The sequence below is a fragment of the Takifugu rubripes genome, chromosome 13, assembly GCF_901000725.2.
Source record: "Takifugu rubripes chromosome 13, fTakRub1.2, whole genome shotgun sequence".
Classification (NCBI taxonomy): domain Eukaryota; kingdom Metazoa; phylum Chordata; class Actinopteri; order Tetraodontiformes; family Tetraodontidae; genus Takifugu; species Takifugu rubripes.
In genome coordinates, this window is record NC_042297.1 from 8,355,173 (window position 1) to 8,415,540 (window position 60,368).

The following is a 60,368-nucleotide window of genomic DNA, read 5'->3' on the forward strand; positions in this document are numbered from 1 at the left end:
CAGTTGCCCGTCCGGATCAAAGATTGAGGAAGCAGAGGGCGAAACAAAGAGTGTTGCCGGTTCAAAATCCCAGGACGGGTTATGGGCCGGGGTGCCAATGAGCAAGGCGCCCGATCCCCATTGTTCCCTGGCTGCAGTTAAGTGTCTGTCTGGTATAAAATCATTTCCCGCTCATTTCCAGTGATGACTTTAGTCACACCGCTTTTTTTTTTCTTTCTTAATTCAGATACAAATTCACGGGTTGAAATGTTCTTGACCCACCAGGGTTCCACTCTCCAAGTTTCTTCAGATGGACTCCAAAAGCTCCACTTTGAACAGACCCCCTGGTAATATCTTGAATAACAGCAGAGTGGGTGTTTCTCTAATTGGCTTGCTGTTGTATAAGAAATAATTGGCTCATTTTAGGTAGCTGAGTGATGACTGTAAAATCCGCCCTTATAGAGTACCCACTCTGTTCTTTGGGGACTAATCTGGAAAGACTTCATATTTATTGTCTGTGCTTAGATAGACATGGATTTCCTTGTCTTGTGTGTCAGGGCTGTGAAAGGAAGGGATGATTAATGATGCAAGTTTCTCTTTTAAGTGCCATTATGGGGCGTCATTCAGCACTGCTATAACCCCCGAGCACTGCAAATCTTTATTCGGTCCTGATGGCCTCCGCGAAGAAGAGAAAATTCAATCACTTTTTCTCAGAAGAAAAGGAGACAAGAGGGGGGAAAACATGGCTGTGATTGAGAGAGTTTCAAAGCAGTAATGAATGTGGAAACACAAAGCCTTCAGAGGCTTTATCAAGTCTCATTGAATGTGTATATTGAGGATGTGCACCCCCCCAAAAAGTGTCTGTTTTCAATTAATAATTCTAAATGATTGGAGGCAGTGTGTGCTTTGTAGGGTTTGGTTTTGTGCTACGATCTTACACAAAATGATTTCTGTCAAACAAAATACTAAAAAATACAAGAGAAGAACCTATAAAGAACTCACATAATCTTTAAATTACTTACAAGGTTTTATAAATATATTTGAAAAGCACTTTTGTAATTAATCATAGTTTATATTTATGCTAGTGTTATATTGCTGGTTATATGTTATTTGTACGTGCAAATTTAATGGTTAAATATGTTTAAATACAAGATGTGCAAGAAGTGGATCATAGTCACCACCAAACACGCAGAAAAGGTTCTATCAGAGCCTTAACATGTTCCATCAGAGCCTGAAGATGGTCCATCAGAACCTGCACAGGTTCCATCAGAACCTGCACAGGTCCTCCTAGAGCCTGAACAGGTCCTCTTAGAACCTGAACAGGTCCTCTTAGAACCTGAACAGGTCCTATCAGAGCCTGAACAGGTCCTCTTAGAGCCTGAACAGGTCCTCTTAGAGCCTGAACAGGTCCTTTTAGAGCCCGAACAGGTCCTTTTAGAGCCTGAACAGGTTCCACCAGAACCTGCACAGGTCCTATCAGAGCCTGAACAGGTCCTCTTAGAACCTGAACAGGTCCTATCAGAGCCTGAACAGGTCCTTTTAGAGCCTGAACAGGTCCTTTTAGAGCCTGAACAGGTTCCATCAGAACCTGAACAGGGTCCATCAGAACCTGAACAGGTCCTTTTAGAGCCCGAACAGGTCCTTTTAGAGCCTGAACAGGTTCCATCAGAACCTGAACAGGGTCCATCAGAACCTGAACAGGTCCTGAACAGACAGATGATGTAAAGCAGGATGCTGATCATATGACCGATTGCTTCCGTGCTCTAATGTAATGCCAGGCCTGCTGTGTCCTCAAGCTTTTTCAGGAGAGCATCAAATCTACTCCAAAAGTCTTAACAAACACGGTCCGTGTTGCCAGGCAACAGACATCCACTCTGTCTAAGCATACGTCAACCTGCTGTTGTAAATGGAGGGACTGGTTTGGCATGACATCTGCTCTCTACTTCCTTGTGCTTAAGTCCTTCTCACCAGCAGGCTGGGGAAATGTCCTGAATATAAGGTGTCGTGGTGTTTTCAACTGTTTCCACCTCTGGCCACAGATTAGTGAGCAGCAGGCTGTTCTTGTGGAGCCACTCATGAAGAAATGGTCAGAAAGCGCTTGTGCTCCCCACTTTTTGAGCACCGTTTTAATTAAACCTTTCTTGTTCCTGTTTTTACTCGTCCCGCTAAATGTAATTGGACTTGCTCTGATTGTTACAGAGATGTGTGGGGGGACGTCGGCAGCAGGGTCGGGACCTTGTCAAAATGATTTGTGTTGGCATTTCTCACACCAGACTTAATTTACCATCCAAATAGCACGCTGATCTACGCTGATGTACAATCACAGAGTTCAGATTCATTCTTTCTGTGTTTATTTAAATGGAATGGAGCCGTCAGGCAGGAAGGCTTTCAACAAGCATCATGTGCAGTTTAACAGGGCAGCCAGGCTGAGCGCATGAATAAATGAGCCGCGGCGTAAATTACAATCTGCTGCTTTATGCCGCTGTTTTATTATGTATGTTCAGCATACCTGTTGCTGTAGCTGAGGTTCCTGCTGTCAGGGTGGATCAGGAGATGATGAATAAGAGAAGTTTACATTAGCTATTACTGATATGGAAAATCTTGTCTTTCCATGAAATCAGTAGTAACATAAAGAAGCTCTGCATGCAACAATGTCCAGACAGAAACACGGTACGCATAAAAACACCTTATTTTAACAGATGCATAGGGTGTAAATATATTCCCGCCAACGTATGGTAATTATATACCATAATTGTCCACCTTTTTGCAAAAATGATCAAGTGTTTTAAGAAATTGTTTGTTTTTTCTTGTAAGCTGAATAGAGAGTGACATGAATGTGTAATGCACAACATAATTCATGCACATCTGGGATCCAGGGGCAGGAATAATCAGATGTTCCTTCTGAGTTCAACAGCTAGCTGCCATTCTACTGCAGCCTGGAGGAGAACATGCTCTCCTCTGCATTGTGTTTGAACCATGCACCTTCTATTTGGTTCTGACAAAAAAAAAAAAACATCTTCTTGTCAACACAATTGTACAGTTTAGGAGCAGTAATCAATTACATTGTGAGTCTTGGCAGATGGTGAACATGTAGTGTGTCTGTCTATGGTGTTTAGAGTCAGATTTATCCAATGTATTGCTAATCTTTGTGAGATAAAAAATAGCTTTTTGGTTGGTTAAAGAAGCTACACAAACTGTAATTCATGCATTGCCTGAAGTGAAATCATTGGACTTGGTTGGTCCAAAGACTGAAGAGAAGAGTTCTGATGCATAGAGGGCGTGACAGCTTCTTTGAGGCTGGTGGATAGACACACAAGGCAATGCTAACCACTATTAGCATAACTCACCCTGTTCACTCAGAGATGGAGTTGCATTCTGAGTGATGCTGTTCTACCACAGATGTAGCAGGATTTGAAGGGAGAGATCAAATATGGATGAGCAGTGGTCCCCAGCTGATGAACCTGGATCTAACCTCACGGCACAGCAGGGGGTGCAGACAGACTTGACCAGCAGGCAGTAAAAACCATCTGTACACTCCAATTAGAGTCTTTCCCCTTCTTTTTCTATAATAATGATGAAACTGTTGAATGTAAATAAACATCTAACATTCTTCAACATGTAGCCTTTTTTTTCTGCTATGCACTGCTTTCCAAACTGCAATTATTTTAATTGCAATGTAATAACCAACCATAGTTTGGCTGTTGAAGCTGTTAGAGTTGATCAATCATCTCAGGCTGTCACATAGATGCATGCTGGTTGGGGTCATGTACTAAGATACAGATTTCCTCTATGGTATACCAGAGATTCTATAATGTTGTATGTAGCTGCTAACTGGTTAGTGGTCATAATTTAAGCTAGACTGTTTAAACTGGTTCAAAGCAGGCTCAAACGGATTAATTTAACATGTGTGGAGAACGTTTAAATCTATTCACAGGGACGATAACGGAGAATACTTGTACTGACACCCTGCATGTTAATGCATATGTTAGCTATGCTAGCATACTGAGAGCCTTTGACTCTGAATGAGTAGTGCGGTTTAAGGAATGACTTGCTACATTTTTATTTATTAATTGTTTGAAGGACAGCATTTCAAAAGGGTCTCAAAGATCAAAAACAATCTTATTTTTATTCATCGTTCCTTTGAAAATGATTTATGATGAGGAAAAAGGCTTTCAGGGGTAGATGTTTGTGAATATTGATGTTTCCATGCTGCTGAACTTAGTTGAACCGGGCCATGTCTCCCTGTGGCTGCAGTAAGGGCCACCACTGCTAACTGAGCGACAGAGAGCTACACATACACGGATAAGTGAAGAGAAAAGGGGCTTTTTCCACTGATGAGCTGCCTCCAATGTTTTTTCAGTTATCTCAGAATTGAAGCCATGTTTTTTAAGTGCCACTATTAATGCAGCTCTGATACGGAGCTAGCAAAATGCAAAGGAGGCAGAAACACCGAATACTGACAGATTACATCGCGTAATGCATACATGCAACATCCACATTCTGATTGTCTTCAGTTCCTACTGGCGTGATGGCTGCGGTAAATAAGCTGGCTGATTATCCAGCAAAATTGTACCAGTTTAATTTGCATCAGAAGCTCAAGGTTTGAAAATGAAAACCAAACCCAATATTTGAACTAGTTTGTATGTGACAGGTACCTTCTGGAAGGCTCTTTGTGCCATTCGGCATGTTGGTCACCTCCATTAATCGACGTCTCTGCGGACTCGCAGAGCATCCAGAGAGAATTCATGCAAAGCTTTAAATGATTGTTTTAACGTGACAATAAAGTCGTTGCCCACCCTTTGTTTTCCCGCTGCCCTACTTTTGTCAAACGCTGAAGAGGAAAACTGAAGGTTGTGTTGCAGTAATTTGAGTGCTGATCTGCATATAAGGAGGGAAAAATGAACCACTTTGAACTCGACGGGAACAGAAAACAGATGCTAATGAACATGATGTTCTAGTACCGGCCTCTAGCAAAAGGATTATTACAAATTAACAACACAATAACAAGAGATGGCTGGGGAAAGATGCTTCAAATGTTGGGCTAATAATAGTTCCTCGCCAATGAATTTTCTTAATTTCAGTGCCACAATATGATTTGATTGTGAAGAGCTACAATAGAAGAAGAAATCTTTTCTTTTAACTGTAATAAAGCACAAAGCTGAGGTCTGTCAGTGGACAGAAAATCCTAAAAATAGGGTTTGAATTTAAGATCCATAACCTTCAAAGACTCTTTCATGACTTCTAATCTAATTGGTTTCCTGTCTTTCATTACTACACATGAGGATTAAAAGAAAAGCGCACATTTGTACAGTTTTAAGGTCAAATGTATTTTTCCCCTACATTTTCCTAATTCCATTTTCTATTTGGACTCTGAAATACGAACCAGAAGATGTGGTAATTGATTAGTGATCGGTGGAGTTCGTCAGTGATGAGCTGTGACAGATACATTAATGAACGAGAAGGTGTCAAAATTAGAAGTATCATATTATCCAGGCAGCTACGTCTATTACAAATGCTCAGAAAACATTGTAACCAGGGTGTAGCAATAACAACCAACAGCAGCACAAGAGAGAGAGATGATGCACAAGATGAAGCATGAATAATATATTTACATGTATACGTGCACGCGCGCTTCTCACACACACACATAAACGTGGCACGCACCTCCGTGCACGCATGAAGAAATAAAAAACCCCCATCAAATAAATGCTTGATTATAATGTATGAAATGTTTCTGATCAGTCAGCTGAAAAACTAATTTCATTTTCTCATTAGAAGTCTGTGCCCGAGGCTCATTCTCATGTCAGTGTTTATTACTCTGAAAACAGAAAATTAAAATCATCAGCTTGGTCAGAATCAGAGCAGTGAGTCATTATTTATGACTGAGGGAGAGAAATGGGGTGAGAGAGGCAGAGGGAAAATATTAAAGAAAGGAAAAACAATTGGAGGAAGCCATCTCATTTCAGCCAGGATTTATGAGCCACGTGACCTTTTCTTCTCCGGAGATTTGTTGCCATGCAGGCGTCCATCATGTTTCTAATGCTGCAGAGGGCACAGCAGCCCAGCGGAGGCTTTCCATTAAATTGGTGGGGTTTTAACACGTTAATAAAATGCTTTCATTGATGAATTGTTGTGTGTTGACACTTTTTTTTTTTTTATCGCTACCAGATTTATTTGCAGGTGCAGTTAAAGACTTTTGAATGAGCTTGAACATCAGAACGTGCAACAGCACATTTAGCTTTACACCTTGTTTCAGCAACAAAACAGAAGATCTAAATATAAGCATCATCATGGAGCTGCTGCAGGAGCCACTGCTTAGCCCCAACTCCTAACAACCGTCTCCCCTTAAGGGAAAATGATGAAGATTATACACATCTGTAATGTTTTTCTAATTTTCATTTTAATAACACTCTTTTTTTATCAGGGATCTATGTTATATACATATGTTACATTGGGCATTAGGAGTAAAGGTATTTCTTATTCTTTTATTTCATTAATTCATTTATTTGTTTTTTTGACATGAATTCCTCCCTCACCCGTGTAAACAGGCGGTACCGGTGGCTCTCTGCCACACATAGAACCGCACGTGAGCAGGATTAAGGGCTGGTCACATGCATTAATGCCACTCAGGTGTGTGCAAAAGCCCAGGAATCCAAGCATGATCAGTCTTTCCCTCCATCTGATCATAATCTATGTTCGAATCTCCCACGGATGCTAAAGTAAAGGCTTGTGCTGTCGCTCTGGGGGCTAAGCTGATAGCATTGATGTGAACCAGTGAAGCACCATAGGGATGAATGTGGCTGCAACCTTAAATTAAAGTTGCTAATGATTCTTCCTGTCAGATTTATGAACAAACTAGCACACTCGCTTGTTAACAAACTCTCCCTGTAGGCTTTAAAAAAAAACATTGTTGCGTTTGCATTGGTGAACCCAGAAATTATGTTTTGAAATGCCTTTGGATCAGGCGTTAACAGCGCCGGTTTTCCACCCCCTCCCTTCGGATCACGTTACATAAAACGTGCACCAAACACACAGTTCTGCAGTGGTGCCAACCAGATGTATTAATGCAGAGCTACAAGGCCTGCAATATCCACCCTTCAGGAGCTGGTCATTCAGTTCAATCTTTGAGATGGTGCGCTCTGCCACAGATTCCTTAAAATCAATCCAGGGAGAGTCAGAAGAGTCCGACAGCTTGGCTTTTACTGGCGTGTAAATTATATCACACTGCATCATTCTTACAGGGAGTAGTGGTTTTTCTGTGGAGACAAACATGGATGCATTGATTTCTGCTTTGGCGGCGCTCTCCATGCTAGCTGCCGGCTGTAACATGTTGATTTATAGAAAGAGGAATCAAAGGATCCAGTTCTGAATCAATTCAGCTCCATCCGACTTACAGAATCTTGCCTTGACTCATGACAGACTTGTTTCTGCCTGGAAGACTAAAATCTGTTGTTCTTCATAACTGTTTTATGATCGCAGCACATGTTTGCAGACAGCGTGCCAGTGCTTCCTACTGCTTTCTGTGTGACGTCTCACAGCTTGAAGCAGGTCCTCAGCTGTTCTGTTGTTGCTGACATGTTCTATATGGTTTCCAGGTGTGTTCCATATTTATTTGCTATCCCTGCTCCCGAAGACCAGTGTACTCGGTGTTATTTCCCTGTAACCGTGTCTGTTTTGGATTCCTCATATGGCTGTGCAGTGAGCCCAACCTTTTCTATAAACAGACTTTATTCTACATCACAGAAACATGTGTCCTGACCTTTCTGCCGAGACCTTTCATTTATTTTCTAATACAGTTCCCCTTGTGAGTTACTCTGCTCTCATAGTCATAGAAAAGGTCAAAGCAAGCACTCACATCTGATGTCTGCCTGCAGAATTAGTTGTGTCACCTTTAATTTCTGCAGAACCGGACCTCTGCCGAGCCTCATTCGATTGTATCAGCGTTTGAGCTGTATGAAGCACTCGGTTGTTCTGTATAGAAGCATAAAGGTGATGACAGAGATCGAGTAGTCCAACAGCAACGTGATAAAAGCTTGCTAATATTATGGATCCTTGCAATAAGAGCACGCTGTAAGTCTAATTATGTGTCTCTCCTCACTTCCTCCATGGAAGACAAAAGAACCACAGAGATTTGCATGTCCTTGCAAACACCATTTATCCAGAGAGCTGGTGTTGCGATGTGGAAAAGAAGAGCGCGGGATTTCCCATTAATCAACGACGGTGAAGGGAGCTCATTTGAATTGTTATGAAGAGAAATTTTACATTTAGGACATGCATGAGTACAGCCTCCTAGAGGGGGGGTGGGGGATGGGGGGTGGGGGGTAGGGGGGGTGGGACTTGTCGAACCAGTCCATGATCGATGACGCTGCTTCAGATTATGAACACAGAATTAGCACATTAGGACCTGGATGATAAATAGACCTTGTGCTAACTGAGTCCCCAATCATCTCAAACAGCTCCAACTGTGAGTGTATCTGCAGCTTCAGCTAATTCCAGCTAGCGCACGTTACCAGCTGCCCATACCGATAGGATCAAGGCTAAAGCTGACGACCAACCGGCAGAACAATCTCAGCTTCAACACCCGCTGACAGTCCCTGCTACGAAACAAATGCATTAGATTTGCCTCAACACTATGTACACGTTTATCTTTAGCATTAGATGAGCACTGATGTCAGTGCTAAGCTAAGGCTCCAGTCCACACATTCCCAGCTGTTGTTTCTGTAATCTAGACCTAAATTTAACCCTGGTCATCATCTGCTGTACCGTGGACTCACCTAACAAGCAATAGAACAATAACACAACCGCCTATCACATGTTGAAATGTGCAGGCAGAGGGCAGAAGTGGAGACAAATCCAACACGGTGACTGTGTGCTTCATATTCTGAGCAATAATATATGCTGTTATTAAGTCTCATTAAGTTAAATGCTCACTATTATCTCTCTGATTGGAAGTAATGACAGTATGATTCAATGATGATTCTTTGTATTACTTTTATGGCTCCGAAGCACAAATCAAATCTAAAAATCATCGCAACATGAGCGTGGTGGTGTGTCGCTTCCTCCACTTTGATTCACCCCAGTTTTTGTGAAATTTCTATTTTTGTGATAGACGGCAATGTTGTGACACTTTTATTTTTAAAAGAGATGTTTGGGAACCTTTATATTGATCCATTTCATCTTTATTTTACACCCATCAGTGGTTTTTGGCAGCAGATCCTGGGCCTTGCCAGGCATCTAAAGTCAGACGGTTGTGATTACGTTGATGCTCTCCACAGCTAGCTTACAATGGACAGCTAAGACAGAGATCCCGCATCTGGCTTCAAGGTTAATGTTCACTTGTACTTTCCATGACATGGTGACTGTTGAGCACCAGAGAGCACTCACTTTCTGGCTGAGCACCAAGGTAATTTCATTTAAGCCATAATTACAAAAAACAATGAACTAATTAGTCATCTTCTATTGGAAAATGTATCATTCTATATCTTCTTTTTCTCAAAAGTAGGAAAAAAAACACAACAACACATCCATGGACAGGCCACATGCACCTGAAGGCCAGATGTTCCCCACCAGAGACATAAACCGTGCGAACCTGTCCTGTTACTGTCTGAGAAAATGTGAATTACAACTGACCTCCGCTTTACTAGCACATTTGCTTTAGCTTGAAAAGCTACAGATTTGGATTCAAGCTGCTCTTGCAGATGTGAAGCACTCAGCAGGACCTTTCAGGTTCATTCTGGAGCGACTCTGTTTGCTTTAGCAGCTGGGTGGAGGGTTATGTGTTTTCTTTCTCCTGCCATGGCAGCAGTGAGAACATAGCCCTGAGTGGTTTCACCGCTCTCCTTGATTAGCCACTTCCGGTGTGAGAAATACAGTCCTTTTTTCACTTTAATTTGAGCAACTAGGCAGAATTCTTGTTTATTTTGTAGGTGAGACCATTTGTAGGAATGTTAGAACTAGAAACCGACAGAGAGGAGCACTGTCATGTTCTCATGATGTTCATGAGCAAGCAATAAGATTGAATTATGGGTTTATTGGAGTTGAGCTTAACAGAAGATGGCTGTTACTGATGATGCCACTTATATCTCGGCTCTCTCCTTATTTCTCTCCTCAGTGCGAGAACGTGCTCTGTGACCAGTGTGGCTCATTTGTATATGGACTCCCTCAGTTAGTCTTTATTGTGGCCTATCAGGCTTCCCGGATCAGAGATGTCGCTGCTGTGGACAAATGAAGCTTTTCTGCCTGTGCGACAACACACTTCATAGATGCCGCGTCCTCGTTCTGTCCGTCTCTCGTAAAGCTGCTAAGACCTGACCGAGACACTGAAGTCGAAATCCATTTTTGGACCTGAGCATTCACAGGAAAATGAGATGACCGCTGAAATTAGGTCAGGAGGAAGATTCCCGTCCTACCGGCGGCTGTAAATGTGCCTTCAGTCTGCAGGAGAACGATGATGGAGGGCAGAGCAACGTGAGTGGGACAGTGGGCTCAAAGGGCTTAAAAGGATTTACTTTTTCCATTCTATCTCAACTTTAAGGACAGCGGAGACACCCGAAGATTTCACTTGCCTTGGCTCTCTAGGGAGTGCAGGGAGTTCCATCATTAAGTTACTGACACAGAATCTATGCTGTTTATTTAGAGATAACAACGCTGCCACATGCTTTAACTAATATCCTCATCATTTCTCCATTACTCTGTGTAGCCTTTAAAAGAAAAAAAAACAAAATATTTAGTTTAGCTCCTGATAGATCACCGTGGGCTGAGTTATTTTTATTAAAGCACCACATGCTGCTGGGTGAAAGATCGTCCCCCATTCACAAAACCCAGACTAAAACAAAGACTTCACTACACTTTTCCTCATTGTTTCCGCTATGCTGGTTCAATGTGAGTCACGTGTCCTTGGAAGTTTTGCAGCTATCATGTATAAAAGAAAGCACCAGACTGCAGTTCAGCTGTGCTGCATCAGATTTTCAAACCACTGAAACTCATTAAGTGATCGCGCCTTGATAAATAATGCACAGATTTGCATAAAGAAACAGGTGGAAGCGAGTTCTGTCATCATCACAAAGCTGCATCCAACCGTCTCCTTATGTAAACACTGAGAGGCAGGAAGAGCGCAGGGGTGAAGCGTCATGTGTGGAGCAGGAAAACATTCGGCTGCAGACGCAAATCAAATAAAAGGCAGAATCCCGTGTTCAAATTACCGGTATTAGCTTGAAGAGGTTGCAGCTGATATGAGGCTTGTTATAGCTAATGTACTAACATGCTATAACGTGTGAAGAGTCGCAGTGGAGAACGTTTCTATTGATGAGTAAAGTAGATAACTGGATAGAATCAATGAGGAGTTGCGCACCGTAGAGACACGCATGCACTGCACAGGTCCATCCTAACCTCAACCAGCGGGTAGTAACTGTTGCTCTTGGTGATACCAGATGGTTGGGGGGGGGGGAACAAACATTTGGAACAATTAATGTGGTCCTTTTTATTGGAGAGACTGTTGAACCCGAACAGGGTGACGGGACAAATGGGGTCAAATATTCATTGGAGAGAAATATTGATGGACCTAAATAAAACCAATTCTCTCATGCAGCAATGCCATAAATGCTGATTTTTGCCACTCTAATGTGTTTAGTTAATGTACATCTATACAGAATGTGATATCTGCTGATAACCTAATAATTCTAGCCCCCCTAAAATGTAAGAAAGCCAATAATACAATGTCAATAGACAATAAACATTTAGCCAGTTATAAAATGTTATTATGTTATTGTTAGCTTTTACATTACTGTTGCTACATCACTGGTTGCCAGACATCATATTTAGCAACAATTAATTACAACAACAACAACAACAATAATAATAATAATAATAATAATAATAATAATAATAATAATAACTATGCAAGTAAGGCTAATTCTAAAATATGTACATATATATATATATTGAGAGAGACTGAGAGTGAAATATATACTGGCTACTATTGCGCTGCAGAATTTGGACGTTGACGGTATAAATGTTACTTTACTCGAGATAAATAAGAACTCTGTACATCCTGTAGTATTTGTAATGATCTGGGATTCACTTCTGGTATCTGTGACATATGAAGCTCATGCAAATAAGAAATACAGAAGCAAGGCTAAGGAAACAATCACACATGGACTGGATGTGATTGAACGGGACCAATGGGGGGCTTCCTGGACACAGATTGTTTTCACGAGTGGAAGCAAAACTACGAGGGACCCTCAATATATTCCTGTCGTTTCCCTGTGATTAACAGCAGGAAGCTGATTCTGATCATCTAACAGGGATATTTTAGAATGAATCAGTGTCTTGTAACCCAGGAATCTCTTCTGTTTCCCTGCTCTTCACGAGAAGAAAAAATAACTCATGGCTGACCTGCTTCTTTGTCTCTTGCTGCACAGATGCTCAGAATGTGTCAGTGTGTTAAATATTTCAGCTGCATATAGAGGACTCTGACCTTTCGATCGAGGGCACTGTCTTCTCCATCAGTGTGGCCTGTACACATAATAAACATTAAGTTGTGTGGCCTGTTAAGACTAAAAGGAGTAGAGGTGAGAGTGTGGTGCTGGAGGTGTGCACCCACAGCACCCTACCAGACCCTGACTCTGCTCCCTCCCTCCCCTCTCGCTGGCCCCTTCTCTCTCTGCAGGCCCTGAACAAAGAGAGGACCCAAACAATGGCTGCCTCTGAGAGCTGAATGGCTTCGCAGGTCAAGCACTAACCCCCTCCCTCTTTGACAGAAACACAACCCACACTTGTTCTGCTGAAGAGAGGCTGACCCTCCCTGCAAAGAAGTAATGAACACTGCCTGGGCATTAAACAGATCGAAGAAGAAAAAATACAGGGAGAGGAATCGGCATAGGAGACAAATTATGTCTAATGGCGTGAGGAAGGAGCCTGTCCTGTGTCCTGTCTCTCCCCTCTTCATTACAGACCCAGCGTACACTATCCAGGCGTCCACGCGGTTCAGAGCTCGGAACTTGACCTCCCAGAGCAGCTGTCGGCTCTATCTTTGTCTCCAAGCTTTGCTAATTTTTCATATTTATTTCATTTCCAGCCCAGGCTCACTCCTGGTGGGGTGGCGGACAAAGATGGTGTGCAGCCAAGGGGAACATGTGTTTGTAGATTATTTGTTAAGCAAATTGGACAGTCAACTGCCACAGGAGCTCGTCTTTATAAATAAACGCCCAGTCTAGGAAATCTCTCCCAGCATCGGGCTCTTGCCCAGAGATTTGCATCCTTCACAGTCAAATTGGTTAAAAATACACTTGCAAATCATCTCCAGCTTGTGTCCCTCTTCCCTTTCCAGGAGCTCTGCCGCATCTGGGAATAGACGTAATGTAACGTAAATCACAGCCTGACATGACAAAGACTTTGTTTTTGACTTTATTTCTGATTGTCTAAAGCTTCCGATCATTGCCAAAGAGCTTTAAAAGTGCTCGTCTGCTGCTGCTGTGAGGTTTCGAAACCATTCTAATGTTATGAATGATGAAAAAATGTAATTAGATCCAGGTCTGTTCAGAGTCAGCACGAGGTATGATAAGATAAAATGTAATCATCCCTTTGGGGACACTGGCCAAGATCATCATTTACGGATCCCTCCCCCCCTCTTCCTCCACTGTGACGTCAGCCCCTCTCAGACCGCCGCTTTATCGCCACATTGTATCCCTGATCGGTTTTGTATACGGCCGCTGTGACATTTCTGTACGGCTCAAGCGGTGGTTTTATAGCTCAGCGCCTGTATGGGTAGCTGAGGTCTGGAGGCATGCAAGCTGTTCGCTCTTTCACCTCCGCTGGCAGCCCCACCCCCCAGGTCAGCGGCCATACATTAGCTCAAGCCGGGCCTCCCAGGGTCAGGGAGTGGTGCCAATCACACCACAATGCAGCATAAAGCCGGGGTGGAACCCAGAACCATCACTGAAGTAGCGGCACATGTTTTTCTTTCATTTCCTTTAAACGCTTTGTTTTTATCACTGCTACCATCAGTTACAGGTTTTAATGGGTTTCTTTTCTTCTAATGAAGCACTCCGGTGTTGGAAAAGCTTTATCGTTTTTCATTGGCATTCCATTATGATTCTTGTTTTTGGTTATAATTCAGAAATTCAATGTCTAGCTAGCTGCGTTTGTGGACAGGGACGTAAAGCAGACTAGCAGCTGTTGTCAGAGCTGAAGCCCAACGATGCTGACAACGTCTATGTGAGCGCGGGAGGTTGTCCTTGGGCCTCAAAACAGAAAACTAGAATGACCAATGACACTTGCTGATTAATAGCAAAAAACAAGCTTAACAGCATTTCCAACATTCTAGTCAGTTCTCTGCTCCTCTTTTCTCTTCGTTCTACTGGTTGTGCAGAGGCCTGCATTTTTATAACCTGCACTTTTTACAGTTGTTTATCTCTCTTTAGAGAGGAAGTAGTGAAATTAGATGATTCCCAAGTGTCACACAATGATGTTGTGCCTCATTTTAAAAGGACAGAAAGCAAACCCAGCTTCTAACCTTGAATTTAACCCTCCGTTGGGTTGGGCCCATTCTCTCCTGTTGATGGGTGTTGATGACTTTTTCACACGCTAACCCTAAACGTGGAACTAAAGTCAATATTTCACTACTTTAGACAAGAGTCAATTGAAAGCCTCGTGCATTTGAAATAGTTGGAAAAGACCTTGAGTTTTGCAAACTGGTTCCAGAGGACTGTGACACCAAAGCATCATTTTTAAAGAGATTTCTGTGTTATTGCACCAGTATTAGAAATGAAGCTCTTTAGAGCTAGCTCTTTATTAGGTTTTAGTTTACTTTTATTGAGAGTCTTTATAAATAGTGGACATATTTGATAGTTTTTAATGGAAGCGTTTTATGCTTCCATTTTAGGAGTGAAACAATGATTTCTCCTAAACTAGCAGCTCAATAATGTGCTTATTTCTTTATACCCATGACAGGTCATCGCAGAGATAATTAACAGAGTTCTGCTGAAACAGTCTGCCGGTGTAACAGAAATGTTCTCAGCTTAAATGTATTATTACTCATTTTTCTGTGTTTGTTTCCTGATGAGTGAGAACACCTCTGGTTTAACCCTTTCCTCAGCTCTCTGCTGGATGACACTGATTTCCTCACTATTCCACTGAGTAAATGTTTTCCTCTGACCTCTCCAATGACTAATTTCTGGTGTCTAACTTGTCTCTAACCTTTTCCTCCTCCCTTTTGTTTGGCTTTTGTTTGGCAACAGCTGTTATCATGGATTTCTTCTTTTCTTTTCTCTCTCTCTCTTTTTGGTCAGCTGTGATTGCTCCGGGCAAAACAGGAGCAGATGGTGTTTTGCTATGCATGAATGGAGCGTTAGAGGAGTTGGACTGAATAGGCCAAGTTTTGAATGGTGTCTACACAGCACCTGCCTCTTGTAGCAGCAGGGACATCCTAGTGGCGTGATCTGCCTCAGCTTCCCTGCCATCATCAGGGATGAAAGAAAGAAACAGAGGGGGAACCTTTTTGGTTACCGTCCATATTTATTGATTTTCCTGCAAGTCGTGGCATAATGTGGTGTACAGTCACTTTGAGTTAATTGGATGTGACACAGTGTGCATGTGTAATCTATCACTCTAGTCTCCTGGAACACTTTATCAGTTTTGTTGCCATAGAAACGTGTCAGCTCTATAATAGCTTGCATTAACAGGCTAAGGAAGTAGCAATAAAAGGCAGCTTCTAAGTTGAGATCCTCAGCAGAAAAGAAAGTCTATAAGATAAATAGAGAATAAAATACTTTTTTCCCCCTTTTCAAGTCCAAATAAAAGAAAGTGGTATATTTTCCATGCAGTTCAGGGACATCTGTCAACCTCTGGGGCATGATGATCTGTCACAATAAAGGAAGCCCTCTCAAAGCTCTGACAGCTTGCTGGGTTTTTTTTCTGTCTTAAGAGCAACTGTAGAACTCCAGAGAGAACAAATGCTCCAGATGCATGGGGTCTGTTAAATACAGAGGACGCACTACAGCACATTGAAGCGGAGCGTCATAATGTGAAACAAAGCAGCTCTCATTCGCCCATTTACACTTGTGAAACGTATTTACAATAAACACTTTTTCTGTAGAGTTGAGTTGTCGATTCCATGACCTTTCTGATGCTGGCAGCATAATAATGATTCTTGAATTATCTGTGCTCATGCCAGCTTGTGCTCACATATCTCCATATAAAAATGCATTAACATAAAAATACTATTATTCAAGTAGTTCATATTAAAGCGCTCTGGATACGGAGCTGCCAATGCCCCGTTTTGATTGCAATACTGTTTCATGAATATTCAAATCCATTACCTGAGAATAGATGAGTTCGCTGTACGGCTGATGTTAATGTCTGTGTCGTGAGATCATTGTCAGAGTGGTGATAGTTGGTAAAAGACAGATGAATCTAGGGAGAATTCAACAAAAGAGGACGATCGGTTTAATGATTGAAGCATTACATCACCAAGGCAACGTCGATGCAGCCGGGAAACGTGCTGTCTGTAAGATTTAAATGTGAAAGAATATGTTTGAGGTTTGTCCCTGTTAGTTTCATTCTGTAGTTGCTGTTGTTGTTTTGCCTGTATGACTTTATAAATAGGCCACTGAGGATTGTAATAAACTGTAAACATGTTTATTTGACATTTATTTCAGAATATCAGAAAGATGGTGCAGGCATCGCATATGCTAGCTGAGCCTGAATATACCATCAACTTTACCCTGAGGCGCACTCTACAGAGCATCCTCAGTGTGCCAGGTCAAAAGTCCTCTAAACACACGTTACTATTGGTCGAGGATGTCAACAGTCCAGCCAGCCAACGGAGCCCCCAAAACAAAGGTCATTATTCATCACAGAGGTCAACAGTTCTCTCCACATGGCTCATCGTGGCAAGGTCAAGAATTCCTCCAACATGCTCAGCCTTTTCTACCGCAGGGTCAGTTTGTTACCAACACAGTTTAGCGTTGGATGCTGGCATCCTCTCGCTCTGTGGTTCCTCTGTTTGATTGCTAAAAGCTCAAAATTTTCTATATTCCAGCAAAGTTTTGTGCCAAGTCCATTGCTAGTCTAGGCTGACTGGCGTGGGTCTGATGGTCAGATGGTCAGTGTCAGCGGGGCCTTTGTTAAGCTCACATTGTATCTGTGCAGTGAATGGGAAAACAACAAAAGGAGCAAATAAATAATTAAAGCAGAGAACCCTTCGGCTTCCACGTCTGACTCCTTAGTCATCCTCCACACTGAGCTACTGACCTCAGTGGGGGAGGAGGACAATTAGGTCACCTCGTGATTGCATTACTCAAATGACATATTAATGTCATAGTGGCCTTCATGCTTTTCATCAGCACTAGTTAACGATGGAAGCACACGGGCAGAAGAGCGCGGTTGTCATTGATCACTTCATGCTTCCATGATTGCGTCATGTCGCACTTGCACGCAGCAGATTTGGTACAGAAAACCGAGGAAAATTATTCCTTTATTAAAGCCACACAATTCCCATTACAGGAGTATCAGCTTATTAGTCTTGTAAAATATGAGCACGTGTGTGTGTGTGTGTGTGTGTGCTTGTATAGCAGTGTTTTGAAAATATCTCTAACCTTTTTATTGCAGAGTCCCATAACTCCAACCCTGGCTGTGAGATATTTGTACACACGGTGACCGCAATACTGAAGGGTTATGGAATAACAAGGAGCTCCATGCATTATTAATGGACTCTGCTGTGAATCTGTTCAGAATAATAACGGCGATTTCCCAGGGCCTCATTACTGTGTGTTTTTAAAGCATGTGTTTGGTATCCATGGACACCAGCTCTCACATTTTCCTCTTCTTCCAGAGTGTTACGATTCAGGTCAGGCGCACCACTTGCTGTTTTTAATTTTCATTTCATCATAAGCACTTTTTGACTGTTGCCAGTGCCTATTTGCAGTTTTTTTTATTGTTTCTTCACCACAGACTTCTGCTCTGACAGGACAGATGCTGCAATTAACTGCATAATTTCCATTCGTACAGAGGAGACAATCGCGAGGTTGGCAGCAATGGCCGAAATTACAAAGGCTTTCCTAAAAGACACTGAAATTTGCCTGTTGTATCAGGCTGCCATCAAAGAATGGCAGGGGCAGACGCTGCCCCCATTTGTACCATTGAGACATGTTCAAAATGCTGCTTTTGGAAGTTTCAACAGAGAGAGAGAGGGAGAAAACAAAACCAGTCATCTCTGGGCCAGTGGATCCATGGGCTATTGTAAAGATATGATAATTATTGTTTGCCTGCCTGCCTTCCCTCCCCCGCTCAACATATTATTCAACGGAGCTCAGCAAACCCCCGAGGACGTCTTGGAAATGAAGCGGTTTTGAAGGGAGTAAGAAAGAGGCAAAATCCAATGTGTTGGTGTTCGAGAAAGGGGCCGTTATTGAGACAAGTACCAGTTACATGCCGACCTTGTCCAGCACCGACACTGTTTTTACACCCAGTTACGACGGACTTCTCTTGAAATGAATGAGAAGCAGCACACAGCGGTGCTCCCTGCAGAAGGATTCCGTGGAAAACACAGATTAATTCCTCAATATCTGAGGAAGTCAACCCAATAAATCGTCATCAGTGTGTCTAACACGGAGATGCAGAAGACCTCAGGAATGACGACCCATGTTACTTTGGAAAGAAACAGATTTCTTCAGATAAATATTTGTGGTTGATAGTTTAATTTCCAACAGAGACACAAAGAAATATATATAATACTTCATACAAAATTATGGCTACTATCATATTAGTGATGGAATGTCTCTGGATTCGTCTTCATGGCCAAACGAAGGACTCACATTAAATTACGTTTGTACTATTGTGAGCTGAAAACATCTTTTCAAGAACTCCATACTGTTTATTCTATGGACAGTTTTTAAAAGCAGTTGATTTGTAAGCAAAATACAAACAAAATTAAATGCTCCTATTGTAACTCATAAAAAAGTATAAAAGAGCCAAAATGCACTATGTGATATAGCAATCCACAGGTCATTTAACAATGTTTTAATTAAAGCCTCACATATTAAAACTTTACAACAGGTGATATGAAAAATGTACAACATTTTCTTTTTTCTTTTTTTTCCCCAGGGGCTTCTGTACAGCTGGCAAAAATACCTCCAATGCCATTTTGGTTGGCTTTGGCAGTGCAACAAACTGGCTCTGCTAGTTTTGTTATTTTGCTTTTGCCCTTGTTTTAAACAGCGACGTATCAAGGAGCCGAGTAAAAATACTTCAATCCCCAAAGCATCTGCCTGCATCCAGAAAGGTGTATTTCCCATAAAATATCCCCTTTTTGTTACACAAAATAAAACCATAATTTAATTGTTAAACATCTGACGTAGCAACAAACTTAAGATTCAAGACCGTGTTCTCGGGGGGAGGGGGCGGGGCTTGCCAGTTACACGCAAACTCATCAGCGGGGTGGATTACCGTGTTTCCCCGCTCTACGAAAACATGTACAGCAGATTACACTTTGATGATGTGATGACACAAAGGATTTATGGCAGGTTCTGACTCAGTTCGTCCACACATCTGGGTCCAAGTGCGTCTCCCCCGCTGACAGCCACTCATCCTTCGACGGCTCCTGTGATGTGGTCCAAACATGTTCCGATATCACCGGACTGACCGTTTCCTCCGCGCCGCAAGTGGTGGGTGAAAAGAGAAAAGTTGGACAGGAGTCTCTTACGTACTGACCAGTGTGGGAGCAAAGACTGATGTGTGGGTTACTGGTTTCCAGCAAGGATCCTGTGAGTCATTCGCTCCAGACCAGAGCCGATACAAATCTTTTCTGCTGAACGCTTTGAAAATGTCCTGCTGCTGCACTGAACTGCCAACCTAGATCTCATAAATAAAGCTTTATTTTTAAATAAAACATCGAAGACGTGTCTTTCAACGTATTCCGCGTCCAGTGAGATTAAACTGACAGCTAAAAGCCTTCACACACAAAATGTCAAAGTAAACAATAACTGACTTCAGTCATAGCTGAGACTATGACACAAATGTGTTTACCTCCACTACATGTGTGCATGTCCTTCGGCAACCATGGACAAAGTTCTTCATATAATAACATTCTAAATTTTACACACTTCTTAAGTGCAACTTAGAAAAGCAACATGAAATGATGCTTTTATTCTATTCCTGTTCTTTGAGATGGGATTTCCATTCGGCTCAGTAAATGCTGACCTGGGACATGGCCTGGGCATGGGCCTGGATTTGGGAGGGGTGCGGCTGCTGCTGGGGGGCAGGCTGGGGGCTGCCGAGTGACACGGAGCCTCCCACTGAATGTGGCGTGCCAGGAGAGTGCTGTGGTGGGGAGCATTGGGACTGGTGCTGCTGCTGCTGATGATGCTGCTGCTGCTGCTGCTGGAGATGCTGCATCTGTTGCTGATGCAGGTGATGTTGCATCTGCATGTGCTGCATCTGCATGTGCTGTTGCTGCTGCTGCTGCTGCTGTTGCTGCTGCTGCTGCTGCTGCTGTTGCATGTGGTGTTGTTGTAGTTGCTGTTGGAGGTGTTGCTGGAAATGCTGATGCTGCATTTGCTGCTGGATCTGCTGGTGATGCATCTGCTGCTGCTGCATCTGATGGTGCTGGAGGTGCTGTTGCATCTGTTGCTGCTGCTGGAGCTGCTGCATGGCGTGCTGCTGCACTGGCTGCATGGGTGGACTCATCTGAGACACTGCTGTGGACTGGGCACCCGCTACCATGGCACCTCCAGGACCCATCTGGTTGAGCATCTGTGGTGGCATCCCAGAGGGCATGTTCTGATGGGAGACTGTAACCGAGGTTACGATCTGACTGCCCCCCAGTCTCATCTGCAGGGGTTTTGGGGCAATAGCTCTGGGCAGGGCTTGCTGGAGGGCTTGAGATGCTGACGACATGGAGGGGTGCTGGTTGAGGGGTGAAGGTAGCACCAGACCTGGGGACAGACTGGTGGAGGCCAGCGTCTGCTGCACTGAGCGGATGGTTTGGGCCTCGGCTGATTCCGCAGCAGCCTGGACGGATGAGAAACACCAGAGTTTTACTCACGAGTTTCCCCTCGTGTGACTGTGGTTCCTTCTGTTGTTCAAAAATGCTCTTGTAATCTAGAGTACTGGTCAGTATTAAAGAAAATAAACAGTTCACTCACCTTTGAAACCAGGCTAGCGCGATATGCAGCGAGGGCTTTTAAATATTCTTTTTTGGCAGCTTCTGTTTTGCTTTTATAAACCTGTGAGGATGGAAGGACACATCATAAGACTTAGTTTCCTCAAGATTTTAACCTCAATTATCTAACTTTGAAATCTTCTTAACACAGTCCTGACATCTGGAGCTACGAGTTTCTCCCTGAAAGCTGTTTCCGTTTACCTGCTTCTGCTCCTCTCCCAAGCCATCCCACATTGAGGCAACAATCTTGGAAACCTCCCCAAAGGTGGCATTGGGGTTCTGACCCTTAATAGCGGCCTGGGTATCTCTGAAGAACAGGGCATAGGCCGACACTGGCTTCTGAGGTTCATTTGGATCCTTCTTCTTCTTTTTCTTTGGAGTTTTGGGTTTCTTTGTTGGATCTATGGGTGCTGGTCGCTTCTCCCCAATCATCTGCAACGATTTAGGCAGGAAGATCAAATTAATGTTCTGTAGTTTTATTTCCTTGTACATGTGGACCAAATCACAAAACTATGTACAAAAAAACAGGGTAAGCTTTCATTAAAATATAATGAGATAGCTGCACGTAACAAGACTCGAACAAGAACAAACAAAGGCAGCAACATAAATGCAGGTGATTTGCATAAGCTGCTTCTTGGAGTTCTTCGTAACGTTCTGCAACGAGTCACGACGGATGTATTAATCCAACTCACCCTGTTGCTTTCGTCCTGCTCATCTTCATTTATGGAGCTGGAAGGGGAGGGTGTGGCGGACTTGCTAGCAGGCGGTGATGGAGAAGTATGAGTTATATTGGGTCCTGCCATATTTAGGCTCAGTGGTCCACTGAGTTGGGACTGGTTGATGGTGGTCAACTGATTCCGTGGCATCATCCCGTTGGGACCGTTCATGGTGATGATGGACTTCATCACCATGGCTGGGTTGGGTGGGTACTGGCGAAGATGGCCCGGTCCAAGATTCTGCAACAGATTAGAAGAAAAAAATAAAAATAATTGGAAATAATTAAAAAAAAAAACCCACTTATTTCACAATACTTCTTAGATGCCAAAGTATTTACATTAATCCTCACGTATTTTATTTGATGTAACCCTCCCAAGACATTTCTTTTCTCACTTTACATTTTGTTCCGAGCTGAATAAGCTGTGTTGATTTATCAAGAATGAAAAGTGGGTCATTCTATGGATTGTTCTGTGGTAGATGACGTGTCATAATGTTCCATCTCTATTGTCGCATGCATGATAAATTAACACGACACCAGCAGATCTAACTTCATAAGCCGGTGATGGATGGCGACAGAGTACAGTTGAATCATTTCAAAAACTCTATTGTGTGGAAATGTGTGACAAATCTTTGGACTGCTCTGTTCCTGTGGATGAGCAGTAGAATCAGCCCTTCCTGCTGTGGAGCACACGTTGCAGTCGAACCCCATTTGGAGTGGTGTCGGTGCCACTAGATTCTTTTGGGTTGGGGGTGCTTCAGCGCTACGGGTGTGAGCAACATGGGCCACATGAAAGGCTAATGCAAAAACAAAACCAGACCCAGCATCATCTTCTATTCGCATCATCTGTCACTCAACTCTTGTCTAGTCAGCTATTGTATTGGAGGCAAACCAAGCACCCGCACTTCTTTCTTTCACTTTGATCGTTTCGACGATAAATCGTAAATTAACTTTTATAGAAAAGGACTCCTGATGGCCGTTAATTGAATAATGTGACTTAGGACAACTGTGAAGAGGTGGCGACACAATGTTGGTGGCATTAGGGCCTCGCTAACCATGGAAGCTGATACCACATTGTCAGTAGACCACAGGGGACCGTGCAAAGGTGATCTTCTGTCCTCAGACGAGAACATTAATGGTTTGACAGGCTGTTTAAACTTTAAATTATGTATAATACAACATTTTGCTTTGCAAAATCTCGTACTTTTTCCCCCTCATTAAACCATTTAGAGCCAAATTTGATTGTGGCAATGATGGAAATACAATGGCTGCCGGCTCCCCAGAGGGTCAACTGATCAGCGAGCCGGCGGAGCTGATGTGGAACAGAGGAGGTGATGTGAACACAACAGAAAAGGTGATTTGTTCTTCCTGGATACATCCATCTGGAATTCAGCAGCACAAACCCAATCTCCCCCACCATCAGCACATCATAAACCCACACACCTCCCTTTATTGAAAGAACCTTATGAATGCCCGTCTTCAAAAACAATAGTGTAACAGCATTTCAGACAAAAACATATTGGATCCACAATCCATTTCTTTCTCATATACCATGTCTCCTGCTTATCATAAATACAATCTGTCAGGAGAGAGTAGATTCATATTTACACGTGCGTGTGTGAGTGTGTGTGACACTGCGAAGGTGAGGGAGAATTGAAGACATATTGTTGCGTTGCTGCTAAAATATGGGAGCCTTTCATACAAATACAAGCTGCAATAACCAGCACTGCAACCAAGTGCCTGTGATCTACATATCTGTGGCCCACCATGCTCCAAGTGTCATTGTCATCTTCATTACCGCAAACATGATGCCTCGCAGTTTGCTCTCTACTCGCTGCTAACATCAAAGGGGCGCACACTGAGCTCATTAGTCGTGACCATCTGTACAATAACATTTTTGCCCAATCCCAATGATGCACTTTTGACTTAGAGCAATGGCCCATTATGCTGTGTGTTTGGCATAGTGTGGGTTTTTTCCTCTATTATACATTTGCATGTTGTACATCCAGAGAAATATAAACTGACAGCTGCTGTTAAAAGCCACATCATGTCCCATTCAGCCCCCCCCCCCCCCCCCCACAGCTGCCTTTATTTTATCACATATTACAGCAATAGAGGCAATAGAGAGGCAGCAATTTTGATCCTCACTCCAGGTAACAAAAGAGTGACGAGCCGCATTATCCAAATGTCCGCATTAGCACATCTGACTGGAACAAAGATGGTAACAGCAAATAACACGCTAGAGGAAGAAATCATCCTAAATTACAGTGACTTTGATTATCAATATGAATCTGCAGCAAGGATCTTTTTCTATTTCTATCGCTCTACCTGTGCATTTGCATTTTGATTGCGGTATTGTCAGTCGCACAGGAGATATCAAACTAGAGTGTAGCATTATAGTCACGGCAAATCTGCAAATAAATCCTTATCTTAAACACACAGAGGCCAGATGTGTCCTCCTTCATCAGATTCAAGTGTGTCTGTATGTGTTGCCTTTCTGGGTTTGTGCGTTAAACACTGACAAGTAAAAAGCTAAAAGATTTTACTTATGGGGATTTATTTTCTAATATTCCCCACTGTGGTGCTTCAACAGCAACATAATGTTTTCAACAACTGTTTCTCATTATTACTGGAGCACTGAGCTAACATCCATATTGAGGCCATGGCAGATGGAGGGAAAAAAATGCTACATGTGAGACTCTAAATACAGCAGCTGGACTCCGAATGCAACATTATGCATCCGCCGAAATGATAAACATCTCAACAGTGTTGTCAATGAAAAGAGGCTCAGGGTCTGTTCTTCCAGATATTGGAAATCAGAATTTGGGGAGAATGTACAAACACTGGCACCACGTACTGAGCTGTAACAGGCTGAAAAGAATGTTAACAAGTTCAATTTCCATTCAATCAATGCCAGAGCTCTTGGAAATGTTCCATGGCAGGAGAGGGGTAAAATCATCTATATGGTAATTATAAGGATGAATCCCCCAGTAACTTTCGCCAGCATGAAAGGTCAGTCCTATTAAAGATAGTTTATCAGTGCTCTGCACATATTCCTTTACTCGGCTTCTAAACGTACATCATTTTATTTTTTTTCTTCCCTCCATTTTCAGCAACCTGCTGAAGTCTGTGCTTAAGCCGAATGAGAAAAATGGAATTTTGAATGCCAGTAAAGGCTATAATAGCATGAAGATAAATTGTTTTTCTTTCCCCTGTCATGTTGCAGTCAAACACACTCCACACTCTTGGTCTCTTCTCTCTCTCTCATGTGCAATCTCAGTCTATCGATTTCCCCCCGACCCCCACTTTAAAACAAATCTTCCCCCTGCCCCCCTCCCTGTCCGCGGGGCCCTCCCCTTCGTCTGGTACTCTGACCCACACTCCTTTCCCCCATTTCTCCCAGTGCATTATGGGTATTTAAAACTTGTCAGACATGACATCATTTCACTTTTAGAGCTGGCTGAGAAAAGTAAATTACAGAATCAATCATGTAGAAGGTCAGGCTAAGACTTCATTACAAGTATTGCATGCCTGCATGAATATCTTTCATTTCTGACTGACCCAATATGTCACAATAGCTGTCCGTTGAAGAAGAAAAGAAAAAAGAAACGAGTGAAAAAAGAATCCACTCTCTTAAATTGATGTACAACTCATGTCAGTGCTTCTTGGCTTGGAAGGAAGATAAGAGGGAAGTGGAGAAAAATATGCTTTCTGCAGCAGTGCCCACATTTCCCATTTAATTCAGAGTGCAGCGGTTTTTGACCAGTCAAAAATGTCAGTTTCAAACTCAGCGGCACTACACAAGCAAAACAAAACCAACGCTAATGACATGTGAAGCACATGCTGGTGGTTGTTAATCAAAAATAAACATGTGTGAGGACAACTGGGATCAGATCCCCTGAAGTAGGGATAATATCTCATACAGATAGATGATTCGTGCCGGTGTCGAATTCAGCCATGTAGGACATTTCAGGGCATGCTTACGTGTGTCCAAAAAAAAAAAAAAAAAGAGAGAAAGATAAAAAAAAAATCTGAAACGTGGTGAAGGCACCAGGTGTTTTTTGAAATGGAACCCAGTGATACTCGCTGTGCAACGGGGAGGAACAATCGAGAATACATTGTGAATAAAGCAATAGTGGCAGCTCTAACTCCACTTCTATTTGGCCCGATTGAGATTCAATCACAAATCAGGAGAACACATGCTGGGAGACAAAAATGAGAGTCAGAAGCTTGTTAGGCGAGCAGATTAAATAAATAATGACTCCAGATTCAGGGCTTGCCAGACACACTGCAGCTGAGAAAATGTATTTCTCTTTGTAGAAGCCCGGCATCTGTGGCCAATTTACAAGACATACGCTCAACATTATGTGGAAGGAATTAGCAGAACACTTGGCAACGCGGTGACACGGAAGAAGCTTTTTGAAATACCCCAGGTATATTCACCAGCCTGCTTTCTCATTAAGTTCTGATAAGAGCCAGACCTCCACACAGACCAGATATCCTTGCCTGTCCAGAAACCCAAAAAAACCTGGGTGAATGTTGAGGAAACACGAGCGCGGCGGCTTGATGAAAAATGTAACTGTGATACCTTGCGGTTTATTTGTTGGCCTCTGCAGCCGTAAAAAATAAGACACACATGTAATTGTGTATACATGGACGTCATTCCTTTATCAGGCAAACACCTCAGTTAAAGCCTTCAGAAACGCTTGACTCTGAATAGAGAGCAGTGCAAACAAGCCTGGCGCTTGTTCAAGAACTCATTCTGCTCTTTTCGGTGCAGAGATTAAAAGAATGTGTATGGATCCAAGACTGTGGGGGAACGGGTCAGTCCTGAATGCAGGGAAACTGAAGGCCCAGTCCAAATGCTCCTGTGGTGGCTGTCAACGAGCGAGCGGTATGCCACAGGGCAGGGAGCACCGGCCTCTGGCTGGGTTTTAAAAGAGCCTCCACACAATCAGAGACGTGAGCCATGCAAACGGTGTTAAAGAGGAATAATGTTTGAGAATCAAATCTAATCCTCCAGCAAGTCGTGAGAACAGTCAGGAACATAATTGTGTCAAGGTTCCGTTTCTTCCTGATGCAGAAAGCTTAACTGACCATGAAATGAGAATTCTTTAGGCAAAAGCCCTGTGGGGCCTCGCTTTACTGTATGTGCTGGAGATAGTTGAAAGGCTGCAATTATTTTACATGGTAGGAGCATGAAAGCAATGAAAGCCAGGGTTTAACAGCCCTGTTCTGATGTGGAATATAAATAAATACCAGTAATATCAGTGATATTCAACAACTGTGATGGGTGGGTGGGTGGGGGGAAGACATCATGGAAGCATCCTCCTTTCAATTTCTTTTCACTGAAGTAATCTTTTTATAACAGGTCTAAAGACAGCTAGTCAGCCAGTGACATTTCCATTTTTCCTCCTTAATGCATCTGCGATTGTGGCATTTTAAAAAAAGGTTTAAAGATCTCTCCATCTATAAGAGAGAGTGGTTTTGATTCTTTAGCTAACTGCTCATCCATCCCGTTCCCCCCTTTTTTAGAAGGAGAACTCCACTAAAACTCAAAGACAAAGAGAATAACACCTGTGATCTTGGCACATCTGCTCAATTTACAGATTGGGGTGGGGGGGGGGGGGGGGGGGGGGGGGTTGTCAGGCACACTTGCTGGTCTTTTAAAAAGAAATCCTAACAGCAAGTAAGATAATCCCATGACATTTACTCACAGTGATCACGTACCTCCAGAATTGTAAACAAGGCCAGATGCACTGACATCAGCTAAACAGACGCGTGATGGGATCCTGCATGTTGGTGTGAGTTGACATCATGGCTCGTTGTGACACTTAACTGAATTTCTTTGGGCTTTTTACTCAGTTTTCAACATTTAATGTAATAATTTCCAGCTGCAGCCCTGGAACTGCGCATGTAACACGAGCCACGTGCAATGGATACCGAGAACGAGATTTCTGCAGCGTTAGCATAACTTTTATTTACGTCTGTCACCGTGGAAACAACATTGGAGCCTAGATCTGAAATAGAAGATTAGGAAGAGGGTTGGATGACGAATGGGGAGCGCCGAGCTCCCGATCTGCTGTCACATTGTGTGTATGCATAGCGGTGCTCACCACAGGTTGGCCGTTATTGACAGACATCCCTTCCTGCTCCATCATGTTGCGTGAGATGGTAATAGAGGGCAGATCCAGGCTCTGAGGGGGGAACTGAGGGATTATGGGACCCCTGTGTGGAATTGGTGGTTCTCGCATTGCCGGGAAAGGCGAATCCACATCCGAGAGGCCCAGACCCGACTCCGTCTCAGGTGGAGGTGTGATGGGAGGAATCTCAAACTCCTCGTCTCCCAAACTTGGTGTATGAAAAGTCTGCAAAGGAAGAGGCGGAGAGAAGATGAGAGTCACGAAATCCAGCAATATCAAACAGCTTTTGCTGAGGTGTGTCTTATCTAACAGGCCGGAAGGAAGACCTTTGGGGATTAAATCAGACAACTTTGTTTAAGGGGGAGAGTGTTTTAGGAGAGCGGTAATACACTTGTCTGGAAATGCAGTAAGATGTAAAATTTTTTAAACCTATTAGAGTCCACTCGGACTCTGGAAGAAGATGTCAAATGCAAAAAACATCAAGCAGCAATCACCATAGAGAGAGAGAGAGAGGGAGAGACGGAAAGATCCCCAATAAAAGCCTTTAAGGAGGGAAGATGTTTGGTTGAAGTGCAGCGAAAATACACGTCATATGGAGACAGATTTAAAGAACATTTTCTGAGATTATTATGCTCGGTCAGAAATGTTTCTTTTTGTTCCTCTTGCCTGCTCCCTTAAATCTTCTCATCAAACAGCATAATCCTTCTGCCTTTTGAATTAAAGCTTTTGGTCACACTTAATTTGCTTATGTGCTTTCTGGAGATGGGACCGTTCACCTACTGGGGTCTTGTTTTCATCTGCACATGGCATTAAATTACTCTCTGTAAAGCCAGCGCATTCATATACTGTCAGAATGACCACACTGGGGCTCACATACGTGCTGAGGAACGCAGGGTCCAAAAACATGATGCCTGGGATGCTGCGCTTCGACGGCTGCTGCCAAGTTACTTCAAACCTCAAAGCAATTGAGTTGCTGACAAAAAAGTGGCGCAATTCTAACTGCTAGTGTTTGATATGCTGCTTGAAATCAAAGGGGCAGATGAAAATCTGCAAAATGATACAAGGAACCTTCTGGCAGCGAGAACATCAGTTGGTTCAGCCTGATTTCAGACAGCGTCTCAGCCTTTAAAACCTCTTTTATAGGACAACCTAATGTAAAGAAGTTGAGAAGAAAATGACACCATGTTCTCTTCGGCTGTTTTTTGTCCAGTTGCACCTAAAACCTCAAAATTCAAGCACATAATGCCAACACGGATGTGCTGCCTGTTCTTCACACATAACTGAAAAAGCCAAGCCAAAAAGCTAAGCCAAACAGCCAGTCAGGCTCCTTGTAGGACAGGAAATGACAACAATAAAATCTCATTTTACACACAGACACCTGCATTTTATCTTCACCGAGAGACTGAGCACCGTGGGCATGATCATGCCTCAACCTGACATTCAGTCTCAGGCAAAACCACCATCCAGTGTTGATTGACTGGAATCACAACAGTGTTGCAGCACATGAAAAGCCGATTCTGCAGGCGTATGAACCTGACAGACCTGCGTGACCTGCTAGCACAGCTAACTCCAAGTCCTCCTGTAAGGCATAGAATAACAGACAGGAGAAAACAGAGGGAATATGCCGACAGTGCTCTTGATTAGGTAGTATTAATGTACCCCTCGCTTGCTTTAGCACACAGACACTTGAAACTAATTCATCGCCTGTTCAGGGCAGCCGTCTTGACAAGCACTGATGAATTCCAGGAGTAGAGGCATTCCAGGAGTAGAGGCAGCTAATAGAAATTTCTTTTTTATATATTTCTGCTGTTCCTTCAAACTGTTTCGCTTTTCAGTGCTTGTTTTACAGCTACAGATTCAGTTCCCCTTTCAGAAGTAGCTGAGGTCATACGTATTCATCACGGCCCTGGCCTCAGGCTCGCAGAGGGCAGAATAAATCACCAGCACCTTCAGCAGGAACCATTTAGCCCAAGTCCTCCGTTGTCATATTATACTTCAGTCCACTCCAAAAAAAGAGAAACCCTCTGAAGTTACTTAATGATAATGGCTGTTCAGCAACGTGTGCAGTCAGTGGCCATTTAAAACAAAAAAAAGTCACCTCAAAAGGGAAACAAATTGTTGTGACAGATGGACAAAAACCTCCAGCAGCTCATGGAAAGGATCACAAACGATTCATCATCGGAGGGCCATCATTCATCTTTTCCAATGTCTCCTGTGGAGCAGGGTCAACCTCAGCACCAGCCTTGAGCTCTCTGGCCTCAGCCTCATCTGTATCATATCATGTAGCAGTCAGAAACCACAGCTTCACTATTATATTCTCTCTGACAGGAGGATGTTGGGCCTGCCATTTTCTCATACAGTGGAGACAGTTTAGCCATATATATCCGCATAATGCCGGATTTCTTCTTTTCAGGGGAAAACATGTAGATTATTCTCCAAACTCTTCATAGAAAAATGATACTACTATAATATAACGAAAGCAAGTGTCCTTCGAAGCCATGTTGGGTCAACCTCTCAACCTCTCAAGCCTCTCATGTTGGGTCAACAAGGACTGAACTCTGAAGGTTATGGGCTCTATTGGATGGTGCGCAGAGGACTAGATTACAAGGCTGATCTAAAGATATAAGATGTCAAAGAAGAAGTCTGGCTGAGGTAAACTCCAGTCTTGTAGGAGAGCAGCACAAGCACGATTGTGACCTTTACGCAAACACAAACATTAACTCAGAGAAGAGGAGGGCTACAGTTTAATCTTCTGTCTGTCTTCCAAACAGAGAGGAAGAGGAGGATTGAAACAATAGATTAGGTGTCTGTGTGCGCATTCCCTCTGTCTGTCATTAATGGCACAAATTAAGATCTGCACCAGCGGCCCTGATAATGGAGACTTGGTGTTAATGTCTCATGGAGAAGATATGAAAAATGCCAACAGTCGGCAAAAAAAAGGAACCTTTCCTGGGGGAGAGGTGCCACAGTTTTCTAAAATGCAGAGTGTGTTCCAGTGTAGCAGACTGCATAGTGTCACTTCACATAAAGCCAGGCTAATTCTGGACCGGGAGCAGCTTAGGGGTCTCTGATCAGAGATTAGGAGATGTACCCTACCCACTTTCTGTGCATCAGCAGCCCGATTATCCATTTAAATTGCTCTGAAACGCTCAGAGGAGCCAAGTGCCAAAACCAGATGCTGGCCTGAGACGGGCATCCATGAAGGTGTTAAAGGGTGAGCACTGGACAGCAGAACAGACGGTGTGTGTTATTGTTTGTGCGTGTGTTTCCACTGGCAGCCACAGGGTCCAGCAGGAGGAGGGCAGAGCTGGGCTTGTAACAGAGAGGACTGATGTCCCCAGCATGAGACGCCTGGGCAACTGTGTGGGAAATCCTCAGTGTCTGCTGCTCAACCTGGACTGGAAGTGTTTAAGTCTACAATTTGTGCACAAATCCCACAATCCCAACTGCTTTTCTAATTGCCCAATGCTAGCAACTCAGCCTTGATCACATGCCGCCTGCATCGGCCTTGCTAATGTTTAGACATTCTTAATGATTATAAAACTAGCTTAGATGTGATTTAATGTAATATGCGTAACTGACAAAAATAATAATCGTCCATTCTTTCATTTTAATGTGGAGTCGCAACATCAAATCTCCATCTGGGTTTCGTGAGTTTTAACCCCGTGAAATAATCAAAACAATGTCTAAAGCATTTTCAACATACATGAATTGGTCTCTGTTTTCCTCTCCAGTGCCATAATGTGCTTTCAATATCAGGACAAAAGCAAGAAAAAGCTTTTTTAGGCAATCTTCCCAGTCCTTCAATAAACACAGTAATGTAATTCACAGATGCAATAACCAAGACTTGTTAAAGGCAGCAGCATGCAATTACTGCATATAATAGGCCTCAGAATCAATAGAGGCAGGGCTGAAGATCCAGTTTCAAATATGTAGACAGGCAGAGAGCACAGCTACTCTGATGGCAACATCAACCACGGCACTCCTAATCAACATTTGGATCGTTTGTAGTCCATTTTTATATATATATATAGTTCATTACACATCTGTAATATGATTGGAAAAGTAAAGTGATACATGGGAGTGGAACAGTCTTGCAATACAGTATCCTTTTCCCTGAGGGCAGAAGGGAACCTTTCCCTGCAAGGATGTAAAAGCTGCTGCAAGGTCATCTTATCTCATCGTCTAAGTGCACAAGGTAAATGATACATGGGCCATCTAAACGGCAAACATGGGTCTGCGGTTTTAATGTAGGAGCATATCTGTGTGTACAACCCGTCCTGAAGGCGATTTGAGATGTGTTGTGCAAACTCAATCTGCATAAGATAAAGTGGGGCATTAGTTTTCTGTAAAAGAAGAGGGACACAATAAATAAAAACAAGGATATGGCAGTTAAATGTAGAAATAAAGCAGGTATTCGTGCTGCCAATTGAATAGAGAATGAGAGCTGTTCAATGGAAACTTTAAAACTGCAGCTTCTTTTCAAGTCTGCATCTTCTTAATTAAAAAGCAGAAGCCTCGGCATCAGCTGGAGTGTTCACAGAGAACAGTTTGGCTGCTCCACTCAGCAAATGCATGGAAGATAGGAACAGACCCAAATTATGGCTGGAAAAATACAGCATCCTGCTGCAAGGTCCAGGTTTGGACTTGAAACAGATTCCTGACCTGAACTAACACAAGCAGGTGCTGGATTTGAACTCCCAGTGTCTCCAGATGCTGACCTGATGTACCTGCGGCCTGTTTGGTCACCAGGCTGAAGCTTAATCTACAGAACCCCTAAAGTACCATCAGAATAGCCGTCCGATACCTGCAGTAGCCGAATAGTTGGATTTGTAAACAATCCTGTGGTATAAATAAAGAGCAAAAGTATCCCTGCTGATTTCCTACAGACCGAGAAAGACTCAATTAGCGTAATGTGAACCACTAAATTCAAGTTTGTCCACCTTTTAAAGTTGAAGTTGCAGCAAAATACTCCCTGAACAGCGGCGCTTAAAAAGCTCAGCTTTAGACTTCTTTCTTTTGCTCACTCCCCACTCAGCACAATACCATCTGTGCCCTAACACTGGAAACAGTTGTTCCTTTTGATAAAATGTAAATGAGCTAGGGCCCTTTTTTCCTAAGGAGCACCCCCCCAAACCGCTACACCTCGAGCCCATCCCCCAGCCCCTGGCTGCCACAGTAGGTCCTCACAGCTGGGGGCTGAACGCTCTCTAAGCAGCTTGTGAGCACGGTTCTTGCGGCGTCAACGTCCACCGACCGTAGCGGATGCACCGGTTCAATGTTCTACGCAAGGTTCTGAAGCAACTTTGTCCCGCCTGCAGTAAAACCCTCATGATCATTAGGTGGCGGTATTTTGGAGCTGCTTCTCGCCGCTCTGCTGCGGGTTCTAGAGCTAGAGCGTCACCCCCGTCTAAAGTGGGTGAGATTGGCCTGTTCCAACCACAGTGGACCATGGGTATTTTTGGTGCACTTGTCTCTAATGACAGGGCAGCAGTGTGGGCAGAGGGGGAATAGAATGGGTAAATTTAGCAGGTTGTCAGCACTACTACGGCCCAGGATCAAATTCCTGATACGGCGCTACAGTTCGTAGATTTATTCCAGCATTCCTCACACTCAGATTGATGATGACATTCCACTTTTTGTACGTGTCAACAGAGAGAGTAGCTCCAAGAGTGACGGAATCACGGAATGCTGTTGGGTTCCTTCATTACATCTTTGAGAGGAGAAAGAAAACGTGTGTGTGTACGGCTTTCAGAAAAATCACTTTATCTCACAGAGTGCAGTCAAGACAGTCAGATCACATCAGCGTCAGCTCTCTGAAGGAACCACCAGCTCTATAGGCTGAGCCCAGCTCATCTTTATGGAAGCTTATTGTCTCGTGCGCGCCTCAGGACGGCCGACATTTCAAGCAGTCACAGTGTTGCAATGTTCAAACGGGGCTTCAATCTTTACTGATGTTTCTGAACGCCTTGCTGAGCTTTATCAAAGTGGGCATTTTAATCGAGGTGAAAAAAGTGTTCTATACTCACATCACCAGGGGCGAGCAGGGCGCCATTGGCCTCCGCCATGTTCATGTAGTTGTTGTTATTCTGGAACTGTAAAAGAAAAAAAAAAAGAGCACAATGAGCCCACAAGTGTCAGTAATATCCGGTGCTGCTAAATCCCCTTTGAATTTGTAATGGACACCTGTCTGTCAGGCAGGCCATCGCACTTGGTTCTGAATGTTTACACACTCAAGTTTAACCCCTTTTCTGTACATGCGCGAGTACATCCTGCCGCTCCGTCATGAGAGGCGTGTGAGAGCTCCTGGTCAATTCAAACCCGGGTAATGAGAAACGGGCCCGGCTATTCAACTCTTGCTGGATGGCAATTAAAGCTACGTTTGCATCACAAAGCCAAGTATCAAGATGCAGTGGCAGGGTTATTAACTCCAAATCATCTAAGGAAAGGAACTGAGGGGAAACAAGGAGGTGGGGAGTGATCTCGAAATGGATAGAACGCATTTCTGGCCATTAAGGACTAGGTTTTGCAATTTATTTTATGGGAATGGGATTTAATTATCCTCAGGAACAGACTTCTACATGAGAGAATTCTGGGCGCAGCCTAGAAATAAAAGTTAACCAAGAGTGATACAGGTTTACCACACTGCAGAGGTCAAAACCTATTAAAAGCTTCTACACTTTAGCAAGCAAAGCGCTCACATGTTTTCACAACATGCCCCCCCACCCCACCCCACATTCAGCCTGCTGGCAAAATGGCAGCCACTTCCTTTCTTAGAGACACAACCATGCTGACAGGTAGGAACAATGGGACATAGAATGAAGAATTATGGGCTAGCAGCTGGACCCGGGAGCACAATGCACCTCTCTGTGAGCCAGTGCAAAGACCCAGCCTACATGCAATGGCAGAGAAAGGATCACAGTGCATTTGCGTCTTCATGAGTTTCCACTGAGAACACAATTTGTACAAAGCTCAACCGTAATGCCTTTTGTGCGTTTATTACAAAGTCAGTCTCTTAAAACAGGAGAGAAGAACTCTGTTAGATTGAGAGAGCAACAGAGAGAGAAATGGCTTCTTATCTGTGCAGAAGCCAAACAATAGTGGAAACAAATTAAGATCAGAGCTAAATGAGAAGTGAAATAATATATTTTCCAACCCTTTGTGTTTTTCCTCTCGTCTCCTTTTTCTTCTTCATGGTTAGTGCACGAATGTAATTACAGAAAGAACTGCTGCTAATCAACTCCGAATGGTATCCATTAATTAGTCTATGCCCTGGAGAGAGAGTACGACTTCAGCGGCAATGCTAACAGTGTTCTGCACCAGTGAGGAGGAGAGCCACAGGCCCAGCTGCTGCTGCTGCTGTTAAAGCAGGTGGTTTGTTCCGTCTGGGGTCTGGGCCACTGGAGCCTTTTTACCTGGAGCTGTCCCAATAAACTAGATCTGACTACTTCACCTGGGGTTGCCATGTTTGCACACATGTATACGGGCACACGGTGAGGGACATGTGTCAATAGCGAGTGCCCTGCTATTTCTCAGCTGTGTGTAACTTGGAGACATGACACGGCTGGGTTACGTCAGGCACTTGGCTTGTAATTAACCTTTTGCTGGGCTTATCTTGGAAGTGTTACGCTGTCCTCTTACTTCTTTTAGATAACAAATTGAAGTCTCAGAGATATCTTTCTCTATTAAAGCATTAGGAACATTGTTCTGATGGGGGTAGAGATAGGACCTCATGTGGTCTGTGTGTTGTTGTTTTTTTCTGGCCTCGTGTCTCTATGGATGTGGTTTTAAAGAAAGAACAGACAATTGTTCCAGAGGAATCCCAAAGGAACGTGGGTCTGAAATCCTCCATTAAAGCAAACCTTCTGTGGGGGATTTTTCAGCTTGATTTAGCTTCTTATGCTGAGCTAGCACATTGGCCACATAGCAAATGTGGGTAAAAGCATTACACGTATGTAAGTGCTAATGACCCACATACATATAGCAACAAACAGTAGTCAGAACAACGACTGAATCAGAAGCTGAGGGCACCGTAGGAGCAACGGCTTCATCGGTGTAAACAAAAGTCCAAACTCCAATTAATGATGGGAATCCCTCTGGGTTCTGTCTTTGAGTCATGCTTTATTGTCTTTCCAGCATCCTTTAAGAGCACTTGCACATCTCTGAGAACTGTGACTAACATCCCAAGAAACGTCCCCCCGCCACCAGCATCAATCTTCACCATTAAGTGCTGTACCGTGTGGTGCTGCAGCAAGGCCCCAGTGGACGACCACAACAAGGACTGGAGATTATTATTGTTATTCCCATTTCAGGTTTTTAAGGTTGGAGGGGGCATTCGGCACTCGCTGCGGTGCCGATTGAGTCAAATGCCAGATGAAATTAAGTGTGATTGGAGGGGCCATGCAGCTGACAGTAAGGGACTGCACTAAAATGGGTCAATGCAGACAATGAAGGCTCTGTAATTAAAATGATGTGACGAGCTAGACGGAGCCAAGGACCAAACTACCGCGTGTGCATAAAGAGTTGGGGCATAAATTCCGATTTTCTGCAATTTTGACTGTCGGTGTCACATGTTTTGACGTTAAAAAGCAAAAGCAGTACTTTCCAAAGAGCAGCCACGGACCTTCAGAAGGCACCCGAAGGGAAACCTTTGAAAAAGCGATTTAAAATAGCTGTGGGAAGGAGGCTTTTATTAACAGGGTGGATTCACGGTTAAAGGTGCACTGTAATATGAGTCTCTCTGAGCCAGACATGGCTGTATGGCAGAGAAAACACTGGGCGCTCAGTGTTTAGATTTCTCCTTCTGCACCACTAGCACATTTCTTCAATAACTGTTTAACAGGGGAGAATTAAAGGCTTACATGGACCCTGATCCTGATGTGAAAAGACTCCAGTGTCTGCATAATCGCAGGCAGACAGAAAACCAAGCAACCTCCCAGTGAATAGGATGAAAATGATTTTTTTTTTTTTCTTTTAAAAGCATTGCACTTCCTTTTTTTTAATGCAGCAGTGATTCTCTGAATCCTTTCAGGCAGTCATGGCCAACAAACACAACAGTTACATCCACATTAAAACACAAAATCATCTGCATTCTCACCGACAATATTTCTAACTCAAACCATTCCAGCTTTCAAATACACGAATTTCCCCACGTTTTTTTTTTAAAAAGCACAGGCACAGAAATATTTGTATGAAAGAATGTCTGGTGGGAAATAAGGTGTTTTGCAGCTATTATTCCAAACAGAATTATTTCAACCTCGGGGCGAACACAATATTGCTCCAACATGACCTCATCCCACCCCTCATGTGATGGAGTGACCACAGAGATCCTATCAGTAAACACGAACCAGAGAGATCCACACAAAAGCCTCCTGAAGAGCCTGCGACAGCATCGCCGCCATCTTTTCCTGCACACAAATGGAAACCAAACGTGTAGCCACCATCAGTTTTTACCTCTGGTGGACTCGGTGGAGCGTTTTCACCTGCTCCTACAGCGTGATCAGAACATGGCTCATTCTGACCCCTCCCCCCAGCAAAAACAGAGTCAAAGCTTTCCCAAAACAAATCTACTGCTGACCAGCGATTCTACAGTTTGGCTTCAGCTTGGTAATCACAGCCTAGCGTGTGTTCCATGGAACATGACTCTGGTGCTAATATCTTCTCCATGGGCTCCATAAAAAAGGTCAAAGGTCAACCCCCACTCCAAAGTAACCAGCAGTAATTTGCTGCAAATGATTTCATGCAAAGCTGGGCCTACAGAAGAGCCTCTCAGCCACAGAAGGACTAAAGTAGCAGTTTCCTTTAACAGAGCTCTGCTTCACTTTCTGTAAAACAATCTCAGCGTGTCCTCGTTCATTTCCAAACCAGCGCAGATCTCACAGGATCGGTTCGCGCCCTGCAGCACTGAGCTGACATACACAGATATACATTATTTCCTGCTATGTGTTCTGCAGTCCATTTGTAAAGCGACTCCACAGCACAGCGCGGCCGCACAGCCGGTTCCAAACCTGCGTTCTGATCTGCAGGCAGAATCGATTGGTAATTCAGTTTAAAGCCAAAATCATTACTCCCCCAACGCCACTGTCTTTTACGATTAGGACCGCCGCACTTCAGCAGCACAGAACTGAGGGGGAAGTTCATTTTAGGCAGCGTTCTTCGGGTCCGGCCTCTGCGTGAGCACCACACTGCCAGAAATCCAGAGTGAAACAAAGTCCCATCAGGGAGGCGAAGCCAGCCGAGGGTCGCGGTGCAGCGGTGTTGACCACGAACATCTCAGCATGCGTCTTCACAGTTCGCTCATCATTTCACAAACATTAAGTGTTTATACCACAACACTGCAGTGAAATCATTAACCACCTGGCAGCTATACAGCGACGGTGTGAATATACATAACATAGATAGAATTTGCTATATAAGATCAGGTTTCCTTGAAATTTAATTCTAAAAATGTCTAAAGTGCTTAAGATTCAGGTTTAAAGTGATGTTCAAATCTAAGAAAGACACATGCAGTCCCCCAAAATTTGAATCATTCTCCCAAGTTTTACCAAACTAAAACTGAGCTCTGTACAAAGCTTTAAGTGATTTTACAGCCCAGCAAATATGAATTCTGGTTTTGAAGCTTCATTACAGCAGCGGTGAAAGACAGTAAAAGGTGAACTACAGCTGCTGCATCCAGTATAATCCTCAGGGCTAAATTTATATTCAGCACAGACGGTGAACACGAGTGATAAGATGGAGACACAAACAGACCTGGGTGAAACCAGCATGTTATATCCTGGCATTTCTTCTCAAGTATTTTGAGAGTGACATTTGTTCTGTTTCCTGCACCGGTACATTACTTCAGGCAGAAACGCTGTCAATCAGGAAAAAGTAAACTTGGAACACTTCGTAAGACCAGACGGTGCTGAGGTAAACAGGAGAAGCACTTTCACACAGGTTTGACCACAGCGGTGTGATGAGATGCTGGCAGGCTGCTACGCTAACGTCGCCCAGGGTTCTTCAGCCGTATGATGTCATTTATTAATGAAACTCCGGAGAACCGGCTTCAGCAACAACCGCGCTTATAAAAGATGTCTCCGTGACTGTTGAAAAAAGTCTGACAGTTTCTGACGCTGGTAGGAAGTTATAGCTCATGTTATTACCATTGTTCATAATAATAATGGCTCATTTCATTGTGAAGAACATGCAGCGGACATTCAATCTGCGTTTTCTAAAAACATCAAGGAATACAGCAACTGCAATGCACCTATTTGCATTGACTGCTTACATTTACTGCTGTGCTAGCTTAGCACCATAAACCCAAAATTGGGAAAATAATCCATGTTTGTAATTTAACCTGAGCAGCCAGGAATGCGACATCTCTCCAACTGTGAGGGATCGCTTGAAAGAAAAAAGAGAAGTAAAATAGAAAATAACCTTCAATCCTGAAGGAATCAACAGAATTCTTCATCTGTTCATCTTGGGTCTATACACAGCTGAGATGCTATTGAATTCTATGCTCCCCTCATGCTTTAGAACCAGGGGTGTTAAGATTTCAGAGCGCGATTGCCAGCGGTATCACAACTCATCTGATTTATTCTGAACTAATCACACAGCCATTTTTACACACACAAACACAGAAAATGTTGAACTTTCAATAGTGATTTAATCCTCAATATCTTTGGAAACACAAAAATCTAAAATCTCTCCATCAGCACATTTCACTGGTTCCAATGTTTATTTGAATAGAATAAGCACAGTGACAATTATAGATTAATTCTGGCATTTTGTCTAATTGCCACATCCAGCCAACATCACGATACACATGACTCAGAGAAAACAAGAGTCGTGTATCTGGCAGAACAAAGAGTCATAAAGGGGCCCAAGAAGACCGACCATGAATCTGAACAGTACGTAGGTCAAGATCCAACATCCCAATTTCTTTCCCAACCATCGAGTCTCGGCTCTGTACTCTGAAGAGCAAATCCTAAAAGAAAGCAAAAGCTAAATGGGGTTCCATCTTTGATCTGGCAGGGTGCAAAGCCATTGGCCCACAGCCACAAAGGAGCTTAGACGATGGAGAGGGCCTCCGAAAATCACGGTGTAGCTTTCTCACAATGGCTGCTGTTGCACGGACACGCAGCTCTCGAGGAAGCAATACGAGAAAGGCTGAGCTCGGTGGCGTTGTCCTGCCTTTGCTGCTAAGCCATGACTCAAGGCTGTTTACTCTCTGCAGCTTTGAAGAAACTCCAGCTCAAGATGCTATCTGAAGGGTGGCTTTTAAGTAACAAGGTTGCTCACCTCTGTTTGCTGTTCTGTTCCTTAAATTCAGAGCAAAGTTTGATTGGGGGTGGGGGGGTAAATATGTTGATTACTGTAGATGAGATGAATGTGATAAAGGAGAATAAGAGCTTTCATTCCTTGGGAACAGAGTTGTTTTTTAGCAGTGCTAACGGTGACGCTCGTTCTGTTTTGTCAGATTCACTTGAAGCTCCGTCGAAAGCTGCTGGGAGTTGATTCTGCTCTTATTGCCCCGGCAGCTGATGCATTTTTTTTCTATTCCCCGTGTGCCATTACTGGCTAATACACTCATTATAACCAGCTTAGGGAATGTGCACACTCAAGAGCTTCTAGTGACAGACTCGACACATTTTTCTATTAGCCGTCAAGTAACAGCAGAGGAAGGAATGTTTGGGTTTTTGTGTCTGGAACAAAATACTAAAAGACAACATGGACTCCAAAATCTTCTGTTCTGTTTCAACTCCAGTTCGAGATTTTAAATACATTCCCCATTAATGTGTACAACTTGAATGCATCCTGTTATTCTTACCATAAGCTCACACTAATCGCAAACAGACCTATAAATCTGAACAACACAAACTGCTGAGCAGTGACTCATATATCAGTCTATTATACACTACATGACTGACTGTATTAAACAAATGGCTGGGCCTGCAGCTGGAAAAGAGAGGCAATATAGTGAGAGCAGAGGTTATTGTCTAATTTAAATCTTGGCTGCCTTCCCAGAGCTGGACCACATTCCAATTTGTGGCTGTGTTGCTTGGCGCTACTGACGGAGGTCCGGCTGCAAACACTGCGCAGCTCCTCTCCAGAATAAAAAAAATAAATATGTTTGCAAACTGACAATCAACAAGTTGGCAGAGAATAACAGAAGGATTGGGCCAAATGAAGTGAAGTAATGAAAATGCACATGAGCGAATTGTTCCGCTCTTCCTCTTTCTGCTCTCTCTGGATAATTTCAGCATATTTGAGATTAGATTTCTCAGAGTCTAACAGCAATTACAACATTAGCTTAACTAATTGTCTTTAGTATGTTATTGTACATTCATGTGGCAGTTTGACATCACAATAGGACACCATTAGCCAAACCTGACCACAGCCGTCACATGTTCGCCCCGCGATGGCAGCCGTCGGGCTAAGTGCCTCGGTAATGTTTTTACACTCAAAATGCCTCTTTAACACTTGCTTCTAAAGTGCTGGAGGATTAAGACACCAGCTTTGAATAATTACCAACACAAAGCTTCAACTTTGATTCCATATCGCTGCACTTATATTTGAAAAGCTCTGGAACAAAGACAAACGTCATCGTTTATTCAGGATGAAGAGGTCTTTCATTCCCCGCGTGAAAGTGACAGAGATCAAAAGACTGCTGAAGGTGTGCTGTGTATTGAAGTCATCTTTTCTTTTAAAACGAGCACACCAACTTAGTTCACACGAGGATAAAAAAAAAAAACACATCTCCACGCGGCGCCTCAGTGGGTTCCTATCGCGTGAAGCCATTTTCTCAAGAGGAATTTCTCTCTCCGACCTGTCAGAGTTTGACAGTTTGACAGTCCGGTTCCTTGCACCTGATCTTCACACTAGCTAAATAACTACACAATTATCTCTGTACATCTGCAAGCTGTGACAGTACACACACCTAAATCTGCCTCATTTGTCCAATTTCAAACAATCGCTCCAAAACGAAGCACACGCTTACTGATGGTCCCATTTCCTCAATTCACTCTGAGAAGTTTTATCAGCTTCTCCACTGCAGGCAATAAAAAAAGCGCTCTGTGACTTTTTGTGAGCCTTGACCTCTATTTGAGGACCAGGCTGAGTTTCTCCACCAACTCAATCGAGAGCAACGTGCAGTCTGCCCGGCACCTCTTCGTGCGCTTCACTCTTCATTTGTCTTCATTAGGATCACGTTTAACCTGCTTCTCCAGTTCTCTGCCTGTATATTTGTGAGTCAGTGTGGAGGACCAGAGGCTGTGAAGGTGCACCTTCAGATCTGCTGTAGAAATAAATACTGACCCCCTATCAGCCTATTAGAGAGGTTTAATGTCATTAGTTCTGTTAATCACTACAGAAATTAAGCGGAAAGTGATAAAGTGAGAGTTCACCAGGGGGCGCCACACTGTGGAAATATTATATATATAAGTTAAACTGTCATCAGCTAATTTACCTACAGCCAGAGAGGGGAAAGATTGGCTGGACTCACGTGGAGATCCGATCTCTTCATTCATCTTCACTTAAGAGATTGACCCAATTAGCTTAGCACAGTGACTGACGGTGCTTGTATTTGCTTTCCTTCCCCCCAAAACCCACTACTTAAATCAGCTGTCGAAAAGTCCATGTTAGCTCTGGCCGAAGGCCTCGAAAATGATTCGAAAGCGCTATGCAAGAGTGAAATATTCCCGATGTCTTTATTCAAATCTGCGTAGTCTGAAATATTCAGCACTGCAATTTGCTGTGACTGATTAGCCAATGGGACAGTTGCTTGGGGATAGCTCTCCAGAGTGCTGTAATTGAGTGGATTTGACTTGGGAGAGGTTTTTTCTGCCGATAACTACACACAGGCCCTCCATTTTTAAATGTACTTTTCTTTTTTTAGCCTCTCTTAAGAGTCAGTGCACATCAGAACTCTGGCAGAAGTATGTAGGCCAGTTAATGTTCCTATCGCTGTCACACCAGAAGAAGAAGAAAACAATCTGGTTGCTAATGGGATGGTCCCCTGATGATTTACTGAAGTATCTCTTCATGTCACAAGAGAACTGACAGGTCACAATAAGTGTGAAATGCTTTCATCTGTGAGTTCGGTTCTGGATTGGGGCGCCGTCCACTTGATATTACCACGTTAATCAGACAGAATAAATATATAGCATTTCAATAATTATGTTTATATAGTTGCATAACCTCCAAATAATGAGGTCTTTCATAATTCATCATCTTTTACGGTCAATTAAAAGATTAATATGTCAGCAGTGCTTTTGGCGGCTTCTACTGCCAGGAAGGGCTGTATTTACTAAAAATCTCAAAGACAACAATGTGCTTCAAACAGCCTCTTTTTGCATTAATCGCATTTATATGACATAGAGGGAAAAAAAGAAGGATGCTGTTATTATATTCCAAAACACAGGAGGAATGCTCCAGGGCATGGTTTGTCATTGTTATTCAGTGCTCACTCACCTACTCACTTAAAACATGATCCTTCTGGATTTTAATTAAGCACCATGGTACATCCCAGGGGGCTCTTGGCAAAGAAAACTAATTTATGGACTATTTTGTTGTTGCTGCATGAAGCTTCCTTGCTATGAGAGTCTAATGGATAAAGGCTTTGGACCATCATTTGTATTTTTATTTATTTCCTGTTATTTGTTCTCTTCTGCATGCGGTCGTGAGCCTAACAAGGCCTGTAAGGTATGTTTGCATGCAGTCCATTTATCGTAAACTGGGTGCACACGCACAGACAGACAGTTCCAATTCCACTTTTCAAACTGTCAAAAGTTAACAGGAACCTGCACCTCTGTGTTAAGCACTCGATACAGAATTACGCAACAAAAGTAAATAAACGCCATTACAACGATAACTGCACTTGGCGCTCTGCAAAGTGTGTATCTTTGTGAATTATGAACAAACAGGAGTCCCGGTCAGCATTAAGAGTTCAGTATATTAACATAAATGGGATTTACTGGCAGAAATATCAATGAACAAGGCAACATAGAGGCAGCCCTAAAGATAAAACTATTACAGTTGTTTAAGACTCTAAATGCAGCACATTTTAGGGATGCACAACAAGCTCAAGTAGATCCTGCATTTGGGATACAGTTAATGTGAACATCGGTGAGTCAGGGAAGGGATAATAGTGTTACAGGTATTACTTATTCAGTAATCATATAGCACAGACGGCAGCCAAGTTTGAATATGAAACCCAAAGGATTGCCAAGGGTATAATCTGGGCGACCGGGTGTACAATCTTTACTACACCCTGCAATAACAGAGGACAAATGCAGGTAACAAAAGGTGTGCTATTGCTTAGGGAACACTTTTTCAAGCAGTCTGTAAAAACACCGCTAGATGCTCTTTTTGTTCTGTGTCCAAAGTTGCTCAGCTGATTGTTCAATCAGCTAAAGCACGCAGCTGGTATTAAGGGCAGCTACAGACAGACGCCGCAGCTTGCTCCACCGCTACAGATGCATATCAGAAACTAATGTAGTCTCAAAACCACGGGGGTGCCTGCCGATCGCCACGGCAAACCCGTGGAACTGATGAAGGTCACCACCGCTGAGCTGAGCAGCCTCGTAAAACCAGGCAGCGTATCATTATCTTCAGAATGTTTCATTATGGACCGTTAACCTTGGCTAACTCTGACCCAACACTTTAATCAGCCAACCTGTGATACCTTTAATACAGCATCTTCTTGTTTAGCGCTGGGATGGTCACTAATGCAGGAGGGCAACCCCTTCGCTGACACGGTGCAGCTACCGTCCTACAAAAGATGAACCACTACGTTGGTTTTTCTTCTGCTGCGTGTCAGAATGCACAAACATGAGGTTCAACCAGGACATCAGTACCTCTCGGACCCTCTCAGATGCTTGGATAAAGTCGCCGCTCCTTTTAAATACACATCTGAATAAAACCAGATGGCTGTAAGAATAAATCATGGTTTACATTTGCAAATCTGAGGTAAACAATCCTTCCAGTCATGCTTTATTCAATAGAAGAACCTACCTATTTTATGCAGCATTTTCTCAACAGTTGGGTTCTCTCGGTCTACTACAATGACAGCTTTCATCATAAAGCACTCACAAGGTCATGTGTAGGTTGTGTCAATGAGGCTGTCAGAATACACACCAGAAGAAGAAACTCATTGGTTACATTGGACCTCTGCATCCTTTAACCACCCCTGAGGATCAGTGGGCAGCTAGCATGCAGCACCAGGGGACCGGTTCCAGATCTGGAGTCATTGCTTCGGTCAAGGGTACCGTCTGAATATCAACCTGAGCATGTTTGCTGGTTATGGGGGTAAAGGAGCACCCAGACAAACCCCTCACTGAATAATATGCAAACTCAAGCCAAAGAACCACGCTGGGATACAAACCATGGTCTTTCCTGCCTAGCAACAGCATTTACCACAGAGCCACTTTGCTGTTGTACACTTAATGAGTCCGCGCCATCAGGGCAAAAAGGAGGTAAAGACGTGAAATGACGAGGAGCAAATCTCTGTGCAAGCTTGTTGTTGACAGGGCTGCAAAAGAGTAACGTGGAAAAGATGAAGAAAAGGGCAACTGAAGACTGGCAGAAGGCACATTTTAAAACTGCAGCGACTCCAGCTGAACCTGAATAGAAGGTAAAAAGCATATAGCAGGTAATATACCTGTCAATCTAAAGCATGCACATAAAAGATTCAATCAGACGGCAGCTCTCTCAGATGGCAGTTTTCCAGTTCTGAGGTTTTTAAAAGCTCATTCAGAGGGCGATGCCGCTTTAGAGCGTGCTTTATTATTGCTAGTATGACAGCAAACCCTCATACAGATGTCGATGTTTCTTAAATCTCACATGCGACCTTTATGTTTGAGATCCAACTACAGGAAAAAAACACTCAAAAATAGGACTATTCATCAGCACAAACAATCTCAGGTTTTTTTTCTGTCTTCTGAAAAGTTCTGCGGCGCAATAACAGCTGAAGTTAATGTTACTTTTCAAAAACGGTAGTTTGCTCCAACATGCCGTCTGTTTAACCATTCAAATTTTATTTACTCCCACTGTTTAAGCTTTTTGTCCTACAGGTCTGAGGAATATTTGCACACCTGCTGCTTTTGCCAGGCCTTTTAGTGCAGCCTGGTAACACATTGCATTGTGGGAATGTGTGACGGAGGCAGGACTGGAGGGGTGGATTCATTATACTGCATAATGACACGTAGTACTACACACACCTGCCTCCTGCCGGAATAAGGTTAACACAGCTGCCGAAACCATAGGCACAATAAGTTGACATGTCTACCGTATACACGGGACTGTGTTTCCAGATTTACAAATGCGATTCTCTCACTGAAAGCACAAGAAATTATCGCATGGAACTGTGGACATCTGTCAGCGGTCTGTGTGCTCCTGGAGAAGAGCTTAGGAGGGCGGCTTAAGTCAAGCAAGTCAAGTTAAAAGGAAAGCAGCTGAATGTTGGGATACAGTCTTTGAGGCCATTAAGAGAGTCGGACATTAGGTCTATGAAACATGAAATGACTGCCTCGCTGGGACGCTTTAAAAATGAATGTGTCTTAACAGTGAGACTAACCACTGAGGGGACGCGACACTTAGTGAAGCAGCCAGCCAGAAGTGATTGACTGGTCCTATTGAAAACTGCTTAATTCATGGTAAAAGCGGTTTGCTTCCCCCCTTTTAGTAAGTAAGTAAGTAAGGTCGAGGCTGTCAAAGAAGCCAAAAGCAGATTAAAAGAGTTGGTCACTGGGAAACATCTCTGGTGGGGTTTTTACTTTGATTTCAAGTCACAAAAATGACCAAAACATACTAAAAAAATAGATTAAAAACTGTTCTCACATAATAACATTCACCTTTAAAGCCTACATTATATCTAAAACTGCAGCACAACTCCTCCACTGACCCCAGCGGTGTCATCTAATCTTCTTTTAGAGGAAAGATGCAGATAAAGTTAACAACTTCCTCACAGATGAGATCAGCCCGTGTGGATGCTGGACTGGTGGCTGTTTCTGAAGACAGCAGAGGCTCTGCGGCTTATCTACCCGCTGCAAACCATGTCGCTTTAAATGGCTCTGCTCTGAGTCACACAATTTAGCAAATGAAATAAGTGTGGAGTTCTCTTGTATGCCACGACGGTTTATCAAATTGAATTAAACATTTGAATAACTGCCGTGTCATGTTCCATCTGCGCCGTAATGACGCGCGTTTTTTTTTTTTTTGCAAAAGCAAAGACGGAAGTAATGATTTTGGCCTGACGGTTTAATTGTGCCGAACACTCGTAACGTGCGTCTGCTCATTTAAATAAAAGTTTTAAAAAAGAAGTGAAAGGTGAGCTAATGATCTTTTTTGCAAAACACTGAAATAACCAGGAAACAAACTGCAGATGAAAAAAGGATCCTCCTTTTTCATGACTATGGTTGTCAAAATAAACTATCTGTCCTGAGGCGTCTCCGTGCTTTGACTGATAGTGTAGCGATGTTGTGTGCATAATCAAAATCCAATAACACTTCTCGCGTCTCTGTATGGCTGGAAGAGATGTTTTTGAAACATCTGCACCTACAAAGAGACGACAAAGAGGAGGTTGTTTCTGCTCAGCAGGGACCGACAGTGGCGACGTGTGTAAAATCAAACAGTCCTGTTAGCGCGAGCGGCGTGGATTCTTCTCTGCCTGGATCATCAGAACTCAGATTTGTCCCTCATCAGCATGAGGTCACTCTGCAAGGGGACTTTTATGTCTGAAAGGTTCCCGATGCGGCAACTGGCCGAACCCTCTGAGGTCCACCTGAATAACGCCCAGAGTAATGCAGAGACATGTAATGAAGTAGATTTACGAGCAGCGATGGAAATCTTTACGACTGCTGATGGGCTCACGGTCAATGTCCATCAAAGACCACAGAGCCTTTTTCATGTCCGCCTTGTAAACAAAACCCACGGCTGCTGCTGGTCATATTATACTTTCAATGAAATTCAAAGGGAGTCGTGGTCACATGTCCACAAATGTGCGTTTGTGTCATCCCCTGTGTGATTATAAAAAATGATTTAAATCTTGGTTTTTTCTTTTCGGTGTTGTTCAGGGGAAAAAAAACAGGAAGTGGCGAGCAGCATTATCAGAAGAGCAAGCTCCAAGTACGGAACATCTTCGGCAAGCCGGCTAAAAATACCAGCATCTAATCTCAGCAGGGAAATTAGGTGTTAAATAAATCTGTTGAACTACGTCTCCTGACAAGCCACAATTAAAAGACTCAGCAAAACACACCAGCTACTCGCTAGGCATTAAAACCTCCAACATGCACCTCAGAGTCGTATCCATCACGTGCTCCATTTGACAACACAGACGACTGCTGAGGTTATACCCCCCACCCCCCACCAAACATACAGGCATACACACTCTCTTAAAGCAGTGTTTGGATATGTTTAGAATGTGTGTGATGAAATGGCACCAGCTGTGTACACTGGAGGGATGCACACGGCCCCCTGGTTGAGGCCAGCATTAACCCCTTCCCTCCCACTGCAGCAGGACAGCCGGCTGGGACAAAAGAGGCCCATACAATTAATAGTTTACTGCCCAGGGGTTTGCTGCTGTAGATACAGTCACTCACGACGGTCTTGCCAGCAGCACTTCTGCCTTGGTTGGTTTTAGCTTACCTGCGCATGCAGGACGGAGAGGACCGCATGAACAGTGAGCAGGCTCCACTGATTCAGTCAGGCTCAGTCATTTCTGGAACCTTTACAGCCTTTATCAGCATGGACAGCATTCTTATCATACTTTGTCTTCCTATTATCAGCCAGTGGGTAAAAATAATCAGAGCAGCTGCTGAATAAATTCTAATTCTTCAACCGCGTTCAGTGGGAAGTACAGTCGTGGTTTACCATTATCACAAATGGCTTGGCAATGAAAGGCAGGGTTGAGAGGGCAGGAAAGCAAGAGGGGAACCACACAACACTCGCTCTGAAAGAGCTACAGCCAAAGAACTGAGCTTATCTGTCATCAACAGAAGCAATCAAATGCAAAACGATGACAAATGCAAGCAGATCGCTAGATAGCTAGCTAGATGGATAGCTAGATAGCTAGATAGCTAGATAGATAGATAGATAGATAGATCTGCAGCGCCTGCACAAGTGCTGTAAATGAACTCCTCATGTTTGCACCAGTGCAGGTGAAGTCTTTGTGTCAACATCTGTTAGTGATTTGGCTTTCTGTGTCTGAAGGTAATGAAAGCCCACGATAAATGGATACTGTATCTGAAACATTATTAAACCTTAAAAAGAAATAGGCCAGATGGTCATAAATATGTGAGCAATGCTGGGTCGCTTTCATGACACCATTAAAGTCAATCACAGTCGACTTTTACAAATACCAAAAGCGGTCCGATCCAAGCTGCCCTTTGTTTGTGTTAAACGTGACTAGACAAGCTGCCCAGCAAAAACACGCCGGGTTTTCACTCCATTCATCCACAAAAATGAGATGAGCTTGAATAAACGGGTCCGTGTGTTCATTTAGACTTTCTCAAACTTTAGTGGGATCGTTTGTACATTTAACTAACCATGTGGTTTCAGACAAGAGAGCCAGTAAAAGCAAGACTCCTCCACCGTATATAAATCAAGAATAATGCAATCTGAAGTAAGTGTCAGTAAAAAGAGCCAGCCTATCGCTGATTTAAGCAGAAACTAACCCCGCTGCTCACGTCCACCTATCCCAACACCTCGTATTTAAAATTGAAAGAGAGAAATAGATATGCTTCGGGGATCTGTGTTTTACTCCAACCAATTACAGCAAGTGATTTCTCCTTGTTAAATTCCTCTCAGAAGCTGTGAAGTTGTAGCAGGCTTCTTTTCAGCGCTACTATTCCTCCTTCATCCCTGTGCCAAAAACACAGACAGCTTCATTAGTCATCAGCTCTGCAGCACCTAATTAAGTTTGTGCGACTCCTTTGGATTTCTCCTGTACATTTTAAAGAATCTGTGATCTTTCAAAGCGCCACTGGGCCAGCCTGCCTCTCTTGTCATTAAAATTGAACATTTCTTTTTGACAGCGTTTTGAGAGGGTGTTGCCTGTTTTCAAATCAGAACGTGTGAATCTGGAGAGCGCACGCTGCCTGTGTGACAGATTATAAATAGATTAAAGGAATAATGCCTTGCTTCTGTGTGACTTGTCAGCACGTCACATTTCGGTGGTGACAAACTGCTCCACATTGTGCTACCTTTCAGTGAGGGATGACTCAAATAAAATTGAGGATTTATTTGAAAGATGCAGGCAAAAGAGCCCATTTGTTCAGCAGAGAAATGCACTGTAATTAGCATGAAACACCCCCCCCCACTCCTCATATGAGAGTAGAGACAGTGAATAAGCGCCTCTCCAGCCTCACTCTCTTCTGCCTCCTTATGTTTGTGACCAATTACTGTCACACATGGAAAATCTCACTTGACCTGGGGAATTTATGAGCGGGAATAAAATAGAGCTCAAAACTCTTATGCCAATTCAGAGCAACGCAGTTAAAATTTCTCAGGGGTGATGAAGACATGATGAAATTGGGCACATATGACAACTTGGCCACATGACAAAGAGCTGATGAAATACTGAGACAAACCTAGCAACTGTTTTTTTTTGTTGGTTTTTTTTTTGAGCAGCAGCATCGAATTGCAAGGCCAAATAGAGATGCAATATAGAGCTGAATAATTGGCAGAAGTGTGTATGCGTGTGTGTGCAGAGGTGGAGGTGGGGTGGAGCCATTGTTTAAACTTTACAAAAACAGCACAGCCATGGTTGTCATTGGTCTGTCATGCTGAATTTTCCCTCTTTCTGGGCTCCAGAGCATCAGGCTACTGAAGGATAATGACCCGAGAGTTCAAGTGTTACACCACTGACAAAATATCACAAGCTATTATCCGGGTTTTACATAACCTTTGGCTCTCCTCTGAGAGCTAATAAACTTGTCATTGCTCAGAAATGTTCCTGCTCACAGCTCAGGAGCGGGGCTGCCTGCAATGAGACGGAGAACCGAACACAACAACTTGTAAACAATGAAAGACACACAAAAGTGGGCAAACATCGTGATCCGTCTCCTGGGGAAGTTCAGAATTTTGTGCCATGATAATCTGCAGTGCTTTCTATCCCTCTGAAGAGCAGCCCAAACATGCAGAGTCCATAAAAGTCTCTCCAGATAAAGTTGTGTTGGCTGAGGACGGAGGTGCATTCGAGAAATCTCATTGTTTGAGGGGAATGTGCTGATGCAGTGACCCATCAGTGATCTTGGAAAAGGCGGTGCTGGATCCAGAACAGCGCCCGTGGACTGTGGAGGACAGCACTACACCTGCCTGCTGCTCCACTTCCAGTCGGTCATAAACAAGAAAGTTTGCAGCGACAGAAGTTGAAGCCCTAATTAAGCAGCTCCTGACCGACAGCGCTGGCCAACAGATGCAAACAACCATTAAGATGAAACTCAACACGCACGACTCATTCGTTTTCATTTCACTTATTTCGGAACAGATTGGCAGCCAGGAAAGCTGCTGGGCTCGGTGGGGGCGCAGCGGCAGCAGCGTGGTGACAAAACTAGGGTTAGGGGGCTTCTCCTTACCTTATTGAAGTTGTAGTAGCCCAAACAGTGGGCAAAATCCATATTCGGCGGTTCTCCTGGAATAGAATTCCCACCAGCAGACGGATAAAACCTTACATCCATGGTGTGGCGAGAGGAGCCGCGCAGCTGTAGCTTTACTCTGCACGGAGATCAGTTTGTTTCTGCCGTTTACAATCCGAACGCGGCGCGCAGAGGGAAGGAGAGAGAGGGAGAGGGAGAAAAGAGGCGGCGAAACTGACCCGAGCCTCGCTGGGCTCAACGGCACTCTGCAGCCTGGGCTTCAAACCAAAAGGCAAAGTTTTGGTATTCCTCCTCTACGCCCGAGCAAAAAACCCACATGAAGCTTGGAGTGATCCTGGTGGAGCAGAAGCGCCGTGCGTCCATGCGTTCACAGCTGCTGCTGCTGCTGTATACAAAGGAGCCACGAGACCCGGCGACTGAGCGAGGGTCCACCTCCTTCTCTCCCCCCTTTTCCTCCCCCTTCACATGGAAAATGAAAACTGTGGCAAAGTGGTGGAGAGAAGCGCCGGCGTAAATCAGCGCGTCAAGGCAGCGTGCGTAAAAGTGCCCGGAAATGCGTCCGTATCCACCGGGTTTAGGTTTAAGTCCCCAACTTGGGAAACTACTTGGCGACACAGCGAAAGTGTGCAGGGGGGAAAACACACACCTTCACCTGCTTAAAACAACAACAACAGACAATGAAGGGTTTATAAAAGAAACAAAAGAGTCCAACGATGGTGCAATTAGTGCCTGTGGTGTAGGACGCTAGCGTGTGTGTGAGCGTGTGTAAGAAGCTGCACGTATGAACAAGGCAAAATGTGAGAGGAAGGCGGCCAATCCCCAAACACACGAAGCCACTCCCATTAAAGACTGAATTTGAATGCATGAGATGTGCACGCGTTTGATTCCAATCTCAGCTGACGTTTGGCTTTACCCGACTTTAATAATCATTTAATTAAATCGTTTATGGGACATTAATACTTTTTTTTCAAAAATGAGAGTTTATTAGAATGGTGTACTAATGAAAGGAGGACTGTGATTAATGTGTGTGTTTTTTAATTATTTATTATTGTCCTCTGTATTTGCAGGATCCCTGTAAACACGAGATCAAATAAATTCACCCATTTGTGAGAAAGAGCTGGACTTCTATTTCCCTGGCTGCACATAAAGTTTTGCATTGGAAAAGCCAAAATCATAACAAAAAGTTGCAAAAAAAAAAAGTTTTTATGCACAGTTGAGATACAGGGAAGAGTTTCAGAGAAAACCCAAAAATCAATAAGTTCTGACAGCAACAGCTGACCTTAAATGGTAAATGGGTAAAGGAGGCATTAACTGTCTGATCTCTCTTTATTAAAAAGGTTTCGACACGAAACTTCTCGACTTAATTAAACTAAGTCACCTGGAAAGTTGAATCATCTGTTTGAACTATTCTTCTGTTTCACATACAGAACCACCTGATGATTTGTCTCCTGGTCCCATCCAGCCAAGGTGCCTTTGTGTGTCCTGGACCTGCCGGCGAGTTGCTGTAACGTCAGTTCAGCTTCGGCTAATCAGTGCGTGAAAACAGAAATGGAGGCGTTGAACTCAAACGAAGGACGGGCGAGCGCCAAAAAGCTGTAGCTAAACAGTCGCGCTAACACTGCTGAATTCTGGAACTGAGTCTGTGCTGCTGGCGCTCCTCAATGAGGCTGGTGGAAACACGCGTTTGTTTGTGTACAGTTTATATTTGTGGAGCTGCGAGCTTCTACTCGCAGGGACAGTTTGCACATGTGAGGAAGGGACGCGCTAAATGTTCCCCAATTTGCTTTCTCATGCCAGAAACACAGTTGGTCGGCTCTAATCGGGTCGGTGTGCAAACACCTTAACTGCTGCGGAGGCTCTTCCAGCAGGATTTAATTGGGCGCGTTATTCTTCTGGAATCCTCTGATCGTCATCACACCTTTGACTGTTCATCACTGAAGTTGAACTTCAGTGCTGAGATCGATCATTGGAGCAGCGTTCAGCCCCGCACCAATGTTTCAACCCTTCAGTGTTATTGCTGTGTGTGGAAACATCTCAGAACACCACCCCCACGCTTATCCGTGCACGCCACAATGTTCCATCTGTCTGCCTCCATTTTCTACACTTGTGAGCGAAAGAATGCTTTTAAATAGCGTCCGAACGCTTCCGCTTTATCAACTCTACAATGTTAGCTGCGCCGCTAACATGTGGCCGCATTCGGCTGCCGTGGCGATGCTTTTTAAACGGACATGTTAGCGGGGTTTCAGATGTAACAGATGGAATAAACACGCTCGGAATCACCTCTGGCTGTAAGCACCAAAAAGAGCTGTTTCATTTACCTAGCTGTCACATCCAGCTCTGCAGGGTGGAGAGCTCAGAAAGAGGAAAATCGATGCCACTGGCCACGAGGACACGGGAGCAGAGCTTTGATGCTTCGTCGCCGTTTTGCGTAAATCTCAGCATTCTTTCGCTCACACGTTGCTGCTTAACCTCTTGTGCTTTGCCAACATCTCACTTCACAAATCTGATCTTTTTTGATTCCACAGACTCACAGAATGATTTATACTAATGTATTAACCATTTTGTGTAGCTGTGATAACATCTGGTGTCGAGTCCTGCTATGATGTCATCACTGCTTGGGAACTTTATGGATAAATAGTAAGTTTTGTGTTTGTTTCATACCAACATTTGCCTTTCTTGTTTCCAGATCTTTAAACTCCCACTCACATCCTACCATAAGGCCATTTTCAACCTTGTCTCAGACGCTTGACAAATACTTAAGAGCGGCATCACACCAGCACACGTTTACACGAGATGGTGCTAAATTAGCACTCCTGTTTATAACCCAATTAAAGGGCTTATATAAGAAAACTAAAGAGAAACTCTAGATAATTCTAGATGTCCGTGAGGACACCTGAGAGTTGACTACGCAGCAGCTCTGAGCGCTCTGGCTGGGTCCCTTTTTTTGTGGACAGCAGTGATTGTGATACGTTTCAGTGCATTTGTGCTGCCCGTGTGTGTGTTTTATCGGCGCTACTTGACATCGTTGCTGCTCTGCACCTCTCAGCTGTAGCCACTCCAGGTCTGTCAAACAATGGCTTCATATTTAACCTAGAAAAGTCTAAATCCCAACAATTAGAGTGTAACCCATTAAAGTTGCACGTGAGGACGCGGTGAGGCCTTTCTCCGACTGGACCGAGGGAAACGCTATGCAAATGAGATGTGTTTTGGCATGCAACATTCACAGGCTTAATCACTGACATACAGCGCTAAACACTGAACGCTGTGCTACAGCAGATAATCCTCATTTGAACACTCTCCAGTGCTCACTTCGAGATGGTCAACAATCCACGATGGCGGCCAACAAATCTACTTTGTAATTATGGACACATATGCAAAGCACTTTTCCTGGTGTTCACGTTTGATAACCAAGTCGTAGCTTCACGTCCTCGGCAGATACGCCCACTCAGTCCAATCCCATTCAGTGCTGCGCGTGAAGGAAAAGAAGAAAGGGAAGAGAGCACAGTCTCCTGGAAACCACGCATCAGATAAGCAGCTCCTCCATCCTCAAATCAGACTGGATATTACATGTTTGGTTTGGGGTTCAGCAGCGTCGTGTGGATGTAACTGTTGTTATTTATTCCTGTTTCTAATGTTCTTTCCGTGCAGCCGGGGAGGGGAACTCATTTCTTTTCTGATGGTTGGACATGAGTGTCTCCGCCAGATGAATTATGCTTTTCTGCCATATGTCATTTCCTGTCAGCCTGGCAACACTGAACCATTTGGTTACGTGAAAACAAATTATCTTCTGGCTGCCGCTCAGACAGAATAAAAGCAGCTCAGAATAATGACGCGTTGTTACAAAAAAAGTAATAAAAGGAGAATAATGAATTAGCCCAGGAGTCCTTGAAATCGCTGTATTCCGGCTGTGATACAGACATGTGTGTAAAGCACCTTCTCTCTTGTCTGCTCCAACAAACACGATCTGATTAAATTAGGTCTGATTGATGCTTTAAAATTTTGGGAAGAGGCTGAGACGCTCAGTCTCAAATCTGTGTCATTTTTGTGTTTGGGTACTTCAGCACAGAGCCACCAGGAAAAGGCACACATTGTTGTCAAACATCAAACATCCAAAGTTCTCCTTGGTTCTCCTCAGCAACATGTCCTAAATGCAGCTAACGTTTAGCATGCTAATCCACACCAGCCTTTGCTCTTTAGTGAGCTGGTGGCAAAGTTAATCATAATGGTTTGGTTCCTCTTTTGGGAAAGCGCCGTGTGCTCCCTTTAAGGTTGCACATGCTCTGAAACAAGTTCAATGAAATTGATTTGTTTCCTCAGAAACATCGACACTGTTCATCGGCACTAAAAACACAGACAAAAAGAGGAATTAAGAGGTGCACTGACCTTGAAAATGCACCTATTACTCACTCAGCCCAGCAAAGGCTTAATTAGATATTTCATGGAAAACCACCATTCTCTCTGTTCTGTGTTGTTTAGTTTCTGAACATGGAAGTGCACCATAACAAGGTCTGAGAACAATTGTGCGTATTAAAAAAGAGACCTCACAAAAACCCTTTAAGCAACAAATACACATTATTCCTGTTGCAAATGCAATAAACAGTGTTGCACATAAAACATGAGAAGAATTCAACTCTGAAGTCCCTATCAACACTGCATTCTAAAAGCAGAAGGAAGTGATCTTCTGTTTGTGTCTCTGGAGCATTTCTGTCAACACTGAGAGTATTTTAGTCCTGAAGTCATTACATCATCGTTCGCTTCCTGTTGCCCCCTTAGATTAGTTTGCTTTGCTAATAATGATTCTGTATCGTGACCACAAAGATGATATCTGTGTGCAGAGATTGGCTGGGAGATAACATAGTCTAATACCCCATGAAAAAGCTGTTTCATGCCTGAAGACATTCCGTTAAACATTGGATGGGGCTTCAGGTTCGTTTTTACGGAGCCACGTTGATCACAGAGCTGCTTCAGGAGAAATTCACTCAAGTGTACACAGACTATTCGAAACTTGACGTTGTACTAATTCAGGTGATCGAGTGCAAGCAGCTAACAGGTATTTAGCTGAAATGATTCCTCGGCTCGCCCGAGTGAGTGTCTTAGCATCTTGAAGCTAACTAGTTTGTTGTTTTATGTTTTAGTCTGCAGTTTTACACCAGTGGAAACCTTGAAGCAAAGATCTGTCTGTGGATAAATAGGCTGAAGACACCGTTAACAAAAGAGCTAAAATAAACGGCTCAGTGGCCGCTTCAGTGCTAAAAGGCTCATCATCTCTCGGTGAAAGACTAATGAACACTTTGAGCAAACAAACCCTTTGTGTTTTATGGTTTTTACCAAATCTAACCTTGGAAGAACATCCATGAAACCAAAAGAAACAGTGAAAAAATTGAATCGGTTTTACCTTTTTATAGGTTTTTATAACCTTTTTACCTTTTATAGCTCATGAATGGTTTGCTGGTCAAGAAAGGTGGATATTGTTTATTATGAGGTTGTACACTGGATTAAATTTGCTGTTTTTATAGGTCCACATTGCTGCAATTGCTGACTGATATCAGGGCTATTTAGCAGGTCAGCCTCGAATCTATTCATCAAACTGGTCATGTTTATGTTTCTAATGGAGCGGCGGGCGGCGCCCAGGCTCCTTTGTTGGAGACGTGGCTGAATCTGTTTCACACTCTTGCAAACACACAGACTTTGGCCCCCTGCCCTCGCCCTCGCTTGTGTCTTCTTCCTGGATGAAGCCTCCAGGGGATCCACATTACACTTTTAATACCACATTTCACAAACTTAACACGCGTACAGCGGAATATGTGTGTGAAAAAGAAATTCACCAGTCAATTTATGAGACTTATGGAACTCAGCGTGACCCCTCCTTTAACCATCTCTAGTTTTGTTTGCTTTTATGACTATTTCATTACCAGCGTGTGGACTGTGCGCATAAATAAGAAACAAGGAGAGAATCCTGACAAATCTGCAGGACACTTCATTATATTATTCTCAATTGAATTCTGTCCTCAGCAGCATTAGTCATCTTAGCACTCGTCATTCATACTAATTACTCTTGCCTTCCGTCCCCCACATGCTGGAAGATGATATTTCAATATCCCATTAAGCATTTCCAACACACTCTTGATTGACATCCCACTAAATATGGTTAGTAATTGTATTATATGCTTCGCTTTTCTTTGAGTCCTTTCACATCCTGGAGGTTTTATGAGTTTTTATTTATGGTTTTATTGCATTTCTCCAGCAGCCAGTCACGCTGAAACAAGAATCCAGGTTTTACACACTAATAATGTGCAGAAGGCTTTTTTTAAAAGCCATGAACATGCGCCATTCATGCACTAGAAGGCAGGTATTACGAAGATCCCAGGGTGGTTGGACTGCAGTGATTGGGGCAGATTGTTGCAGGATTGTGACATTAACAGCTCTTGGTGCTGAGCTGCAGCCCAGACATGATCTTCTTGAATTTGCATCAGCAGATTTCATCATGTGTTCTTTCCCACTGAAGAAAACAGGGCAAACGCTTCCAAATAGTCCTCTGAAAGGCTGTCACTGCTCTGCCCCCTTGAGTAAAATAGTTCAAGACATTCTGAGGAAAGCAGTGTAGCTCTTGGCTGAACTATTTGTATTTGCAGCGAGATAAATGTGACTCATTTGCTACAAAGTCTGCTACTCAAGAAAGATTTGCTTATAAAAAATATTATAAATGTGCCCCACAGCGCTGCACATATTCCAAATGATCCTGTGTAATGAGGTTTTTTTTGTAATGAATGTCCGACGCATGATGATTAATAGTTCTGGAATCTTACTTATAAAGTGCAATCAGTCATCCTGTAATACGTCAGGGGAAAAAGAAAAGCCTTCTGGCTGCATTGTCTTCAGGAAGAGAAAAGCAGGTCTTTGTTTGTGTAAGTTGCAGCTTTGTCACTCTATCACTAAGAGACAACAGTCAGATTATAACCTCTGCTAATGCACGCGTGCACGCTCGCAAATGTGCGCACAGCCCAAACAAAAGGAAGCATTTATGTTGTTTTTCTTAACCAAATCATTGGTTGGAGCAGTTAAACCCATGTTTATTCACAGATTTATTGTCAGATATGTTAACAGGGAACGACAGCTGTGCCACAGCTTCACGCTTCCCGTCTTCGTCACTCAGGTTTGCTACACAAGGGCAGAGTGTTTTACACAGCACCACTGAGCGTCATTATTGAGGTGGCGAAACACCCAAAATCGCTAACAATGTTCTCTGAAGTAGCACATTAATTAAAGGCAGTCCATTCAAGTAGCATGCAGCTTTCATTTTTAAAAAGCCACTTAAATTTTGCTGATGTTCTTAGCTGATCATGTCAGCGTGTCTCTTCTTTCTTTCTTTCTTTCTTGAAAAAGAAATTGTAGCTTCTGTCCAGAAAAAAAAGATCAATCTTAATGGAATGTTATTTAATTAAATCTGTACTCCATAAAGCAATTTTGTTGAACATTTAGTTAACTTTGTTAACAGTAATTGCATTTCCCCCTCATGTAGCCACCTAGCTCGGTTCCATGCACATTCCTGACTCCTTCTTCATTACTTAGAGTTTTACTATTAATAATACTGTTAGCATAGCAGTTACCGTGTTTATGTTCACTCTGGAGTATTCATACATAGTTTAGTACTCATTAATAGTGCTCACTAGAATAAATTTTGCAGTATAAAAACTACATTTAAATCCAAATGAGAAAATCAAACTATGTCATGACCAAACACCTCTGGAATGGAAGCACTTCTAGTCTATATTGTAGAACTGTTATCCAACTGTGATCAAAGCCTACATAAAGATAAACATACACACTGGAGCTTTCTAACGTTTTAGTATACAGAGTAGCAACGCCACAGCTGTGATGTTGACAAATGTGGCTAAGATAAATCTATATTTATCTAAATAAATCAACTGACCAACACTGATAAAACTGTCAACATATGATAACCAACTCATTAGCATTATTATGTTGCAAGTCTGACTTTAGCATTAAGCAGAAAACCCCACAGTTGCTGATTAAATTCCCATGTAGCTTCAGTTATGTTAGCATTTAACTCTTTGGTTGGGAGCTTCTATCTCTTAGTGGTTGTGACCACAAAGATAAGACAAAAGGAAGTGTAAGCAAGCTGAAACAGCCCCTGGATTAGTGTTGTTTTAGTTCAGACCACTCGGATCATCCTAGCCCTTAGCCTCGACTTTGCTTTAGGCAGGAACGATAGTGAGGGAACAGTGATTGAGGGAAAGGTGAACAGTCCAGGTCTAATTTCTAGTCAGAGCGGTAACATCAATACTTGAGCCATGCTAGTCCGGCTGATAGAAAGTGGCCGTTCTTACTTCAGCCTCTGTCTCGTGTTTATATCATGGTTGGAGGAACCTTCATGAATATTTATGTCACACTAAAACTGAATTCTGTGCATGAAATGAAATACTGAGCTGAGACTCCTTTGCCTTAAAACACAGATCAAATATCTACACAAGGATATTTGCATGTGGATATAAGTGCTACTGGCTATGAGGATTTCAGCTCCGTTCTGTCAAGGGCCACCTGGTTCTGTTACATTGAAACTTGTGCCACGTTGCTTTGATCTTCTGGTTTGATCCTGCAGCTTGCTTTGATAGTGTGATTTTGCATGATTGGAGAGATTCGCGTACCGTTGCCTCCGTTGAGGCTCACCTGGAGCTCAGAGCACCAGGACGGACGCACAGCTTGATGGGCCTGAACATAGCGTCATTTTCCAAAAACATTAAAATAACTGCATTTTCTCTTCCATGCTTCAATAACTGAAG

At 43.3% G+C, this 60,368-nt stretch overlaps 1 protein-coding gene across 1 annotated transcript; it reads right to left on the reverse strand.

Annotated features, from left to right (window-relative positions):
- Positions 1-18,653: 18,653 nt before the first annotated feature.
- tox3 (TOX high mobility group box family member 3) lies at positions 18,654-52,368 on the reverse strand. Its single transcript, XM_029846392.1, has 7 exons — positions 51,547-52,368; positions 34,024-34,089; positions 27,968-28,219; positions 21,829-22,092; positions 21,338-21,568; positions 21,120-21,200; positions 18,654-20,985 (listed from the first exon to the last, which is right to left on the reverse strand). Exons 1-7 carry the CDS (start codon positions 51,646-51,648, stop codon positions 20,161-20,163), a joined length of 1,821 nt encoding a protein of 606 aa, XP_029702252.1. The 5' UTR covers positions 51,649-52,368; the 3' UTR covers positions 18,654-20,160.
- Positions 52,369-60,368: the final 8,000 nt, after the last annotated feature.

Excerpts from the sequence above, each read along its gene's own strand:
- tox3 (XM_029846392.1), bottom strand. The coding sequence starts at position 51,648 with ATGGATGTAAGGTTTTATCCGTCTGCTGGTGGGAATTCTATTCCAGGA. Across the intron at positions 34,090-51,546 it reads GCTACTACAACTTCAATAAG|TTCCAGAATAACAACAACTA; the intron begins GTAAGGAGAAGC and ends TTTCTTTTACAG. Across the intron at positions 20,986-21,119 it reads GCGCTAGCCTGGTTTCAAAG|GCTGCTGCGGAATCAGCCGA; the intron begins GTGAGTGAACTG and ends TCATCCGTCCAG.